Genomic DNA, 72089 nt, shown 5'->3' with positions numbered 1-72089 from the left:
TCTAGTGGTGCCTGCGTCCCTCCGATACGAGTTGATTAGAACTCTCCATTGTGACACGCTATTACATCTGGGTGTGCAGAAGACCTTGTTGACGTTGCAACGTCATTATTTTTGGCACGGCATGTCGACGGATGTCGTGGGGCACGTCCGCGCGTGCCCTGACTGTGCCCGGCGTAAGCCTCCTAAACATCCTTATGTGCCACCCTTACAGTCAATTCGGGTGTCTCGGGTCAATGAATTGGTGGCACTGGACATTTTGGGACCTTTCCCACCTTCGGCGAGGGGTAATAAATATTTGCTGGTCGGGGTTGAGTACCTCTCCCGTTGGCCGATGGCCTGGCCGTTGCCCGATCAATCGGCCGCGGCCATTACCGACGCCTTTTTGTTCGGATATGTTATGGACAAGGGTGCGCCGGAGAGACTCCTTACGGATCAGGGCCGAAATTTTTCTTCGAAATTATTGGCGGAAGTATGCGCGGGCCTAGGGACTAAGAAGGTCCGGACATCCCCATACCATCCGCAAACGGATGGTATGGTTGAGCGGCTAAACCGGACATTGTCTGCCATGCTGTGCCACACGGTGAGTGAGCAACAATCGGATTGGGACCTGCACATCCCGGGGGTGCTTTCGGCGTACAGGATGACTCCTCATGCGGCTACGGGTTATTCGCCATTTTACCTTATGTATGGTCGGGAAAACGTGCCGCCAATGGATGTGCAGATGGGAACCGGTGTGAGGGGACCTTGTAAACCGCTTCCTGACTACATTCGGGACACTGTTCGCCGGGTCTCGGAGGCGCGGGAGAGTGCCCGTGTGGCTACGGCCAAAGCTCAGGCCCGAAATGAGAGGTACGCACGGCGTTCCAAAGGGGAGTGCCCCTGGAAGGTTGGGGACCTGGCCTGGCTCCATTGCCCGCAGGTGCGGCCGGGTACCTCTCCCAAATTTCACAAACCTTGGCGAGGGCCTGTCCGCCTCATTGAGGTTCCTAATCCTCAGTCGGCGCGTGTTCAAATTGGTTCTCGCCGCTGGTTTGTTCACACGTCGCGCTTGAAACCGTATGTTGCTCCCCTACATGATGCATCATCTCCCAATGTTGCCTTGCCGGGGTCTGTTGCTGCCGACTCTCCCCCGCCTGCGTCCATTGATCTTGCTAGAGCGCCTGTCGTACCTGTTCCAGGCAGGCCGGCCTTGACACCGGAGGGGACGAGGCGCTCTGCTCGGAGGGTGCCTGCCAGATCTGCGGGTCCTTCGAGCCCTGCAGCCCTTCCGACCCCGCTGCAGACGCATCCGCGGGACAAGCCCAAGACTGATCCTTCAAGGACACGGGACGTTGGTGGACTTCCAACAGCGACAGGGGGATTTCACCCTGTCGCTCCTCAAACTCAATCACGTTCCCGTTCCGCGGATGGGCCGCCGACCGTCCGGGACGGGCCGGCGACCCGCACACGCTCTAAATCCCTTGTGTTTCGTTGATTGTTATGTTGTATTGTTCTTACTGTGTATTTATTGCCTGCTTCTGCTACGTTATTGATTGTTGAGTTGTGTTGATTGTTCTTACTGTTATATTGCATGCTTGGTGTCCTTTGGTGTGTTACGCTCGGGTTCGCCCGCATTACTGTTGGTGTTGTTCAGCCGAGGTCGGCTGGGTTTTTCTCCACGGGGGAGGGTGGTGTAATGCGGGCGCGGGCGACCTCCCGGATGTGACGTCACGGAGAGGTGGAGTTAGGTGACGTGGGAGGAAAGGTTAAGGTTCTTAAGGGAGGAGACCGGAAGAGGAAGGCAGAACGAGTGGGACTGGACCAGAGTAAGGCCACGTGGGCAAAGCCAAGGGGTGGCAGCGGCGGCCAGCGGTGGCCAGCTAAGGGAGCAGCCAGCGGAGCTGCGAGAGAAGACAGCGGTGGGGCGGCTGGAGAGAAGGCGGACGAGGAGCTGCGGGGAACACAGCCGGCGAGGCTGTGTGTGAGGGAGAGGCTACGAGAGCGACGAGAGGAGAGAGAGGCTGAGAGAACGACGAGGGGAGAAACTGCAGAAGAGCAGTATCAGTGTCAGTATAGAGTCTTATAGAAGGACAGCCGTGCGGGTTAAGAGAGAAGAACCGAATAAAGGACACCAAGCCAGACATCGTGGTCGAGTCTTTTATTACACATACAATGTCTGTCGTATGTGTGCGGGTGCATGTGCGCGTGTGTCCCGAGATCTGCCGTCAGCGATCCTTCGACAACTTGACGTGGCCTCGGAGTGCACCTAGCCTGGCACAAGCGTCGTGGTGCCGTCACCCCCACCGAGTGGCGAACGGCGGTTGTTGTTGCTGTGCGTGTGTGCTCATGCGTGTGTGTTGTATGTGGGGTGTGTTGTGTGTGGGGTGTGTGGGGTGTTGTGTGTGTGTTGTGTGTGTGGGGTGTGTGGGGTGTGTTGTGTGTGTTGTGTGTTGTGTGCTCATGCGTGTGTGTTGTGTGTGGGGTGTGCTGTGTGTGGGGTGTGTGGGGTGTTGTGTGTGTGTTGGGTGTGTGGGGTGTGTTGTGTGTGCTGTGTGTGTGTGCTTATGCGTGTGTGTTGTGTGTGGGGTGTGCTGTGTATGGGGTGTTTGGGGTATTGTGTGTGTGTTGTGTGTGTGTGGTGTGTGGGGTGTGTTGTGTGTGTTGTGTGTGGGGTGTTGTGTGTGTGGGGTGTTTTGTGTGTGGGGTTTGTGTGTTGTGTGTGTGGGGTGTGTTGGGTGTGTTGTGTGTGTGGGGTGTGTTGTGTGTGGGGTGTGTTGTGTGTGTGGGGTGTTTGGGGTGTGTGGGGTGTGTTGTGTGTGTGGGGTGTGTGGGGTGTTGTGTGTGTGTGGGTTGTGCTGTGTGTGTTGTGTGTGTGTTTTGTGTGTGGGGTGTGTTGTGTGTGGGGTTTGTGTGTTGTGTGTGTGGGGTGTGTAGGGTGTTGTGTGTGTGGGGTGTGTTGTGTGTGTGGGGTGTGTTGTGAGTGTGGGGTGTTGTGTGTGTGTGGGTTGTGTTGTGTGTGTTGTGTGGGTGTGTTGTGTGTGGGGTTTGTGTGTTGTGTGTGTTGTGTGTGTGGGGTGTGTGGGGTGTTGTGTGTGTGTGGGTTGTGTTGTGTGTGTTGTGTGGGGTGTGTTGTGTGTGGGTTTGTGTTGTGTGTGTGGGGTGTGTGGGGTGTGTTGTGTGTGGGGTGTGTGTGTGGGGTGTGTTGTGTGTGGGTTTGTGTTGTGTGTGTGGGGTGTGTGGGGTGTTGTGTGTGGGTGGGTTGTGTTGTGTGTGTGTTTTGTGTGTGGGGTATGTTGTGTGTGGGGTGTGTGTGTGGGGTGTGTTGTGTGTGTGGGGTGTGTTGTGTGTGTGCTGTGTGTGTGGGGTGTGCTGTGTGTGTACACATGTGTGTGTATCTCCTGTGTGTGTACACGTGCGTGTGCTGTGTGTGTGTACACGTGTGTGTGCTGTGTGTGTACACGTGTGTGTGCTGTGTGTGTATGATGAGTGTGTGTATGTACACGTGTGTGTGTGCGCGCGTGTGTGTGTGCGCGCGCGTGTGTGTGCACGCTCTATATCGAGCCCCGCTGTTTACTATGATCGTAGCACAATTAAAGGTCACTTCAAACGAGAGCTTTTAATTTTTAGCATCGACAAGCCGTCTTCGCGTCCAAATTGAAAACGATAGCCGCGCCGCGGAACGCGACTCGCGGATTCCTCGATGCGTTACAAAGACAAAGGCGCTCCCAGTCCCGTATAGCCTCTTGGCGATTTGTGGGCAAGTGCCGTACGCGAGCGCCTAATTCAGGTCGCAAACGGCGCGCGCGTGGGGATTGAACTCGCTGCCCGGTTCGTTGCATCCCGCGGGACAAAGACACTCAGTTCTATATCTATATAACACAAAGACACTCAGTTCTATATCTATATAACACAAAGACACTCAGTTCCATATCTATATAACACAAAGACACTCAGTTCTATATCTATATAACACAAAGACACTCAGTTCTATATCTATATAACACAAAGACACTCAATTCTATATCTATATAACACAAAGACACGCAGTTCTATATCTATATAACACAAAGACACGCAGTTCTATATCTATATAACACAAAGACACTCAGTTCTATATCTATATAACACAAAGACACTCAGTTCCATATCTATATAACACAAAGACACTCAGTTCTATATCTATATAACACAAAGACACGCAGTTCTATATCTATATAACACAAAGACACGCAATTCTATATCTATATAACACAAAGACACGCAGTTCTATATCTATATAACACAAAGACACTCAGTTCTATATCTATATAACACAAAGACACTCAGTTCTATATCTATATAACACAAAGACACTCAGTTCTATATCGATATAACACAAAGACACTCAGTTCTATATCTATATAACACAAAGACACTCAGTTCTATATCTATATAACACAAAGACACGCAGTTCTATATCGATATAACACAAAGACACTCAGTTCTATATCTATATAACACGAAGACACGCAGTTCTATATCTATATAACACAAAGACACGCAGTTCTATATCTATATAACACAAAGACACGCAGTTCTATATCTATATAACACAAAGACACTCAGTTCTATCTATATATATAAAATCGTGCATGTCTGTCTGTCTGTGTGTGTGTGGATTTCGGACCATACGCACTTTCATTGGATGGCGGTTGCCCCTGGCAATGGCTAGCGACGCCTTCGCCGCTTTCATTGGACCTGGCAACGGCTAGCGACGCCTTCGCCAAGGGCTGCAGTTTCATTGGACGGCGGTTGCCCCTGCCAACGGCTAGCCACGCCTTCGCCACTTTCATAGGCTCCGTAAATAATTAAATAATAGCCATTACACAGTATTGTTCGAGCGCTAGGGGGGGGGGGGAAGGAACGCCACCCATACCCTGCCTCTGCCGGCTGGACAATTTTGGCGAGGCCGCAGGCTCTGCACGCTACTAGGCCTCGACACCCACCACGCCACTCTGAGGTAAATTCATCAAAGTTTTTCCTACTCTTCACTCCACCCCCACCACAATGTGTGCAATTTATATTACTTTTAAACCCAACGCGCCAACAATCGATTACTTAAATGTTCACTGTACAAATAGTCATTAAGCTGGGTCAGCGTACTGCCAGTCTATCATGTAGACTGTAGCCTGCTTATTAAACTCGGTGAGCGTACTGCCACTCTATCATGTACACTCTAGCCTGCTTATGAAGCTGAGTGCGTGTACTCCCAGTCTATAATGTGGACTGTAGCCTGGTTATTATAATCGATTCTTTATATGTTCTTTGTACAAATAGTCAATAAGCTGGTTGAGCGACCCCAGTTCCATTCCAACTCACGCCCACCACCGCTGACGATTATTTGAAACGAACCTGGGCCTCCCCTAGGTCGACTCAGCCTCAAACGCGTAACTGCTGTCGTGTGTGAACATCGTCACTGGGGAGACAAAGGCGGCCGGCCATCGTGGATCCAAGTCCCGGCCGAAGCCGGGTCATGTGTATGTGTGTATGTGTTTATGTGTATGTCTGTGTGTCTCTATGTATGTGTGTATGTATGTGTGTGTATGTGTTTGTGTGTATGTGTGTGTGTATGTATGTCGGTTTTTTTGTATGTCTTTATGTGTATGTCTGCGTGTCTGTATGTATGTGTGTATGTACGTGTGTGCATGTGTTTGTGTGCATGTATGTGTGTGTGTATGTATGTGTGTGTATGTGTTTGTGTGTATGTCTGTGTGTGTATGTATGTGGGTTTTTTTGTATGTGTTTATGTCTATGTCTGTGTGTCTGTATGTATGTGTGTATGTACGTGTGTGTATGTGTTTGTGTGTATGTATGTGTGTGTATGTATGTGTGTGTATGTGTTTCTGTGTATGTATGTGTGTGTATGTATGTGTGTTATGTGTGTCTCTGTGTGTCTGCATGTATGTCTGTGTGTATTGTGTATGTGTTTGTGTGTATGTATGTGTGTGTTTGTGTGTATGTGTATGTCTGTGTGTATGTATGTGTGTGTATGTGTGTGTATGTGTTTGTGTGTATGTATGTGTGTGTATGTGTTTGTATGTGTTTGTGTGTTTATGCTCGCATTACACAAATGTGTTGCAGGCCTAAGGCGTTCCTCGCGCAGCATTGCCGCTTTATTATTGCAGTCGTTTACTGCCGTGCGCACCCTGAAAGTCGTGTGTGTCTGCAGCAAGCGCGTGTATGTGTACCTATGGACGCGCGCGCGTGTGTTGTGTAGGGGGAACGGTAGTGTAGTGCTTAGCGTGCTGTCTGTGTCTGTGTGTGTGTCTGTGTGTGGTGTGTGGGGAGCGGTAGTGTAGTGCTTAGCGTGCTGTCTGTGTGTCTGTGTGTGTGTGTGTCTGTCTGTGTCTGTCTGTGTGTGTCTGCGTGTGTCTGTGTGTGTGTCTGTGTGTGTGTCTGTGCGTGTGTGGTGTGTGAGGAGCGGTGGGTGTAGTGCTTAACGCCACGCTGCGCTACCAACCCGGCGAACCGAGTTCGATTCCCGCTCACGGCCACCACCGGTGACGATTATTTGAACCTCCCCTAGGTCGACTCAGCCTCAAACGAGTAACTGGTGTGGCGTATTAACATCGGCACTGGGGAGACAAAGGCGGCCGGGCGTGGTGGATCCAAGTCCCGGGCGAAGCCGGGTGATGTGTATGTGTGTATATGTTTGTGTATGTCTGTGTGTCTGTATGCATGTGTGTATGTATGTGTGTGTATGTGTTTGTGTGTATGTATGTGTGTGTGTATGTATGTGGGTTTTTTTGTATGTGTTTATGTGTATGTCTGCGTGTCTGTATGTATGTGTGTATGTACGTCTGTGGATGTGTTTGTGTGTATGTGTGTGTGTGTCTATGTATTGTGTGTATGTGTTTCTGTGTATGTATCTGTGTGTATGTATGTGTGTTATGTGTCTGTCTGTGTGTCTGCATGTATGTGTGTGTGTATTGTCTATGTTTTTGTGTGTATGTATGTGTGTGTTTGTGTGTATGTGTATGTCTGTGTGTATGTATGTGTGTGTATGTGTTTGTGTGTATGTGTGTGTATGTATGTGTGTGTATGTGTTTGTATGTGTTTGTGTGTTTACGCTCGCATTACACAAATGTGTTGCAGGTGTAGTAAGTATATGGAGGCTTGACGACAGGATCGTAGGCACACTTATTTATTACACCAACACAGTTATTTACAGGTCACTGGGCTATAGGGATTTCTCGACAGCTAACCCCTCTAACCTATACCAATTCCTCCACTACGGGACTAGGGGAGGCTATCTGTCCCAGCTTGGTTAAGCTGGGATCCCGGCTCCCTGAGTCACCAGACCAGCTTCGTCTGGGCTCTCGGGGCCACGCCACCGGCTTGCCCTGGTCGGCCCTTATAAGGACAGCGAGCCAGGGGAGCTCTGGGGCCTACACTAGCAGGTCTTCCGTCTTCTCTGGTTATAGCTGAGTCCCGACTCCCGAGCCTTTCGGCTCATCACCTTTTATAGGACTTGCCCCCAAGGGGGGGCCCGTGGGGGATACACATGCGGACGTCGGTGCGAGCGCCACCCTTGTGTACGGCCGTAACCCCGCCCCTTGTGTTTGTTGGCCATCCGTGGCCATGCATAATCACACCTCAACATTCGTAGACATGCGCAATTACACCTCTACACAGGTCTAAGGCGTTCCTCGCGCAGCATTGCCGCTTTCTTTTTTCAGTCGTTTACTGCCGTACGCACCCTGACAGTCGTGTGTGTCTGCAGCAAGCGCGTGTATGTGTACCTATGGACGCGCGCGCGTGTGTTGTGTAGGGGGAACGGTAGTGTAGTGCTTAGCGTGCTGTCTGTGTCTGTGTGTGTGTGTCTGTGTGTGTGTATGTGTGTGTGCGTGTGTGGTGTGTGGGGAGCGGTAGTGTAGTGGTTAGCGTGCTGTCTGTGTGTCTGTGTGTGTGTGTCTGTCTGTGTGTGTCTGCGTGTGTCTGTGTGTGTGTCTGTGTGTGTGTCTGTGCGTGTGTGGTGTGTGAGGAGCGGTGGGTGTAGTGGTTAACGCTACGCTGCGCTACAAACCCGGCGAACCGAGTTCCATTCCCGCTCACGGCCACCACCAGTGACGATTATTTGAACCTCCCCTAGGTCGACTCAGCCTCAAACGAGTAACTGGTGTGGCGTATTAACATCGCCACTGGGGAGACAAAGGCGGCCGTGCGTGAGTGGTGAGGGAGGGAGAGTGGTGAGGGAGGGAGAGTGGTGAGGGAGGGAGAGTGGTGAGGGAGGGACTCAGCCGCAAAACGAGTAACTGGTGTGGCGTATTAACATCGCCACTGGGGAGACAAAGGCGGCCGGCCGTGGTGGATACAAGTCCCGGGCGAAGCCGGGTAGTACAGCTAGTATCTATATAACACAAAGACAAAGGTCCCCCGTGTGGCCTTGAACGGACTGTTGGGGCAAGCGTTGTTGGCGAGCACCTATGAAGGCGATGTTTCACACACCGCGCCATGGGTAACTCCTTGAAGGCTGAGTCGACCTATGCGAGACCCAAGGACCTGGTTAATATATTGGTCACTGGTGTTGGTCGTGAGCGGGAATCGAACTCGGGTTGCCGGATTCGTAGTGCAGTGCGCTCACCACCGCAATACCGCTGTACACCCGATATAATAGAGGCATTAACGTAATCTTGAACGACTGTTTAAAATTACATTACACGCACGTATACGGATATGCATGATACTTAAACATGCACCTGTGCATACCTGTACACACCCGTGCCACACCTGTGCACACCTGTACCACACCTGTGCACACCTGTACACACCTGTGCACACCTGTGCACACATGTACCACACCTGTACACACCTGTGCACACGTGTGCACACATGTACCACACCTGTACACACCTGTGCACAACTGTGCACACCTGTACCAGACCTGTGCACACCTGTACCACACCTGTACACACCTGTACCACACCTGTACACACCTGTGCACACCTGTACCAGACCTGTGTACACCTGTACCACACCTGTGCACACCTGTGCACGCACGCCTACAGCGAGAGACAGACGTACACGATGCACCACTGGGATGGGGTTCTGTGAACACTTGTCAGCGACGGTTGGGCAGGTCTTCATCCAGCAGTGGGTCGATCATGGCAGCACTCAAAGAGGTAACGTGACCGGAACACTCCCCTGCGTGACGTTTGGGAAGCCCTCTGCGGAAAGCCGAGACCCCCTCCATGCTGCTACCTGGCGCCACGGTGCCTAGGAGATGTTAACTACCTCGCCTGGTATACAGGAGGGCGTGGGTTTGATCCCGACCCTGACGCCTGCTGTATATTTGGAGTTTGCGTGTCTCTCTCTCTGATCATCATCAAGGTGGCTAGGAGATGTTCACTCCCTCGCCTGGTATACAGGATGACGTGGGTTTGATCCCGACCCTGACGCCTGCTGTATATTTGGAGTTGGCGTGTCTCTCTTTCTGATCATCATCAAGGTGACTAGGAGATGTTAACTATCTCGCCTGGTGTACAGAAGGTCGTGGGTTGATCCCGACCCTGACGCCTGCTGTATATTTGGAGTGTTCGTGTCTCTCTCCCGCTCATCATCACGGTGACTAGGAGATGTTAACTACCTCGCCTGGCAAGTCCGTAATTATAATAGATATTGGGATAGATACTATACTTAAAATGTCCCCCCCAATATATTACTATCAAAAAAATTGCGATGCTATGTAAATAAAAACAATTTGCTAAACCTTGGCTACAATATCTGGACTTGTCTTCATATAACAATGCATAGATTTCTGTTTATATGATTGTGGTTATGGTTGTACTTTTTAATCCCTAATCTCTGCCATTACATACAATGAAACAAGAAAAGGTAAAAAATTAAATAAATTAATGTAATACAATACACTATTAGACATTATTATAAAAAATAAATTAAAAGTCCATCCTATGTGTTAGTGATTTTTTAATATTTTAGGCAGGAAATTCATTTTCAAATTTAGATTTTTTTTCTGGGTTGGGATCCCCAGACCCCCTGGAAGATTTGGTCCCCCCCAATGTTGACTCCATGGCTACGGCCTTGTCGCCTGGTATACAGGAGGTCGTGGGTTTGATCCCAACCCTGACGCCTGCTGCTGTATATTTCGAGTTTGCGTGTCTCTCTCTCTCCCCGTGGTCGCGTGAATTATTTTTTTAATCTTTCGGTTGTTTCCTCCACATTTAGAATCAAACATCACGCGTCAATGCTCGCTTACCTCCGCCTCCCGATATCACGCGTTCACGCAACATCTGTGATCTCAATCTGGTGTTGTCTATGTATGTTGGACTTCTTTCGCACCGTACGCGGCTTGATTTGAGCGCTCTTCCTCCGTGCAGTCACTGCGGGCTTGAGCAAGGCGACTGCGACATTATCCGAGTCTTGCGTCTTCACTCTGACCGAGTTCATTTGTTGCCCGGTACAGTCGATCACGCTCTAGGACTGTGAGTGGATAGATTACGATAATGATGGTGTTGGTCATGATAGTGGTGGTGTGTTGGCGATGGTGGTGGTTGTGGTAGTGGGGAGTGGTAGTGCAGTAGTTAGCGCGCTGGGGCTACGATTCTACGAACCCGGCCACCCGCGTTCGATTCGCGCTCACAACCAATTAACCATTCGCGTGCGAAGATTTGAACCGGTCCCGGGACTCCGCTAGGTCTACTCGGCCTTACACGAGTCGCACCCGGTGCGGCGTGTACACATCGGCACCGGGGAGACAAAAGCGGCCGGACGTGGCGTTGGGTGGCCACCCCCCCCCCCCTTCGCGTGCCGTGACGGCCTTCGTAGGTGCTGCTCGATGGCAGCACTTGCCCCGACAGTCTGTGAAGGCTACACGGGGGATCTTTGTCTTGCTGGCGGTGATGATGGTGGTCTTGGGCAAGCGGCTAGCAGCGATGGTTGTCATCGTCAAATCACGGCCGCAGCGTTGTGACTAAAATAACAAACACACACAAACACACACTTCATTCTAGAACATTTTCCCCACCACTTCTCGTGAAGATAATTAACAATGGTTACATAAGATACATAATAATAACAACAACACAATAGTACTAACATTGCGATCGCAATTGTTAATGCGTATCATTTATTAACCATGGCGCCCACTTCTAATGCATGCGATTTATTTAACAAGTTAAATTCCACGATTATTGTTACGCTTGTTTTACCCAGGAGAGGCATACTGAGTCTCAAGACTCATTTTCAGGAAGGTCTTGGCAGGTTTTGGCAATTGGGAAGCGATGCTGCTGCTGATGTGTGGTTCCAATTGGGCCATTTGCAGGTAATTCAGAATTGATATGTGTCTTCTTGGTTCTTTCGGTAAAGTCACGTAGAAGGGAAGTAATAAAATAATAAAAATAAAACATAATAAAATAATTCTCACGACGTTTCGGCCACAACGCAAGCAGCCGTCCTCAGGTTGTTGTGGCCGAAACGTCGTGAGAATTGTTTTATTATGTTTTATTTTTTATTGTTTTATTACTTCCCTTCTACGTGACTTTACCGAAAGAACCAAGAAGATGAATCCCTGCAGTCACGAAAGCTTTAAATCGAAAAAGAAAAATTGATATGTGGTTATTGTCCAATACCAGCTACACCACGTGTGTGTCCCTTTAGCTATGGGAGGAAACCGGAGAACTCAGAAAGAAATCTACGCAGAACAGGGGGAGAGAGAGAACATACAAACTCTGAAAACAAGTCCTGGGACTCAGTCAGTGTGGCCCTCCAGAATAAATGTGACACATGTGTCAATAAAATATTTAGGCCTGTGACCGCGTGCAGTGGGGCTTTGCCTGGTAGGTTGGGGATGGTTTCGTTTTTTGTGTTTGGTTGATTTGTTTACCTTTAATGTACATTACACTACGACAGTGTTTTTGTGCTGTTTGTTGTTGTAACGTCCTTACACGGAAATCGAACCCCACCGCTCCCCCTACACCAGTCGTGACCCCACCGAGATCTTTGATCACCTCGTGTCACGCAACTCTCTACGACAGTTCCTCAAACGAACATTTTGTCACACGTCCTTTATTCAACCATTTGAGCACCCAGATAGAGCGCGTCTTGAAGACAAAGATCCCCCGTATAGCCTTAACAGACTGTAGAGGCAAGTGCTGTTAGCGAACACCTATGAATGCCGGAACGGTACACGAGGGGGTGGGTGGCCAGTACCACGCCCGACCGCATTTGTATCCTTAGTGGCAATGTTTACACACCGCACCGGGTACTCATTTGAGGCTGAGTCGACCTAGGGGAGGCCCGGGACCGGTTCAGATAATCGTCACTGGTGTTGGCCGTGAGCGGGAATCGAACTCGGGTCGCCGGGTTCATAGCGCAGCGCGCTCACCGCTACACCACCGCTCCCCACTTGAAGAACACAGACACACGACACAGACACACAACAGTGGACACGTCTCATAAACCTCTCTGCAACGCTTTGCGTAATCCGCGTGTGTCGCTGCAATGTTTGACTCGGAGTAGCAATGCGACGGGGAGTCACGAATTAGCACGCAGCACGACCATCCTCCTCCTCCTCCAGCACCAGCAGCAGCGGCGATGCTCGGACTCGACACGAACGGAGTCGAAGGTTCACAGTGGGGTGCCCCACGTGGGTGGAAGATGCACGTGGCCACCGTTCTCCACGTGGCTAGGAGGAGGAGGAGGGCTGCCTCGTTAGAATCCACGCGTTGTTTACACCGCTTATCTGCTCTCTGAGGTTTGCTCAGTGGCGTTCGCTATCGAGTGCGCAGGCGGTGAAGCTGCAACGCCCCCCCATCCCTCAACGGATTGGAGGGGCTCGGACGCCGGGATAGGATGCGGAGGGGGTGGGGTGGGAGGGTGGTGTGGGGTGGTGTGGGGTGAGGTGGGGGGGTAATTGGATGGGAGGGGGAGGTGGTGGCACATTTGGTTTCGTTGCACCGGGGGCCCGTGCCGACCACGCCACTGGGCGTGTCCCCCCCCCACTCACCTCGGTTCATCTGATTTCCAGCAGCAGCTGTCAGGCGATGACAAATACTGACAATTTGCGCCCTGAGCTGCGATTGTAAACTTCACTTAGGCCACCTTCCCCACCCCGCCCCCCGTGGAAATTAAAGCAAATTGCGTTGGCGGCGCTGCGTCTTGCTGCGTTGGTCGTGGTGCACAAGCACGGCTAATAGCAATAACGATCAACACATCAGTCAATAACACCGTGCGGCCTTAACAAGTAAAACAAATAGGCGACGATTCGGGCAATGACCCTTCCTCACAGTACATATCCTCTGGCCTATTGCAGTTTTAATGCAGCATTTCCCAATCTTAATCGTTGGTCTTACGTTTTTTATTGAGCGTATGTTTGCGTTGAACGTTTAATATTCGTACATAGCCCTATACCAAAGACAAAGATCCCTCGTGTAGCCTCAACAGACTGTTGGGGCAAGTTCTGTGAGCGGATGTCTAATTAGGGTCAGCACGCGAGAGAGTTGGTGGCCAGGACCACGTCTGGCCGCCTTTGTCTCCCCATTGCTGATGTTTTACACACCGCACCATGTACTCCTTTAAGGCTGAGTCGACCCAGGAGAGACCCAGGACCGGTTCATACATTCGCCACTGTTATTGGTCGTGAGCGGGTATCGAACTTTGGTTTTGCCGAGTTCGTAGCGCAGTGCGCTAATCGCTACGCCACCGCTCCCCTTTAAACACAAACACGTGCACACACACACACGACACACATACTCGTGTTCAAATAATTAGTAATACGCGTCATTGGAGGACCTCACTGAGGCTTTTGAGTATGGATTATAGACGTAAGGCACTGCCACTAGAGTACAAGCTATGCCTGTCCATCACAATACAGGGTGTTTAAAAAAGATGGACCCGATTTGAAATCGCTATATCTCTGCAACCACGAACCGCCCATGAATGAAACTCTTACCACTTGAAAGGGCGGGGCATAGAGTTTCAAATGATTACCACAAGATGCCTCTCCCAGCGCACAAACAGCCCCTAGCCTCAGTCATTTGCAAGACTGTGACCCCTCAACTCAACACACGAGGCGTTTTGCGTTCTGCAGTTCAGCAAGACTGAATCCGTAATTGCGGTGCAGCGTGCGTTTCACCGGCGTTTTGGCATTGATCCGCCAATGTCAAAGAGCATTCCTAGTTGGTACCGACAATTTGAGGAAACGGGGTGTTTATGTAAGGGGATGAGCACAGGGCGACCACGCACCTCAGAGGAAAACGTGAGAAAAGAGGCGTTTGGGACGAATTCAACTATCGTCTCGATGTTGTCCGTACAGCAGGTGGAGGGCACATAGAGCATTTATAAAATGGTTAGTGAAACTTGATAACTCATTAAACCGTTTGTAACTTTTCGTGTAATTGTAACATGTTGCCATCGTGAAATATACTGCTTTGAAATTGGTTCCATCTCTTTGAAACACCCTGTACTATGCAGATTACTTGTATTATAGATTGTAACTGTAACGGCGTTAACAGGCGGGATGGATTTATTTGGCTGGGTGCCAAAATAATTTCCGGAAAAGCGTTCCGGGACTTTTGCGGTTGAAATTTCGCACTGCCTGAAATGAAGCGAAATGCAATCGGTGCGGATTTGTCCTCCGATCTCCGTCTCGGGGTTAATTAAAAAAAAACTATTTAAATATTGTTTTATTTCACCAGGTAAGGCCCATTGAGCCATGTCGCTCTTTGTCTGAAGCGACCTGGCCACACAAATGATGGTTCAACGAAGTGGCTTGTCACGTGGACATTTGTAGCAGCCAAATACTCGAAATGAATGGTTCGAAATGTGGAGGGAAAACCGGAGGACCCGGATTAAAAAAAAAATCCACGCGATCACGGGGAGAGAGACACGCAAACTCCAAATATACAGCAGGTGTAAAGGTCGGGATCGAACCCACAACCTCCTGTATACCAGGCGAGGGAGTCAACATCTCCTAGCCACCGTGATGATGATGAGAGAGAGAGACACGCAAACTCCAAATATACAGCAGGTGTAAAGGTCGGGATCGAACCCACAACCTCCTGTATACCAGGCGAGGTAGTTAACATCTCCTAGCCACCTTAATAATGATGAGAGACACGCAAACTCCAAATATACAGCAGGCGTCAGGGTTTGAATCAAACCCACAGCCTCCTGTGTACCAGGCGAGGGAGTCAACATCTCACCACCACCACGACGCCCAATTAACCAACGCGAGTACAAGCGAGAGCTGCCGGGAAGTGCGCGCGCAATGCCTCAGATCCTCCTCCACTCTTCCTCCCTCCTCACGTCCCTCCATCTGCCGTCTCGTCCTCCTCCTTCCGCACGCACACCCCGACTCCAGGCCGCACGTCTGCGAGAGGCTCGTTAAGATGATGAAGTATGTGGAGGTCAGACCCTCGCTCCGGCACGGTGACCCCCAGAGCTGAGATCTCTAACATCCGTCTGCACCCTCCTCCTCCTCCTGCTGCTTTCCGCTCGTGCTGGATGTTGCCAGTGCTACGCAGAGTCACAGCGACACAAGCACACACAAAGACCCTCCCCCGTCTCCTCCGTGTAGCCTTAACAGACTGTTGGGGCGAGTTCTGTTAGCGAGCACCTATTAAGGCCATAGGTGTGTGGCCAGCAACCAAGCCCGGCCGCCTTTGTCTGCCCAGTGGCGATGTTGAACAGACCGCGACAGCTACTCATGCGATGTTGAGTCGACCTAGGGGAGGCCCAGGACTGGTTTAGATAATCGTCACGGAACAGCACACGAGGGAGTGGGGCATCTGTGGAACAAAGAGCTTTACAGCCCATCGGATTCCTCCAGTATAGAGAAAGATTCTCGTTTTCACAGGTGTCCAGTGTCGTCACGTATCACGAGTGTGTGTGTGTGTTTGAGTGCTTGAGAGCGACAGCGCCGTCGTTAGCGCACTGCGCTACGGGTCCTGGGCCCCTCCCCTAGGTCGACTCAGCCTCAAACGAGTACCTGTGTTAACGTCGCCTACCAAAGGGAGACGAGTGCGGTCGGGCGTGGGATGCTGGCCACCCACCCGCACACGCAAACCTCGTGTGCCGAGCCGGTCTTCCTATGTGCCAGTAGCTTGTTAGCACTTGCCCCGAAGGCTAAGTCGAGGGGGGGGATCTTTGTCTTTGTAGGGGCACGTGCCCGGTCACAGACTGCACTCGTAGCGAACGCGACGCGCTGAGTGTGCTGGTGGTGGTGGTGGGGGAGTTGTTGTTGTTGTTTATTATTTGCGAGGCGGAGCCACGCGCGCGGAGATCGATAAACAATCTGAGCAGCTGCTGAAAAATAATTTTTGACGCTTAATGAAGAAAAGTGCTCGGTTATGGCTTAATTTGCCGGCCTAATTGGTCAGGCGAACAATACAGGCAGCGTGCACACGGGCAAGTATTGCCCCTAACACACACACACAGTGTTACACACACACAGTGTTACACACACACACACACAGTGTTACACACAACACACAGTGTTACACACACACACAGTGTTACACACACACAGTGTTACACACAACACACACACACACACAAAGTTTTACCCCTAACACACACACACAGTGTTACCCACAACACACACACACAGTGTTACCCACAACACACACACAAAGTGTTACACACACAGTGTTACCCCTAACACACACACAGTGTTACACACACACACACAGTGTTACACACACACAGTGTTACACACAACACACACAAAGTGTTACACACACACAAAGTGTTACCCACACACACAGTGTTACCCCCAACACACACACAGTGTTACCCACAACACACAGTGTTACCCACACACACAGTGTTACCCCAACACACACACACACAGTGTTACCCACAACACACACACGGTGTTACCCACAACACACACACACAGTGTTACCCCAACACACACACACAGTGTTACCCCCAACACACACACAGTGTTACACACACACACACAAAGTGTTACACACACACACAGTGTTACCCACACACACAGTGTTACCCCAACACACACACAGTGTTACCCCTAACACACACACAGTGTTACCCCAACACACACACACAGTGTTACCCACAACACACACACAGTGTTACCCACAACACACACACAGTGTTACCACAACACACACACAGTGTTACCCCAACACACACACAGTGTTACCCCAACACACACACAGTGTTACCCCCAACACACACACACAGTGTTACCCCCAACACACACACAGTGTTACCCCAACACACACACAGTGTTACCCCCAACACACACACAGTGTTACCCCAACACACACACAGTGTTACCCCCAACACACACACAGTGTTACCCCCAACACACACACAGTGTTACCCCCAACACACACACAGTGTTACCCCCAACACACACAGTGTTACCCCAACACACACACAGTGTTACCCCCAACGCACACACAGTGTTACCCCCAACACACACACAGTGTTACCCCCAACGCACACACAGTGTTACCCCCAACACACACACACAGTGTTACCCCCAACGCACACACACAGTGTTACCCCCAACGCACACACACAGTGTTACCCACACACACACACAGTGTTACCCACACACACACACACAGTGTTACCCACAACGCACACACAGTGTTACTCCCAACACACACAGTGTTACCCCCAACACACACACAGTGTTACCCCCAACACACACAGTGTTACCCACAACACACACACAGTGTTACCCCCAACACACACACAGTGTTACCTACACACACACAGTGTTACCCACAACACACACACAGTGTTACCCCCAACACACACCCAGTATTACCCACAACACACACACAGTGTTACCCACAACACACACACACAGTGTTACCCCCAACACACACAGTGTTACCCCCAACACACACACACAGTGTTACCCCCAACACACACAGTGTTACCCCCAACACACACTGTTACCCACAACACACACAATGTTACCCCAACACACACAGTGTTACACACACACACACAGTGTTACCCCCAACACACACAGTGTTACCCCCAACGCACACAGTGTTACCCACAACACACACACAGTGTTACCCACACACACAGTGTTACCCCCAACACACACAGTGTTACCCACAACACACACACAGTGTTACCCACACACACAGTGTTACCCACAACACACACACAGTGTTACCCACAACACACACAGTGTTACCCCCAACACACACACACAGTGTTACCCACAACACACACACAGTGTTACCCCCACACACACAGTGTTAGCCCCAACGCACACACACAGTGTTACCCACAACACACACAAAGTGTTACCCACAACACACACACAGTGTTACCCCAACACACACACAGTGTTACCCACACACACACAGTGTTACCCACACACACACAGTGTTACCCCAACACACACACAGTGTTACCCACACACACACAGTGTTACCCACAACACACACACAGTGTTACCCCCAACACACACACAGTGTTACCCCCAACACACACACACAGTGTTACCCCCAACACACACACAGTGTTACCCACAACACACACACAGTGTTACCCCCAACACACACACAGTGTTACCCCCAACACACACACAGTGTTACCCACAACACACACACAGTGTTACCCCAACACACACACAGTGTTACCCCCAACACACACACACAGTGTTACCCCCGACACACACACACAGTGTTACCCACAACACACACACAGTGTTACCCCCAACACACACACAGTGTTACCCACAACACACACACAGTGTTACCCCAACACACACACAGTGTTACCCCCAACACACACACAGTGTTACCCACAACACACACAGTGTTACCCCCAACACACACACAGTGTTACCCCCAACACACACACAGTGTTACCCCAACACACACACAGTGTTACCCCCAACACACACACAGTGTTACCCACAACACACACACAGTGTTACCCCCAACACACACACAGTGTTACCCCCAACACACACACAGTGTTACCCACAACACACACACAGTGTTACCCCAACACACACACACAGTGTTACCCACAACACACACACAGTGTTACCCACAACACACACACAGTGTTACCCACAACACACACACAGTGTTACCCACAACACACACACAGTGTTACCCCAACACACACACACAGTGTTACCCACAACACACACACAGTGTTACCCACAACACACCCACAGTGTTACCCACAACACACACACAGTGTTACCCACAACACACACACAGTGTTACCCCACAACACACACACAGTGTTACCCCAACACACACACACAGTGTTACCCACAACACACACAGTGTTACCCACAACACACACACAGTGTTGCCCACAACACACACAGTGTTACCCCAACACACACACACAGTGTTACCCACAACACACACACAGTGTTACCCCCAACACACACACAGTGTTACCCCAACACACACACACAGTGTTACCCACAACACACACACAGTGTTACCCCCAACACACACACAGTGTTACCCACAACACACACAGTGTTACCCCCAACACACACACACAGTGTTACCCACAACACACACACAGTGTTACCCCCACACACACAGTGTTACCCCCAACGCACACACACAGTGTTACCCACAACACACACAAAGTGTTACCCACAACACACACAGTGTTACCCCAACACACACACAGTGTTACCCACACACACACAGTGTTACCCACACACACACAGTGTTACCCCAACACACACACAGTGTTACCCACACACACACAGTGTTACCCACAACACACACACAGTGTTACCCCCAACACACACACAGTGTTACCCCCAACACACACACACAGTGTTACCCCCAACACACACACAGTGTTACCCACAACACACACACAGTGTTACCCCCAACACACACACAGTGTTACCCCCAACACACACACAGTGTTACCCACAACACACACACAGTGTTACCCCAACACACACACAGTGTTACCCCCAACACACACACACACAGTGTTACCCCCGACACCCACACAGTGTTACCCACACACACACACAGTGTTACCCCCAACACACACACAGTGTTACCCACAACACACACACAGTGTTACCCCAACACACACACAGTGTTACCCCAACACACACACAGTGTTACCCCCAACACACACACAGTGTTACCCCCAACACACACACAGTGTTACCCCCAACACACACACAGTGTTACCCCCAACACACACACAGTGTTACCCCAACACACACACAGTGTTACCCCCAACACACACACAGTGTTACCCCAACACACACACAGTGTTACCCACAACACACACACAGTGTTACCCCCAACACACACACAGTGTTACCCCAACACACACACAGTGTTACCCACAACACACACATAGTGTTACCCCAACACACACACACAGTGTTACCCACAACACACACACAGTGTTACCCACAACACACACACAGTGTTACCCACAACACACACACAGTGTTACCCACAACACACACACAGTGTTACCCCAACACACACACAGTGTTACCCACAACACACACAGTGTTACCCCAACACACACACAGTGTTACCCACACACACACAGTGTTACCCACACACACACAGTGTTACCCCAACACACACACAGTGTTACCCACACACACACAGTGTTACCCACAACACACACACAGTGTTACCCCCAACACACACACAGTGTTACCCCCAACACACACACACACAGTGTTACCCCCAACACACACACAGTGTTACCCACAACACACACACAGTGTTACCCCCAACACACACACAGTGTTACCCCCAACACACACACAGTGTTACCCACAACACACACACAGTGTTACCCCAACACACACACAGTGTTACCCCCAACACACACACACAGTGTTACCCCCGACACACACACACAGTGTTACCCACAACACACACACAGTGTTACCCCCAACACACACACAGTGTTACCCACAACACACACACAGTGTTACCCCAACACACACACAGTGTTACCCCAACACACACACAGTGTTACCCACACACACACACAGTGTTACCCCCAACACACACACAGTGTTACCCCCAACACACACACAGTGTTACCCCCAACACACAGTGTTACCCCAACACACACACAGTGTTACCCACAACACACACACAGTGTTACCACCAACACACACACAGTGTTACCCCAACACACACACAGTGTTACCCACAACACACACACAGTGTTACCCCAACACACACACACAGTGTTACCCACAACACACACACAGTGTTACCCACAACACACACACAGTGTTACCCACAACACACACACAGTGTTACCCCAACACACACACAGTGTTACCCACAACACACACAAGTGTTACCCACAACACACACACAGTGTTACCCACAACACACACACAGTGTTACCCACAACACACACACAGTGTTACCCACAACACACACACAGTGTTACCCCACACACACACACAGTGTTACCCACAACACACACACAGTGTTACCCACAACACACACACAGTGTTACCCACAACACACACACAGTGTTACCCACAACACACACACAGTGTTGCCCACAACACACACAGTGTTACCCACAACACACACACACAGTGTTACCCACAACACACACACAGTGTTACCCACAACACACACACAGTGTTACCCACAACACACACACAGTGTTACCCACAACACAACACACAGTGTTACCCACAACACACACACAGTGTTACCCACAACACACCAGTGTTACCCACAACACACACACAGTGTTACCCACAACACACACACAGTGTTACCCACAACACACACACAGTGTTACCCACAACACACACACAGTGTTACCCACAACACACACACAGTGTTACCCACAACACACACACAGTGTTACCCAACACACACACACAGTGTTACCCACAACACACACACAGTGTTACCCAACACACACAGTGTTACCCCACAACACACACACAGTGTTACCCACAACACACACACAGTGTTACCCACAACACACACACACAGTGTTACCCACAACACACACACAGTGTTACCCACAACACACACACAGTGTTACCCACAACACACACACAGTGTTACCCACAACACACACACAGTGTTACCCACAACACACACACAGTGTTACCCACACACACACACAGTGTTACCCACAACACACACACAGTGTTACCCACAACACACACACAGTGTTACCCACAACACACACACAGTGTTACCCACAACACACACACAGTGTTACCCACAACACACACACAGTGTTACCCACAACACACACACAGTGTTACCCACAACACACACACAGTGTTACCCACAACACACACACAGTGTTACCCACAACACACACACAGTGTTACCCACAACACACACACAGTGTTACCCACAACACACACACAGTGTTACCCACAACACACACACAGTGTTACCACAACACACACACAGTGTTACCCCAACACACACACACAGTGTTACCCCCAACACACACACAGTGTTACCCACAACACACACACAGTGTTACCCCCAACACACACACAGTGTTACCCCCAACACACACACAGTGTTACCCCCAACACACACACGTGTTACCCCACAACACATACACAGTGTTACCCACAACACACACACAGTGTTACCCCCAACACACACACAGTGTTACCCCCAACACACACACACAGTGTTACCCACAACACACACACAGTGTTACCCCCAACACACACATACAGTGTTACCCCCAACACACACACAGTGTTACCCACAACACACACACAGTGTTACCCCCAACACACACATACAGTGTTACCCACAACACACACAGTGTTACCCCCAACACACACACAGTGTTACCCCCAACACACACACACAGTGTTACCCCCACACACACACACAGTGTTACCCCCAACACACACACAGTGTTACCCACAACACACACACAGTGTTACCCAACACACACACACAGTGTTACCCACACACACAGTGTTACCCACAACACACACACAGTGTTACCCACAACACACACAGAGTGTTACCCACAACACACACACAGTGTTACCCACAACACACACACACAGTGTTACCCACAACACACACACACAGTGTTACCCACAACACACACAGAGTGTTACCCACAACACACACACAGTGTTACCCACAACACACACACACAGTGTTACCCACAACACACACACACAGTGTTACCCCCAACACACACACAGTGTTACCCACAACACACACACAGTGTTACCCACACACACAGTGTTACCCCCAACACACACAGTGTTACCCACAACACACACACAGTGTTACCCACAACACACACACAGTGTTACCCCCAACACACACAGTGTTACCCCCAACGCACACAGTGTTACCCACAACACACACACAGTGTTACCCACACACACAGTGTTACCCCCAACACACACAGTGTTACCCACAACACACACACAGTGTTACCCACACACATAGTGTTACCCCAACACACACACACAGTGTTACCCCCAATACACACACACAGTGTTACCCCCAACACACACACAGTGTTACCCCAACACACACACACAGTGTTACCCCCAACACACACACACAGTGTTACCCCCAACACACACACACAGTGTTACCCCCAACACACACACAGTGTTACCCCAACACACACAGTGTTACCCCCAACACACACAGTGTTACCCCCAACACACACACAGTGTTACCCCAACACACACACAGTGTTACCCCCAACACACACAGTGTTAACCACAACACACACACAGTGTTACCCCCAACACACACAGTGTTACCCCCAACGCACACAGTGTTACCCACAACACACACACAGTGTTACCCACACACACAGTGTTACCCCCAACACACACAGTGTTACCCACAACACACACACAGTGTTACCCACACACACAGTGTTACCCCAACACACACACACAGTGTTACCCCCAACACACACACACATTGTTACCCCCAACACACACACAGTGTTACCCCAACACACACACACAGTGTTACCCCCAACACACACACACAGTGTTACCCCCAACACACACACAGTGTTACCCCAACACACACAGTGTTACCCCCAACACACACAGTGTTACCCCAACACACACAGTGTTACCCCAACACACACACAGTGTTACCCCCAACACACATATACACACAGTGTTACCCCAAACACACACACACAAAGTGTCACTTTTTTCAAAATTTCTTGCTGTGGTTTTCACACCTGATGATGATTGCTTGTGTTGCAATCGAAACGTCGTGAGAATGTAATTGTTTTATATTGTTATTATTTTATTATTTCCCTTCTACGTGACTTTACCGAAAGAACCAAGAATATGAATCCCTGCAGTTACGAAAGCCTTAAATCGAAATATTATTTTTCGTTTAATTTTATTTTTTCTACCCACGTCACTTTACCGAAAGAACCAAAGAGTATGGATTCCTGCACTCACGAAAGCTTATAACCACCACCACCACCACTTCTTGCCGGTTCTTTCCTCCTGCTCGACTTGCCCGGCCATGGAATCCCCTCTCGTCGTCTTCTTATCCCGACCCAAGCACCGTCTAACAATGTTCCCCGCACCTCGGCTGGCAACGTACGGCGCGAAAGAAGTCCAACGTGCATCACAAAACACGTGTGCCGACGTTGCTTGATTCAACAAAGGCGATGCACTCTGTTATCTCCCGGTAGTGCTGCTTGTTGCTGACTCCTTGACGTTTTTGGGGTCTTTGCTCAGAAAACGGAGATTTAAAGCCACCCCGTGGGCCACGTGCCCCCCCGTGGTGGCACAGACGGCACTTTCCGCCGCTGAGTTTGTTTGAAGGTATGGGGCCGTCCATATATGACGTCACTCGTGGGCTACACGGTGGACCTTGTGCCGAGTTTGTTTGAAGGTAAGGGGCCGTCCATAAATGACGTCACGTGTGGGCTCCGTGCCGGCCTTCATAGGTGCCCTTCGGGGCCGTCCATAAATGACGTCACGCGATTTTGGACGAATTTTGACCCCCCCCCCCCCCCTTCGTCACACGACGTCACAAAGAGTCAGACCCCCCCTCAAATATGACGTCACAAAGAGTCAGACCCCCCCTCAAATGACGTGACAAAGCTCTGCACCCACCCCCCAAATAAAACATGCTTCAAATCGCTTTAAACTATTGTCATTGTAGTGCGTATTTAATGTGGCGCTGCACTCCGATGTTGTAGGAGAAAACATTAAAAAGTATATTTAATTAAGTACAAGGTGTTGTCTATATTTATTGAAAGTTGCGCATTTTGATGTGACGTCACATTTCTCACCCCCCCCCTCGTCACACATCGTCACAAATGTCTGACCCCCCCCTCCCCCTAGGTGCGTGACGTCATTTATGGACGGCCCCAAAGAAGTGTGAGTGTGAGTGTCGGTGGTGCTGCACCCCCCCCCCCCCCTCATGACGCCGTGCCGGCCTTCATAGGTGCCCTTCGCTAACAGCACTTGCCCCAACTGCCTGCTGAAGGCTACACGGGGGACCTTTGTCCGTTCGTGAGATGAGCGCACGCAGGAGTCGCGAATTAGGAGCTAATCGAGGAGCAGGCGCATCCATCCATAGCCCCGTCGCGTTGCTCGCCGCTGCTGCTGTCAGCTGCACAATTATTGAAAATCAACGCGCGCCATCCGAGACGGACACACAGGCACGCAGAGACAAAGATCCCCCGTAAAGCCTGCACAGGCTGTAGGGGCAAGTGCCGTAGGCGAGCAGCACCGATGAAGACACGGCACACGAGGGGGTGGGTGGTCAACACCACGCCCGGCAGCCTTTGTCTCCCCAGTGGCGATGCTTACACAGTGCCGGTGGGTCTAACAGGTGCACTACACAGACACAATGATGGTGGGTGTAACACGTGCACTACACAGACACAATGATGGTGGGTGTAACACGTGCACTACATGGACACAATGATGGTGGGTCTAACACGTGCACTACACAGACACAATGATGGTGGGTCTAACACAGGGGTCGGCAACCTACGGCTCCGGAGCCGCATGCGGCTCTTTACGGGCTGTTTCTTGACGATGAGTACGTATGTATTCAGATGCATTGCGGCTCTTGAAATACTGAATTTTGTACCGAATTGGAAAGAAATGGCTCTTCTTGTTATTTTGGTTGCCGACCCCTGGTCTAACAGGTGCACTACATGGACACAATGATGGTGGGTCTAACACGTGCACTGCACAGACACAATGATGGTGGGTGTAACACGTGCACTACACAGACACAATGATGGTGGGTGTAACACGTGCACTACACAGACACAATGATGGTGGGTGTAACACGTGCACTACACAGACACAATGATGGTGGGTGTAACACGTGCACTACACAGACACAATGATGGTGAGTGTAACACGTGCACTACACAGACACAATGATGGTGGGTGTAACACGTGCACTACACAGACACAATGATGGTGAGTGTAACACGTGCACTGCACAGACACAATGATGGTGGGTCTAACACGTGCACTGCACAGACACAATAATGGTGGGTGTAACACGTGCACTACACAGACACAATGATGGTGGGTGTAACACGTGCACTGCACAGACACAATGATGGTGGGTGTAACACGTGCACTGCACAGACACAATGATGGTGGGTGTAACACGTGCACTGCACAGACACAATGATGGTGGGTCTAACACGTGCACTGCACAGACACAATGATGGTGGGTGTAACACGTGCACTGCACAGACACAATGATGGTGAGTGTAACACGTGCACTGCACAGACACAATGATGGTGGGTGTAACACGTGCACTGCACAGACACAATGATGGTGGGTGTAACACGTGCACTGCACAGACACAATGATGGTGGGTGTAACACGTGCACTGCACAGACACAATGATGGTGGGTGTAACACGTGCACTGCACAGACACAATGATGGTGGGTGTAACACGTGCACTGCACAGACACAATGATGGTGGGTGTAACACGTGCACTGCACAGACACAATGATGGTGGGTGTAACACGTGCACTGCACAGACACAATGATGGTGGGTCTAACACGTGCACTGCACAGACACAATGATGGTGGGTGTAACACGTGCACTGCACAGACACAATGATGGTGGGTGTAACACGTGCACTGCACAGACACAATGATGGTGGGTCTAACACGTGCACTGCACAGACACAATGATGGTGGGTCTAACACGTGCACTGCACAGACACAATGATGGTGGGTGTAACACGTGCACTACACGGACACAATGATGGAGGGTGTAACACGTGCACTGCACAGACACAATGATGGTGGGTGTAACACGTGCACTGCACAGACACAATGATGGTGGGTGTAACACGTGCACTGCACAGACACAATGATGGTGGGTGTAACACGTGCACTGCACAGACACAATGATGGTGGGTCTAACACGTGCACTGCACAGACACAATGATGGTGGGTCTAACACGTGCACTGCACAGACACAATGATGGTGGGTGTAACACGTGCACTGCACAGACACAATGATGGTGGGTGTAACACGTGCACTGCACAGACACAATGATGGTGGGTGTAACACGTGCACTGCACAGACACAATGATGGTGGGTGTAACACGTGCACTGCACAGACACAATGATGGTGGGTGTAACACGTGCACTGCACAGACACAATGATGGTGGGTGTAACACGTGCACTGCACAGACACAATGATGGTGGGTGTAACACGTGCACTGCACAGACACAATGATGGTGGGTGTAACACGTGCACTACACAGACACAATGATGGTGAGTGTAACACGTGCACTACACAGACACAATGATGGTGAGTGTAACACGTGCACTACACGGACACAATGATGGTGAGTGTAACACGTGCACTACATGGACAGTGCCGGTGGGTGTTGTAAAGCCCGGGCACGAGCACACGGGTCAACACTCAACTTTCACGGCAGCTTTCAGCGCGTGGCCGAATAGAGTGATCAGAACCCATCAGAGTGTAACTTGAATGATTAAGAGACGAACTTTCTCGGGTTCTAAATCCGCGTGTTATCTCACAGCCCCACGGCGAGGGATTGGGGGGGGGGTGTCGCGGGAGGGGTGGTGGAGGAGACTTTAATCCCCCCAGCACACTAACTCGGTGTCACTCACACTTACAGCAACACACACAAAGACCCCCCGTGTAGCCTACACTTGCTGTCGGGGGCAAGTGCTGTTAGCGAGCGCCTATTAGGGTCGGCAAGGCACTCGAGGGCGTGGGTTGCGAGCACCACGCCTGGTCACCTTTGTCTCCCCAGTGCCGATGTTCCTACACCACACCAGGTGCTCATTTAAGGCCGAGTAGACCTAGGGGAGGCCCAGGAGACCGTTCAGATATTCGTCGGAAATTCATCTTGGGTCACCGGCTACGGAGCGACTGCGCCACCGCTCCTCTCCCCGACACGCGCAAGAAGTCGCACACACCCACGTGGACAGATTCAAGGGACTCACCGCGATCACGGCATTCGTACGAACCAAGGCAGACGGAAACCTTTTAATGAGATTCTAATACACAGGACTCGACAAGAGGCAAGGAGAGAGAGACGCGAGGCCGAGGAGATGCATCGACACAAAGCACGCGGCCCAACCACCTCGCCCACGGGCTCTGGCAGTCGTCTCGCAGACGCAGCCGTGGTCTGGCAGGCAATGCTGTCCACCCCCCGTTGCTTTTTGTTCACCTTCGGTTGTCCACCTTTTTGTGGTGGTGGGGGGGGGTGCCCAACGAGGTCAACACGGCGTCACGTCGGGACTTGCACAACACTGGTGAGATATCGGACTACCTAGCAACGACTGAACTGTTAAACGACGCAATCCAATTATAAAAGGTCGCACTCGTTGCACGTAACACCACAACACCTCGCTGCTGCTCTCGTCAAGGAGCGTAAAAACCATCACCACGTGACACTCCGGTGCTCATCCTCGCAGCAGCTGCAGCAGCAGCTTTTGGCTCGGCCATCCAACAAAGACGGCGGTCACCGCTTCTGCGGCCGTCTGGAACGCTCTTCCGATATTAGGAAGCCACTGGAGCGATCGACTATTGAATCTAATTTCCTAAGAACTGCTTTTTGTGTTTAGTTGTGCTTAGCCAGCACATCCGATTAGCACGGGCGGCTACGTATGGTGCAAGAGTTCAACCCATACATACAAAACAAATTCGCTCTGATCTTGTCCCGTGTTGAATTTGCCACAACTGCTGTGGTGGTGGATGGTGGTGTGCCGGTCTGCGTGGTCTCCAAACAAGAGTTTAAAGCTTCATCAATTGGAAAAAAATGCTTAGAAGTCACTTTTAATTGCAGTGTCAGTGCTCCGAGTGAGGTCACTGCTGCCATGTCACTCTCAGCTGCCACGGTGACGCTCACAAAGTTTGCTTTGTTTGTTTTTTCCAATGAAGATTCGAACTTGTGTCGGGACAAACAGCCTCGCACGTACCTACAAGATAAGGGAGCCGTTTGCTTTACTTACAGCCTGGGCTCATAATACAATACAGTTTCGAACATCGTTTTAACATACGCATTAACACAACTTAAGATGTCAAAGTGTTTGTAACGGCGGCGGGTTCCAGCAGTAAGGGAGGAAGCGATCGCAGGACGTGGGTGGCATTATTGGTCGTGATGACCTCTTGACCTTTATTTGTAGACTTGGACCATGGAGGCAAAGGCTGCGTTCGTGAGCCACGAGCTCCCAAGGCAAGACGCAGGACATCAAGTAGGTTGACAACCAAACCGTGCAACGTTTTCCCATTTTTTCTCTTCTTTGCAAAAACTCCGAAAAAATACGAATAAAGAGTCATGAGGACCAATGCCATTGTACCACCCACGGCTTCCCATGGCTTCTTGCCCAATGCCAAAATTCGTGCCACGACCACCACTTGGTTCCTGACGCCCTGGGTACCACTCCAGTGCCCGTCTCGGTGACCTGGTCTCCTCCAACCCAGCAAGCGGGTCCCACCCGTCACTCCCTCTCTTTCCTGAATAAATACCAAGCAAATGTACCGTATGTTGAACTTCTTTCGCACCGTACGTAGCCAACCGTGCGAATCAGAGGCGACAATAAACTAAACACAAAAATCAGTTCTAACGAAGTGAGTTTTAAATCCAGATGCATTCACATCGGTCAATGAATTCTGTAGGCAAACACTCAATGCACCGTTTTACGAGCTTGTTGCTGACGTAGGACGGGACGTGAAGTGAATAATACAAGGAGCATACAGCAGTCTCCTTAGACCACGGAAGGCGTCTCACACACCTAGCACATGAAGACATCAACAAAAAAAAAACACTGCTTAATCATGAACCTGTGTGGCTCATCGATAGGTAATCACTTCCCACTGGACACCTACATCAACAAAGGGACTTGCTCACTCAGGCACAGTCTGCAAAAAGCAGCACAAGGCGGCGTCGTCGTCGTTTCAACGCGGGGCCGATCCAATCGTCTTCGGAACACTTATTGCTCTGCACATCACAACACCGCCACCCCATCCAAACCACGCAGCACGCTCACCAACCCCAGCGATGCACGCGGCAGAGGCTGCCGATTTCTAAAGCCTCTTACCGCGATTGGATTCTCAAAGCGAACCACAGCGGTGTGTGACAATGGTCGAGGTGGAGTGGAGATTTTTTAAAATGAGTACGCAGCGAAAGGGATGGTCGGTAAGCGTCTCCCGCTTAAATCGTTGCGATCGCCAAGCGCGCCGCCGATGTACCGCCAGGGTGGCAGCGGTGGGTCGCTCCGTGTGGCAGCGAGATGTTAACTACCTCGCCTGGTACACAGGCGTTCGTGGGTTCGATCCCGACGCCTGTATATTTGGAGTTACCATTTTTCCCCCCATGGTCGCGTGGATTTTTCTCCGGGTCTTCTGGTTTTTCCCCTCCACATTTAGAATCAACACCACGCGTTTAGAGCATATGGCTGCTTCGTTGAGCTATCATTTGTGGCCAGGTCGCTTCTGAAAAAGAGCTATACAGCTCAGTTTTTAATCGTTTTTAGTTTCAATGCAGGCAGCGTGGGTGTGTAATGCAAGCAGCGATACGTGCGCGAGATTCCCAGCCTGCCGGGTCGCGAGATGAGCAGCTGCCATGGGTTGGAGGTCTTGAGTCGTACGGTTTTCTCCGAGTACCCCTGCTTCCTCCCACATGTAATACTCGGCAATCGTCAAAAAACATCCTCCTGGGCGAGTTGCGAGATCCAGAGATGCTCTCTCAGGAGGTTAAAGGGCTATTACAATTAGGTTTATAGTAACGCGTGGAAGTGTGATGTTGACACGTGCTTGCGAATACACTGCTGGATGAAGGACTCTCAATGCTTTGTCAGCCATGGACGTTCTTCGTGCCGGTTCAGATATTACCACGGATATAGCCATGGCCAACCATTGTGTCGTCGATACCCCCTCCAAAGCGCTAACCGCTCAAAATTTGGTAAGTACAATTAGATGTTTTTACCCAGTGTCTCATTCGCAAACCTTTTTTGTGACTTTCAGCCATTGCCAAATTATATCTCTTTTTGAAGTCGGTCTCGAGGAGCACTCTTAAGCAAGTCACAAAAAACACGGGATGAACGTTACCCGTGGCCACGATCATCATGGTTAAAACCAAACACGGCCCTGTGTTGAACATTGAATCAAACTCGTCACGGATACACTCTCATGTCATCCACTTAGCATTTATCACACGGACTTCTATCCAGGTTATTTACAAGAGGGACAACAGAGTCAGTGGGCCACGTCTCATTCACCCTTTCCTGTTCAGATTACAAAAGTGTACATCGAAACGGGAGTAAGAGGCCATGCGGGAGGGCGTGTGGCACAGTTTGGTGCCGGCTATCGCAGAGTGCAGTTGTGTCGCTGCAGTTCTCTGCGGTGAGTACAACGTCTTTACAGACCCCAGAACGACGATGATGATGATGCCGAGGCGAGCCGAACCCTGACCAGGATGTGAACTTGTACAAGAGCTGAGCACTTTGACCAGTGCAGGCCCTCGGCCAGTTCAGAATCAGGATATTAGTTTATACTGAAGGAATCTGATGAGCCGTAAAGCTCTTTTTTCATAGATGTCCAATTACGACCGTCACGATTCGAACAGCCCCAATCAACGAGCGGTAGATATGAATGAGACCGATAATCAACACCTTCAACGTCGAATCTAGCCATGTGAGAAAACGTTCTTGGGAGTTCAGAGTTCGTGACCACATTTTTACTGCGCTTTGGAAAGAACTAAGATTCGGAAAAATGACTGGCATACGACAGAAATAGGTTTCCGCTGTCGCCGAGTAACAAACATTTTAAATAGAGTAATAATACGAAAGCATCACGTAGAAATTAATATACACAAAGCCTGCATGGTGTTCTGAAATTGCAAACCTAAACCACATACAATTTACTCGTTCTACAGCCTACACACAACAGTGACCCGAAAGCTATAATAAGACAGTTGCGCTCATTCGGCAAACGAAACTGATTCGCTCAACGACGTATGCATAGGATCGCGTGCGTAATAGTCAATGAACGATGTATGCAAAGTATATACGTAAATATATCAGAATCGAGTCAAAAGATCAAATCGGACCATGCAAAACGATTCGGTCCAGAACAAGATGGAACGAGCAAGGCTGCTCACCCGTACGAAAGCGCGAGGCACTAAAACGATTCTCCACTCAAAATTGAAACCCCAAATTGTGACGGCTCACCATTAAGAGTGGGCCAATCGTTCCACGCCTCTTTCCCTATAAAGTGTCACATCTACCCTACATAAATACTGCATCGCTCTGTAACACACAACACTACCCCCCCCCCCCCCCCCCATCGATCGACCCCTTTATAATCTTTACAATCAAAAATCTTTAAAAGTTACTTTTAAAAATGACTCCGTATATCTTTCAATATGTTCAGGTAAATTATTAAGTGACGTCTTGGAGGCGGGCTCGGTGGATAACGCTGCGATGAAGTAATTAAGGGACACCCAACGGCATATGGCAACGAGCGGGAGATACCTGTGAGAGTCAGTACAGAAAGTAGGTTACCAACAGGCGACCTGATTTGATTGTGACCCCATCACGTGAGTGGATTTCTCCAGACTCTCCCGTTGCCTCCCAAACAACAACACTTAAAACATCATGAACAGGACCCTCGTGAAAACGAGTCTCAATACTCGACGAGGTGTTCCCTGGGTAAACAACAAGTAGTGACATTAATCTACCAAGGCCATTGCATTTCTCCCTCTTTCAAGGTAAGAGGCGCTGGCCGTGCAATTGCGCGCTCATGCCGCTGCTCCTGGGAAGGGCCTCCAACGCATGGGACTCTTAAGACGCCCCCGCCCCCCCCCCCCCCCGAAGGGTATTTGGCCTTCTCTTCCACGCTGGCCAGACAACTGGGAAGAGGTGGGAGTCTACCCACACTTTAACCCAACCATACGCGATCTGCTGGTCGACTATCTTCTGCCAATACGAAGCCGACACATTCCTTGAAGCCGACTGGCGACACGACTAAGGTGCTGCCTATACAGCAGACACGTGGAACAGCGGAGCCCAAGGACAGTCTGAAGAGAGACTTTAAATTGGTCTTTTCCCCTGGCTAATTACCCTGCAGGTTATGTTTTGTTTTCCTGCATTGGGATCTACGGATGAAATGCCCCTTACAAATGTAAAGTATTATTATTAGACGATGGTGCGGGGCACTGAGAAGATTTTGGCAGAAAGGCTTTACAAACCAAATCGTCACTTAACAAGTCTCCGTCCTCTTTACAAACACAGAGGGCTGTGTACCGCTCCTTCGGAGCCGTGAACTTGGTTTTGTTTCATGCCCTCGGGACAACATCCAAGAGCGTTAAAACAACGTGAACGATAATCGGTAATATCTGCATTTCTTATCGCATTTTTCCAAAAAGTTTCTTTTAACAAAAAAATCACATTAAACTCGTGCAAACAAGTCATCTCTCCATCTTCCCATCGAACGAGAGAGATAATACAATTACAATAAATATATCTTTTTAAAACATTCGGGTTCTGAAAATTGTGGGTCGGGGATTCAGAAGGAGCAAGGGTTGTTAACATCAGAGGGGGAAGACACACCGCAAGATCGGAATTCCATGCGGGAATGTGAACGTTACGGACTTAAAAACGGCCAATGAAGCTACTCACTCACGTGTGCTTTCAGGCAGGAAGTAGCACGACTACGACTACTATTACGACGACGTAGAGGTGGTCACGATTGTGCTGCCATGTTGCCTCTCCGATGATGGATTTCCGGGTCGTACTGTACATTGGTGTTGCTTGGCACGACGTCCGACGTTTCGCGCCGCGTGCTGGGAGCTTCGTCAGGAACTCGACGGAGGAAACACTGGCGGTTCTAGCGGCAGCAGCAGCAGCAGCGCGCGAAGCAGCGACGCTTTTCTTTTAAACCGTAAAAGAATATGAGCTGCCACCATTCGGTTCCTGAAGAAGCTCCCAGCAGTTGCAGCGATATGTTGAACAACGCGCTGAATGCGCAGTACGAGCTGAAAGCGCATTCGAGAGGGATTAATACTCCTATTGTTACACATTGGGGAGAATGGATGGAAGGGGCCTATGTCATTCAAGCAGTGCACGAGCCACCAGCCTCTTCTCGCAGACACCATGGTCAAATACATCCTTGGAATTCCTCTCTATGCTCGAACAACAAATCTACAATGAGTTGGCAGTCGAGAGTAGGAAATGTTGGTGGCATTGCAACCTGCCAACAAGACTCATGACGATCGCGATGTTAGCGAGGATGAATTCGACGACGGTTAACACCATTTCTCTTTCAACAGCACGACTCGGGAATGAGGCCAAGTGGTGCAGAGAGGGAAGTTTCATGGCAGGGGCTCGGGGACACGGTCCAGAATAACGACTGTTTACCCGCGACCAACTCCTAGAACCCAAGCAGGGTGGGACCTGGTTAATATTTGAATCGGAGACTGCCTGGTTATACGAGGTGTCGTAGGCTCAAGATGGACGAGACGGGGACACAGCAATGGGCTTAATCTATCTGCGCTTAAGGCTTGCGTGTTATCTCCTCGAATGGTTGGGTTTTCTCCAGGTACCCCGGTTTCCTCTCAAATGCCATTCACTCATTATTGGAATTGGCCAAACATCCCAATTCAGGACCTTTCTGAAAAAAACGTCATAACACTCAGCGAGGTTTTCCTGAATCGAGGGCCTTATTGAATACACTTCCAAAGAGTGTGCGCAATTTCTCGGATATATAAACTGATCACTATCTCTTGATCTCTTCCCATGCTTCTCTGCGGAGCCTCATACCTCCATCTGCAACATTTCCCACATTCAGTCTTAACATTCTGGTTGAGGATTCGACCCAGGAAAAAGGGTAAATGGTGCTCGGTATAACCTCAGGGCTAGGTGTTATGAATAAACCAGTGAGACAGACAAAAGTATCGTCTCTGGACCCAGAAAAAATGATAAACTAGTGTTAGGTGTAATACGTGAGAGCGAGAGACAGACCGAGGGCTAGAGAATGCGATGAATATTAATGTTGGGCATGCATTGAGAAGTTTGTGGCTTCGGTCAGGCAGCAAGGATCGCGAGATGAGGTGACCACTCAGGCTGGAAGTTGTGCCGGCTAAACAACAACGAACGTGGCTCAACGAAATCAACCTGGAGGCTGTGACAGGCAGCGGCCAGAGCCGACAATAGCCGGCGCTCCCCCACACTCCGTGTCGGGGAGCAGCGAGCTGCAACAGATTGCTTCTGGGCAGTACTCCCTCGTTATTCACCAACTCGCTAACCGCGATTTTGGCTATCCGCTAATCGCGTCTGGAACTCTACATGACTGCGGCATGGAGGGAGAAAGTGATGCGATAAAGTTACGGGACAAAGCGGTGAGATAATTTGATAATGAAGTTCATATGAAACTATTTAGATGTATTTTTATTTACTTTATGATCAATTATTTTTTTGTTATGATGTTCATGTATTTAATAGTTTATTGATGTATTTACTTTAGGGAAATAATTCAAAACATAGGTTTTCGTAGAGCCAATATCTTTATCCCAAAAAATGTGCTATTCACTCGCATCTCCGGAACATATCCCCTCGCGAAGAACGAGGGGATAGTGTACTCCGATTACCGTATATCATCAGGTCACAGGGGCAGAGCACAAACCTACCGGTTGCCGTTTAAGATTGCTTTGTATTTTGTTCATGCTGAAATTATTCCAAATTAAACAGGAGGGGGGAGGGGGGGTCACATCGGCGGCCTGGGTTCACGCGGGGTCAGCGGTGTCGAAGAGGGCCGATGTCTCTACGGCTAAATCCACCAAAGAAACCTCACAGCCTCCCTGCTCAAACGAGCACGGGGCAGCGCTCAACTCTGTTGGCAACAGTGGTGAGATGTTAACTACCTCGCCTGGTATACAGGAGGTTGTGGTTCAATCTCGACCCTGACAAATGGATTTTTTCTCCGGATCCTCCGGTTTTTCCCTCCACATTTATAAAGATCAGTTTAAGAGTATTTGGCTGCTATAAATGTGCACGTGATCAGCCACTTCGTTGAGCTTCTGAAAAAGAGCTATTTATATTTCAGTGGGCTTTACCTGGTAATATAAATATAGCTTAGCTAGCTTAGCTTAGTTCAATTAGTCAACATTTTACATTTTAGTCAGTCTCCATCTGTGGAATTTACATTTAGTCAAGACTACTACATCTCTTGCCATCATTCTCTTCGCCTAGTTGACGAAAGGAGTCAAGCTTCAGTCAAATGCTCTGCACTATTAAAAGCTGTTGTGAGGTTCGTGCCGTTCCTCCACTGCTCAGCCAATCGATAAACTCAGCAAATTGTTCTCTACGGGGACTCTACTTACGAACGAGTTAAGTTCCAGAGGTCTGTTCGTAAGTCAATTTGCTCGTAAGTCCAACTTTACTCCTGTCGATTCCAAACATTTTGTACAACATGTACAACATGTTTGGGGGATGGCTTTAAAATGTGTATAATCTCCTGTAGATGCCACTGGTTCTTCATGTTCTGCAGAAGTAGATGCCACCACCGCCACCTATTGCACGGCAGTTGAACACACGACTCTCGATTCGAACAGGCAACTCAACATATGGACAGGTTTGTTCGTATCTCTGAAAGTTCGTTAAGTCGAATGTTAGTAGAAGAGTCCCTGTACGCAAGTCTATAGCGTCTGACATTCGGGCGAGTTCATGAACGAAGCGAGGGAGGGGGGGAGAAACGATCGTGACTGCGCCGTGCACGCGCTTTGGTCAGCGGCACTTTGGGTCTCTGGTGGGGTGGCCGCCGTTTCGTCCGCTCGCGGTCATCGTTGACTAAAAAATAAAACACCTGTTTCACGAGTAATTTCGTCACTAATTTCGTGAACAAGGTCAACAATCGACTGGCAGCCTTGGGCCGTAGCAGAAATTCTACATTCCTATAAACGGGGACAAATCTCTTTGCTGCAAAACCACCGTTGACGTTGCGGTAGTAATTACATAGAAAACTTTAAAAGGACGACATACTCGGGCAAACCTTTCAACCGGGATTTGAACTTGCGACCTCCTGCTCGGGAGTTGAGCACTGCAACCACCGTGCGACCCCACCCACCGATTTACATCTCACCCCAATATCGGTTCATCTTAAGAAAGCAATCTCAATCAACCAATATTAACTATGAGATTACATTCCTGTAAAAACCACAAAATGTGGGTTTATATTGTTAAACCCTCGAGTAATCGGTAATCAGAGTACTTTACTTTTCCAAAGTGTCACCCTCCCGGCACTGCGGCGTGTGGCCACCGTTCATCAGCTGAGGTTGTAACCGACGCTGGGCCCTTTGGGCCTTTGCGTGGCGCCGACGGGATCGGAGCGGCCTCCCGCCGGCCCTCCTCCTCTTTCCCCGCTAGCGTCAGCCCCGGGTGCCGGACTCGGGATCCAACTCATGCCCTGCAGGGTGCGGCCACCCGTGCCGCCATCCAGGGCGGCGTGCGCGTTCTCGCTGACGAAGGCTGCGCGCGCAGAGTGGGAAAAAGCAGAAACGACGATCACCGCCACAATCGGGGTCATCATCATTTGTCATGTGCAACTTTGCAGGTTCATGCTCACAGCAGCGGCTTTTGGGCTGGCCATCGAACAAAGACGGTGACTGCATCGCGCGCTTTCGGGTGTGCTTCTGTGGCCGTCTGGAAATCTCTTCCTTCTGATATTGGGAAGCCACTGGAGCAAGACACTTTTAAATCTAGCTTGAAATCGAATTTCTTTAAAAATGCTTTATGTTTAAATGTCGATTTAAAGCTTTCATGACTGCAGGGATTCATATTCTTGGTTCTTTCGGTAAAGTCACGTAGAAGGGAAATAACAATTTATAGTTTTATTTGATTTCTACGCGACTTTACCGAAAGTACCAAGAATATGCTTTGTGTTTAGTTTGTTGTCCTTCCCCTGCACCTTCTATTATCACCATTAGCGACATACGGTGCAAAAGAAGTTTAACATGCATATGTACATCAGGGCTGTGCAACCCTGGCCAGATTTATAGAGAACTTGACGTCTATGATTTCTTACCAGCTGAGCAGATTGTAAAAAGTCTCGCAAACTATTAGTTGAATAGTTTGGTTGAGTCACTGAGAGCCAAGTCAGAATGAAAACCGAGGACTGGCTTTGTGCATCCCTGGTGTTAATGATAGCGACACCGTCATTGCTGTTACTGTTGTCATCATATTTAACCCTGCTGCAGATGTGATTTTGATGTTTTACCTACGTGACTTTACCGAAAAAACCTAAGAATAAGATGTGAGTGAATCATCAACTTCATCATCATCATCACAACCGACACACATGCACACTGCAACATTATCACAGTCATCATCAGCATGATCAGTGTATATCCGAGTCCACATAACGACCACCGTCATCATCTTCACCACCACCTCTAAAACTGCACATGATTCAACATCACCATCATTATCATCACTGGCACACGTACACGAGTCTGCAAGAACACCACTGCCATCCCCGATATCATCACCTCAAGGGCACACAGGCAAGTCTGAACCACGAATCATCATCGTCGTCATCATCGCCACTGGCATCATAGCCCTAAAGGTTAATCGCTCACTCACACGCTGATCTCACTGTGGTGTGATCCACCAAAAGCACATCGCATCCAGCAAACACGCAGTTAACACGAAGGGGGGGGTCAAGGGTCGAGGGTAAGGTTCAGCAGAAGCAGCAGGGTGCTGAGGTTATACCTGAAGGCGCGACCTTTCGCCGTCTCTTCACGTCCTCGGCGCACAACGCACCCAGCGTGACGCTCACCTGTCTGCCTCACACACAGGTGTATGCCGAGTCAGCATAACCCCTCCGCCGTGCCCATTGCATCTATGTCCGTGTGTTGTGTGTGTAGATACATGCGAGTGTGTGCGCACCTGTGGGTTGGGGGATTGTCGTAGGGATTTCAAATCGCTACAAACACGGCAACCTGTGTTCAATTCCCGCTCACGGCCAACATCGGTGATGAATATCTGAACCGATCCTGGGCCTCCTCTAGGTCAACTCATCCTCAAATGAGGACCTGGTGCGGTGTGTAAAAATCGTCACTAGGGAGACAAAGGCGGCCAGGCAAGGTGCTAGCCACTCATCCCCCGGTGTGCGGTGCCGGCGTTCATAGGCGCTCACGAGTTCGTGTGTGTACACGTGTCTCCGTGTGCTTATGTGTGCGTGTTTGTCCTCATAGGCGCTCACGAGTTCGTGTATGTACACGTATCTCCGTGTGTTTATGTGTGCGTGTTTGTCCTCATAGGCGCTCGCGAGTTCGTGTGTGTACACGTGTCTCCGTGTGTTTATGTGTGTGTGTTTGTCCTCATAGGCGCTCGCGAGTTCGTGTGTGTACACGTGTCTCCGTGTGCTTATGTGTGCGTGTTTGTCCTCATATGTGAACTTGCCGAGAGTTGTGAATGGCGTCCCCTCGGACGTCAAGCGAGTAGAGAGCACCAATGTGGCTCAACTGCTGAAACGCACCAAGACAACACGAACAGCAACGTTTGTATGATCACGTTAAACCTCCGATACAAACAACAATGCCAATATCAAGTGGAACATCAATACCAGCTGGGACACAGTGATCAATAGGATCATAGCACAAACAAGACGGTTAATCTATTAAATAACTCTGAAGTGTCTCTATGTTTAATAAGCCGGCAGCAACGCTCGGCTCCCATTAGCAATGCTTTGCCGGCAGGTGGAAATTCCACGGTCCTCTGGTGGGGATCAGTCTCTCCGTAGGACTAAAACTGTTTTCCCACAAGGCGCATGGTGGAATTGACGCCATGCTATAGCCTATGGAGCTCGGTGCACGAAGAGGAATTTGAAAATTCATGAAGGCAACACACCGTTCCGTAGTTGGGATGCTCGGGCAAGAGATGAGAATGAGATTGTTATTATTTAGAGTGGCAGATTTCAACCGCTTCTGATAGATATTGCTTTGGTCATACGACGACATCAGAGCATCTGGTTGTTGTCTGTGTACATGTGCGACTCCATTTCACAGGACCCCTGGCCACATGAGACCTACCACTTCAAAATAGCCTGCAAACGAGGTGTATCCATCACTGCAAGCACCTCAGCTACTCGTCATAAGAAGGCAGTACAGCAAAGCGTGGACTAATATCGTCTCTTCTATATGGGATTGAGCGTTGCCCTCTCGCGCACGGTGCTCCGCTTCTCTCCCACACGTATTAACACTCATGAGTTGGCTGAAAATATCTTAATACGTAGGAAACCACAGAGCTTCAACAACTGTTGGTGCTGGCTCACTGCCTAGCTGCGGCTTTCCCCGATTATCTGTGGTTCCTCGTGCCCACGAGTCGTTCTCTCCCGTCGTCGAGAGTGAGCGCATGATATACGTTCAAATAATTATCACTTGGTAACCGTGTGAGCAAGAGAGAACCAGTCGGAGGCATCACATTCGCGAGGGTTATGCGAACCCTCATTATAATTCACGTCCTGCATGCTAACGCGTAGCCCCGCAGAAAGGAAAGTCTAGTTCGGTACTTCGGAAAGCAAATAGTTTGACCCAACCCTTGATTTGAGAAGCCAAAGGCCGGACGGACTTAATCCGGCAACTCACCTGGTTCCTGTCCTTGCGGCCCAGGGGGTATGGCCAGCACCTGAGCGAGAGGGGACCCGGCAACCGTATGACGAGTACAGCGATGGATGCAAGGCCATCATATGTGGAACCCACGCAAGCGCGGGCACACCAATGACAATGCGTGTCCACGTGTGTACAGCTGTGCACACGCAACAATCAATCCCTCGTATAGCCTAAACAGACCGTAGGAGCAGGTGCTGTTAGCGAGCATCTACAAAGGCCAGCACGGCACACGAGTGGGTGGGTGACCAGCAACACGCCCGGCCGCCTTTGTCAGCCGAGTGGAGATGTTTAGACACCGCACCAGGTACTAATTTGAAAGCTGAGTCGACCTAGGGGAGGCCCTGGATCGGTTCAGATAATCGTTACTGGTGTTGGCCATGACCGGGAGTTGAACTCTGATCGCCGGGTTTGGAGCGTAGCGCGCTAACCACTGCACTACCGCTCCCCGCTAGACTGTGTGCACACAGACTGACGCGCACGTATAGGCCAACGTGTACACAAGCCATATGTACATGCAGTGCCCGTTTGTCAATCCACTGCTAGATGAGGTCCGAGAGCCTACCAAACACACCATGAGGGTCGTGGAGATTATATGACCATACTTCACCACTCTCTTCAGCAGGGATAGCTATATGGGGGTGAAGGGGCCCGGGGCAAATTCAACCGTGTGGGCCCCCCCCCCCCCCCCCCCCGAGGCCTTCAAACTAAACCAGAAGTAAATTTTGATTTAAAGCTTTCGTGACTGGCTGGGATTCATATTCTTGGTTCTTTCGGTAAAGTCAAGTAGAAGGGAAACGATAAAATAAGAAAAAAATAAAACAATTAAATTATCACGACGTTTCGACTGCAACACAAGCAATCATCATCAGGTGTGAAATCCACAGCAAGAATTTTTTTTTGTTTTATATTTTTATTATTTTATTGTTTCCCTTCTACGTGACTTTACTGAAAAAACCAAGAATATAAACCAGAAGTACTACATCTGACACCGTGACGTTGAAGCGCGGGGCTCCCCAAAGCGCGGGGCCCGAGGCGGTCGCTCCGATTCGTCGTGAACCCCGGGACGACTTTGCTCGTTAAGCCAAGTTGGTGTCGGTGGGGAGTGTAGACGTGGGGGAGGGCATAGAAGTAGAGTACAGTAACAGTGGCTACCCATCAATGCACTCATCCAAACATGTTGTGGGCATTTAGCTTCATGTGCAAGGTGCAGATATGACTTTGTATTCGTTGCCTCCAACATTCAACTCCTGCCGACGATATCATCTCTTGCATTTATTTCCACGGCAAAACAACCTCCATAACAAACTCAACACTGCTTGAAATGACTGAGTGCGATTTCTTCCGATCGTCCTGTCTACCTCATTTCGAGGTTCCTTGTATCTTACACCTACGTTAGTCATTGGTGGTCGTGTCGATTTGCTTCCATACACTTACAAGTCCCGGTTCAAATTACTCTCACATTGCTGAGATGCTTTCATCTTGCTGTGCAACTGCACACATTGCTGTACCTGCTTCTGTCTGTATCAACTGGGTTCTAACCTGGGATTAGTCACGGGCTCTCACCTGGGATAGATACAGGCTCTCACCTGGGATAGGTACGGGCTCTCACCTGGGATAGACATGGGTTCTCACCTGGGACAAGTACGGGCTCTCACCTATTATAGATACAGGCTCTCACCTGGAATAGGTACGGCTCTCACCTGGGATAGACATGGGTTCTTACCTGGGATAGGTACAGGCTCTCACCTGGGATAGACATGAGTTCTCACCTGGGATAGATAAGGGCTCTCACCTGGGATAGGTACCAGTTCTCACCTGGGATAGACATGGGTTCTCACCTGAGATAGGTACGGGTTCTCACCTGGTTGAACAATGATGTGTGTAGGCAGAGTGACGTGGCTGCTTGTGTAATAACTCGGCACGCTGTACGATGCATCAATTCATTGACTAAAATCCCTTCCCAGGCTCACAATACATGCATCGCATCAGGCATGTCAGAATGGATTACGTCTGATCCGTTCGTGTAGCAATTGATTCATAGCCAATAGGGGCCCCTACGTTCGCCACGATGTTACAAAATAATCAATCCCCAAATCAAATCTTGATTCGTGATCGTGACAAATCAAAGGGGTGAATTGTTACGAGCCGAAGATTAAGGACACAAAACTGTGTGTGCGAAATGATTGGATTTGCGAACATCGATAGGAAATTACTGCTAACACCATCATGCATATACACTCACTGGGTGTGGGTGATCGATTGGTCACGATGGACATGTGATGGTCGGATATGCGGCGCAGTACTTTCATAAATTCCTTAATCCAGACAACACTGAGTGAGTCTCTGGGTTATTTTATGGAAGGGGTTTCTGCATTGCGATGTTTGTGCCAAATATCCAGAGAAAATCCAAACAACAGAGAAGGTTTAACCTTCAGACCACAGCGGCCAGGTACGCACACTCTGGCAAACTATTGTGTCGCACACAAGCTCTGATGTTACGCACACAAGCTATGTCGTGTTGATGTTCCTTAATCAAGGTGGAGCCAGTACAACACAGTTATGTTGCTGGTACAATAATATTGTGATCATTGCACCTGTCAAAAATAAATTTGCCTTTCACATGTAGACAACATAGGTAACAGGTTTTTGTAATCTCAAGATCTGTTGTAGGTCGTACAACTCTTGCTTACTGTGTGAATTTCAAATTCCGGCTCACAGCCTTATACTGCCCGCAACAATTCGATTACCAGGAGCTCCTATAATGCAATGCCGCCATTCTCACTCTTCCACACACGTACGCGCACACGCACGCACACGCAAGACTTACTCGCGAGGGTGAACGTCCATGGAGTGGTGTGCCATCCTGTCACCGCCCACTCCACCAATGCCAGACAACTGTATTGGAACACACACCCACAGACACACGGAGAGTCCGTTTAGCCTTCAAGATTAGGGGAAAGTGCCGTTAGCGAGCGCCGTTTAAGGCTGGCACCGGCGAATGAGACAGTGGTGTGGCCAGAGCCATGCACACCCAACAGCCTTTGTGTTGTGAGTCATGATGTTTACGCAATGTACCACACAGTCACTCATTTAAGGTCGCATCAACCTAGGGGAGGCCCAGGACTGGTTCAGATACCACTTGGCACTTATGTGCACCGTGGCAGGGAATTGAACTCAGGCAGCAGGGATTGTGGCACAGCGTACACTGCTTCTCCCACACACATGATGACGTTGATGCTGGTTTTAATGATGACATTTTATAACAATTTGGCTTTGGTGGTGGCCAACCAACGTTGAGTCAGAATCGGGGGAGGGGGGAGAAAGTTTGGGGGCAGAAGATTATTTCAGGGACTGAAATATGAAATTCCAAAGTAACAGTCGAATAAAATACTGCATCTACACACATGAGATGCGGTGAGAGAGAGCGAGGCAGTGTGTGTGTGTGGTGCGCGCACGACACTGAGCCTGCATTAACGGCTGCCGTAAAGTGCTCGCGATTAAGCGTCTGATGATAACGGGACACTGGCGATTGGGTTAAAGAGTCCCGGGGTGGAGGCGCATCGATAGGTCGGCCGCCGGGGTCAAACAGCCGGGGTCAAGCCATCAGCGGTGGCGAGATGCCCCACCGTGATTGGGTATTAGCGGAGGGGTCTGGGCTGTGGCCGTCAGGCCAAAGCCGACACTAAGCCCGTGTGTAAATACTGCAGCCCTAATCTCCACTCTTCCGGCAAGTGTGAGCCGTGGTGCAGTGCTTCACAGAGTGTACTCAAGCTGGGGTCCATCCAAACCTGGGTTCGATTGCTGGTCGTGAAGCGCATCTTCACTCGCAGGAAGTTGGTGTCTGAACTGAACGCTGCCCTAGGCCTCCTACAAACCAACTCGCGTGGTGTGCTGCAGGCTGATGGAGTGTGTGTGCGTGGGATGGGGACGTCTGTGTGTTTGTGTTATGTGGTTGGTTGCCGCAATGCTATACAAGCCGGCGACCCCGGCACGATACCCACTCATGGCCAATATCAGTGACGAATATCTGAACCAGTCCCGGGCCTTCCCTAGATCCACTCGGCCTAACATGAGTACCTGGTGCAGTGTGTAAATGCAACACATTCGTTAAAAACAGTGCATTAAAAGAAAAAATATATAACAGACGATGTTTTGTGCAATGGCTCTTCTTCATAGCACATAAAGGCCAGAGAGGTAGAGTGGATCAGTGTTGGAGAATGCACATTATTCCAAGTGGCCCTCCTGAAAGAGTTTTGAGACCGAGCAATGCTATCGTAGGTATAAAAGCGACGTAATAACGCTCTTCATTGTCTTTCAATGCGACGAGTTTGCCTTCAGGCGAAGACGCGAGCCATAAATAAAGTAGCGTGACCAAACCAAGCCTGTGTCCTGAACTGACACGGAGTTTGAGTCACCGTTAATGAGAACAGAAGACAAGTAAAATTGATGTTTCCTTTAATGGCAGGTGGCTGGGTGATCCAGAGGTCAGAGCACTGAGCTGGCAACAGCTGAGACCAGGGTTCGAATCCAGCCTGTGATTAAACCAGGTTCGTAAGGACAGTCAATTGATGCTCTTGGCCCATTCATCAATGCCTGTACACTGAAAAAAACATCCCATTCAATTTGGTTCTGTGCGTAGTTTGGCTACATTCTAAATCTGGGAATTGAACGTATCGGGTTCACTGTCCGGGTGGGAAAGCGTTACCCCCTGGTGTGGACCAGAAAACGTAGAAATGATCTCAAGAGGAAGCTTCGTGATATCTGCTTCCTCGGACCGTGCTGTGTAGACCAGAGTGTCACTTAAAGAAAAGGGATGTCACAACTAGCTCTGTGATATCCGCTTCAGTGGGTCGTTCTGTGTGGACCAGTGTCACTTCAAGAATCAAGGGATCTCAGAATCAGCTCTGTGATATCCGCTTCAGTGGGTCGTTCTGTGTGGACCAGTGTCACTACAAGCATCGGGGATCTCAGAATCAGCTCTGTGATATCCGCTTCAGTGGGTCGTTCTGTGTGGACCAGTGTCACTACAAGCATCGGGGATCTCAGAATCAGCTCTGTGATATCCGCTTCAGTGGGCCGTTCTGTGTGGACCAGTGTCACTTCAAGAATCAGGGATCTCAGAATCAGCTCTGTGATATCCGCTTCAGTGGGTCGTTCTGTGTGGACCAGTGTCACTTCAAGAATCAAGGATCTCAGAATCAGCTCTGTGATATCCGCTTCAGTGGGTCGTTCTGTGTGGACCAGTGTCACTACAAGCATCGGGGATCTCAGAATCAGCTCTGTGATATCCGCTTCAGTGGGCCGTTCTGTGTGGACCAGTGTCACTTCAAGAATCAGGGATCTCAGAATCAGCTCTGTGATATCCGCTTCAGTGGGTCGTTCTGTGTGGACCAGTGTCACTACAAGTATCGGGGATCTCAGAAGCAGCTCTGTAATATCCGCTTCAGTGGGCCGTTCCCGAACACAAAGGGCTCCACCGCTCCGTGATAGATCTGAACAGATAATTTTATCTCGCGGCTCGGCACTCGACAGCGCGGTTGCGATAACTTTGTGGAAAATTATAAAGAGAATGCAAAGTTACGGTGAAGCACATCATTAATGCGCGGATCACCACGACGACTGCCACGACGCAAATGCAGTGATTTCACGAAAGCGCCAGATCTTTCTGAATAACCGAGCTTCAAACTCACGTCAGCCAGCCCGGGACGCGCAGCCTCAGCACGCAAACCCCCAAAGAGCAGTCTGAATTGACGGTGCTGCATCTTCCTTTTCAAGCAAATGAAGCCAAATGGTACGAGCGAATCAATAATTGTCACCCGCACTTCACCAAGCACATAGCAGTGCAATCTCAACCCCACAATGCGAAACAAACTCCCGTTGCTGCACATGAAAGAGTTAAGGGAGGTATGAGAGGGGCATTCTTTTCCCCCAGTTTAGTGCTCAGAATGACTGGTGGGGGGGGGGCTGGGGTAGATTCAGCGTGGATCAATGTTTCTCTAGTAAGTTGACCTTGAAAGAGGGGGGGGGATTTGTGGGGGAGAGGAGGCGGAGGGAAGAGGTGCAAGTGAATACGCACACACACACACAAGGATGTACACACATACAAATACACACACACACAAGGATGTACACACACAAGGATGTACACACACAAGTAGGATGTACACACATACAAATACACACACACACACAAGGATGTACACACACAAGTAGGATGTACACACACACACACAAGGATGTACACACACACACACAAGGATGTACACACATACAAATACACACACACACAAGGATGTACACACACAAGTAGGATGTACACACACACACACAAGGATGTACACACACAAGTAGGATGTACACACATACAAATACACACACACACACAAGGATGTACACACACAAGTAGGATGTACACACACACACACAAGGATGTACACACACACACACAAGGATGTACACACATACAAATACACACACACACAAGGATGTACACACACAAGTAGGATGTACACACACACACACAAGGATGTACACACACACCCACAAGGATGTACACACATACAAACACACACACACACAAGGATGTACACACACAAGTAGGATGTACACACACACACAAGGATGTACACACACACACAAGGATGTACACACATACAAACACACACACACACAAGGATGTACACACACAAGTAGGATGTACACACACACACACAAGGATGTACACACACACACACAAGGATGTACACACATACAAACACACACACACACAAGGATGTACACACACAAGTAGGATGTACACACACACACACAAGGATGTACACACACACACACAAGGATGTACACACATACAAACACACACACACACAAGGATGTACACACACAAGTAGGATGTACACACACACACACACACAAGGATGTACACACACACACAAGGATGTACACACATACAAACACACACACACACAAGGATGTACACACACAAGTAGGATGTACACACACACACACAAGGATGTACACACACACACACAAGGATGTACACACATACAAACACACACACACACAAGGATGTACACACACAAGTAGGATGTACACACACACACAAGGATGTACACACACACACACACAAGGATGTACACACATACAAACACACACACACACAAGGATGTACACACACAAGTAGGATGTACACACACACACACAAGGATGTACACACACAAGTAGGATGTACACATACAAATACACACACACACACAAGGATGTACACACACAAGTAGGATGTACACACATACAAATACACACACACACACAAGGATGTACACACACAAGTAGGATGTACACACACACACAAGGATGTACACACACACACAAGAATGTACACACACAAGGATGTACACACACAAGGATGTACACACACAAGGATGTCCACACACAAGTAGGATGTACACACATACAAACACACACACACACAAGGATGTACACACACAAGGATGTACACACATACAAACACACACAAGGATGTACACACACAAGGATGTACACACACACAAGGATGTACACACATACAAATACACACACACACAAGGATGTACACACACAAGGATGTACACACATACAAATACACACACACACAAAAGACAAAGAACACCCATACAGATTTTTACAGACTGTTGGCGAAAGTGCTATTCGCAGCAGACACCTGTATGGTGTGGCCAGCAACATGTCTGGCTACCTTTGTCTCCCCACTTCTGATTTTCACACACTGCACCAGGTACTTATTTAAAGCCATGCTGACCTAGGGGAGGTCCAGGACTGGTTGATATATTACTTGCACCTTTGGGTGCAACTCAACCATGTATGACAACGGTCCATGGAAGTGGGTACCACTGAGCTAATGCCGAATCCATTGAAGTTACCTTCATCAGGGGGCACAAACGTTCTCACCCGCTTGGTCACCGAGAGTATGTTCATCGCGCGACAGCCAAATCAGTATACAGTAGAACCTCGGAGATCGAATGCACCAGAACTCGAACAAATCGGCGTTCGAACAAAATTTCCGAACATTTTTTGCCCCGGAAACCGAACGAAATTGAGAGGTCGAACGGCCAATCGCGACTAGAATAAACCTGTACGGCTGAGTCGCGTATAGCCAGCGTGCATGACACTTGCCCAGACAAAGGTTTTACCATATGGGAGGCAGAAACAAACCTCTTTAGATACGTTTTTAGTCAGAAAGAGCTCAAGTGACTCACAGTTAGTGGCAGAAAAGAGGCACACAAGAGAAAGAACCCCAGAAGGGCAGTTACCCGACGTTATTATGGAAGGGGACTCCTCTTCGAAACAATAACACCACCTCCTCCACCTCCTCCTCCTCACCACCTTCCACTCAAGCCATCAACTCTCCTTACTACAGGTAAAGTGAAGTTCAATGTTCATTTATTTCATTTATTAATTCATTTATTCCATCTATTTATTGTTTATTGTTTTTTTTTATGATTTTATGCATGTAATTACTGTAAACTTCGTGTAAACATGCTTTATAATGAGAGATTTCTTGTATCTGGAACCAATTAATGTCATTTACATTAATTCTTATGGGGAAAATTAATTCGGTGTTCGAACAAATCGGTGTTCGAATGGCCTTCTGGAACGAATTAAGTTCGATCTCCGGGGTAGCACTGTATATCATTCTCAGAGCTGTTTATTAATTAGTGAAAACCCAAATCTAATATGTCGGAGGTATTTTTTTTATGTAGTCATTGGTGATTGGGTTGAGACCATCGACTCAATACCACTTGAACACTCGGTTTAATCTGTTAAAACTATAAACTATGTATTTTCTACATTACCAGGTAAGGCCCACTGAGCTGTCTAACTCTTTTGCAGAAGAGACATGGACGCAAATGATAGGTCAACAAAGTGGCTTCTCATGTGGAACTTTACACCAGCCAAATATCCTAAACGCACGTTGATTCTAAATTTGGAGCGAAAAACCGGAGCACCCGGAAAAAAATCCACTCGACGACGGGGAGAGAGACACGCAAACTCCAAATATAGAGCAGGGCGTCAAGGTCGGGATCGAACCCACGACCTCCTGAATACCATGCGAGGTGGTTAATATCTCTTGCGTCTGCCTGGATTCGAACCCAGAGACTCAGCGGTGGGCGGCGGCGACGGATCGGTACTTTGACCTCTGAGCCACCCAGCCACCTACGGCGTCGTTTACAAAATAATAATTATTCCAAAACCAATCAAACCTTGCGTTATGTAAAGCACGGGCCGCCGTGCGGGTTAGTGGGAGCCCGGCTCGCCGAGGTGCCGCGAGGGTACGTTTGAAGGGTAATTTTGTGACCCCGGTCGAAAACTAATTTCATTTAATTTTTTTAAGCCTAAACAAAAAAAAAAATCAACGCTCGCGAGTGATTGCTGCTTGCAAAATTGATGGACAGGTTATGACGCATCTAATGTGGTTGCTTAGCAATGAACAATGAGCACTTTCAAGAATGTAAAGCACGAATGTAAATCCACAGGCATGCCAAAGACAAACACACATACACACGTATACAAGAACAAAGGCACCCATATAGTCATATGAACTGAATAGACAGGACCCCGTCAGTGAGCATCTATTGCAGATGGCGTGGCACACATGGGTGGGAAGATGTAGTGCACGATGCCCGTCCACCTTTGTTTTCCCAGTACTGATATTTACACACTCATTTACGGCCGAGTCAACCTAGCAGAGGCACAGGACCGGTAAAGATATCGCTCGGCATAAGTTGTTCACCATGACCGGGAATGGAACCTACGGTCACTGTGCTTAGATTGCAGCATGCTACCCACTACCCCAAGATAATAATCCCCTGTATAGCCTTAACAGGACGTTTGGAGCAAGTGCTGTCACCAAGCACCTATGAAGGCTGGCGCGGTACACGAGGGGATGGGTGGTCGGCATCACGCCCGACCGCCTTTGTCTCTTCAGTGGCGATATATTTACACACCGCACCGGGTACTCATTTGAGGCCAAGTCGACCCAGGGGAGGCCTAGGACCAGTTCAGATAATCGTCACTGGTATTAGCCGTGAGCGGGAATCGAACTCGAATTGATGGGTTCGTAGCGCAATGCGCTAACCGCTGCACCACCACTCCCCCCCACAGTGCAAACACGCAGGCGTACCGCTACATTTAAACAAGACTCAACGTACCACGCAGGTGCAGACACACACAAACGCACACATCATTTACACAAAACACATGCTGGAATCACGGAACCAAAAGAAATCTGCGAAAGCCATCTGGTCCTTCAATATCACAACCAATATATAAAGGATATTTTCACATTTTATACTTAGTGTAGGACCGAAGTAACTAAAACCTATTTCAAACTGAATAGAAAGATGCACTGGGTATCACAAATGAAATGCACATTTGTCCGTATTAGGTGCGCGCGCTTGACTAAGCCAAGCGGGGCGCTTCCGGGTGTTTCCTAGTGACCTGGGGGTCGATCTGAGAAGCCGCCGTATGAGCTCGGTGGCAGCTGGTTTAACGGTGACCTTCGAACTCAACCTGATGTTTGGCGTCAAAATTAGTGCCTCGAGCAATCCATCAGCACGGACGAAGAGAGATGTGCGCGCGAGCAGCCATACGTGCGAAAACGGGCAAGCGCTGAGACTACCCCCACCCCCCACCACCCCCCCCCCCCTGTTCGCAGGGCCGGGCTAGCCACCCGGGTTCCAATGCTAAACCCGATTCTCGTCCGATATTGGTAGCGGGAACGTTTGTAATGCGAGAGCGTGGAAGTATAAAAGATAATTACGCCTGCACAAACGCGGGGCGAAAACAATGGAGCACATTGGCGATCGTCGACTGCCCATCAAGGCCTTTGAACGACGCGGCACCATCGCGATTCAACAGCTGACAGCCAGCGCCGTTGAATGGCTAAATAACCCAAGCATCAATTTATAGCGAGTGTTTGCAATTACAAAAATCAGTTGCTTATCTCTGAAGCACACCACACAAGGGAAGAATGGGCAGTGGTGGAGAAGGTGGCTTCTAAACCTAATGTCCCGAATTAATTGACTACGCAACATATTCGGAAGTAAAGTAACATATTTCCGTATTTCAGGTTTTTAAAGTGATATAATTGAACTAGATACTTGTACGATTACGTTCTTGGAATTTGCGCGAATCATGTTGATTTAAATCCAGTCGGGTGGCACTGTGCGTGGAGTGCTTGATCACAATTGAAATTTCCCAAGTTTAATTCCTGGTCAGGGATCATCACTCCTGAGGTTGATAAAATGAGTGGCACCTTGTCGGGAGCTTGTAAGCGATTGAGGACATGAGCGAGTGAGCTAATGGAAGAGTGAATAAGCTTGTGAGTGGGATGATTTGGTGAGTGAATTAACACGTGAATAATTGAGTCAGCAGGCGACAGAGGGAGCATGTAAATGAGCGAGTGAATGTGTTTGTGAGTGAAGTGTGGAAGCGAGTGAGCAAGCACTCATTTATAGAATTAATGAGTGCAGGAGTGAATAAACGTGTGACCGAGCGAGTCAGAATCAGAATCTTTTTGTGTTTCGTATGCGAATGGCTTCGTCATTTTGGTCACCCAGGTAACTTTTGCAAATGACACTCATCCTTGTCGCCTCTCGAGTTCCCGCCTGGTTACACAGAGTAAACTTGGGATCACAATCAGAATCTTTTATTTTGACTGCAGGGGGAATCTGATGAACTATAAAGCTCCTTTTCACAGATGTCCAGTAGGGGCAGGTCAAAAAGTTACAACAACAAACAATACAAAAGTATAAGAAAGGTAAGAAATTCACTAAAAATATACATCTATGTTTATTTTCCCAGGTAAATGCAACTCAGCTATTAGCTTCGTTTTCAGCAGGGCGACCTGGCCACAAATGACAGTTCAACGAAGTGGCTTATCAAGCGGAAAACTTATAGCAGCCAAATAATCTCAAAGCATGTTGAGACTAACTAGTTAGATAGTGAGCGCTCAATAAAATGAGTGCGTGCGAGTCCGTGTGCGAGTGAGTGAGACAAGGAGTGATTGAATCATTGAGTGAATGCGCAAGTTGAGCAAGCGAGAGTGTAAGTGAATTGGCGAGTCGGTAAGCGTGTAGGGAGGTAGTAGCAAGCGAGCCAGGGGTACGGGTTGGTGACCGTCGCTCGTGAGTGATGCCGTTTGTGAGCACACCTTCCCGGGGAGACGCCTCCGCCCCTTCCGGATGCTCCGCGCCGCCACTCCCGGCAGGCGGCTCAATCGTGCGTGGAACCCTGACAGTGATGATGCACGCACACAAAGACAAAGATCCCCCAGTATAGCCTTAACACCGTTGGGGCAAGTGCTGTTAGCGAGCACCTATGGAGGCCGGCACAGCACACGAGGGGGTGGGTGGCCAGCACCACGCCAGGCCGCTTTTGTCTCTCCAGTGGCGATGTTTACACACCGCACCAGGTACTCGTTTGAGGCCGAGTCAACCTATGGGAGACGATTATTTGAGCGGGAATCAAACTCGGGTCGCCGGGTTCGGAGTGCAGCGCGCTAACAGCTACCCTCCCACTGCATGCACACACACACCGACTGTTGCGGCAAGTGCTGTTAGCGAGCACCTACGACGGGGTGGGTGGCCACGACCACGCAAGGCCCGCTGTCTCCCCAATGCTGATGCTTGCACACTCACTTAAGGCTGAGTTGTACTAGGGGAGGCCCTGAACCGGTTCAGATATTGGTTACCAATGTAAAATGTGCAAGAGGGGGAATTGAACTCGCAGTGGCGGGTTCGTAGCAAAGTGCACTAACCAGCACAATAATGCTCAACCCATACATGGACGCACACATACGGGTGCATGGAATAATTACATTTTTATCTCATTTAATGATTGTTTTGTTACGTACCATGTAACATAACTATATGTATTATTTCGCACGTGGGTGGAGGCATGCCAAAACCAGGATTCAAACCCAGGTATACAAGGCTCGCAGGGCGAAGGCGGCCCCCCTCCACTGCCACCCCCCCGCCCCCCCCATTAGCGCACAGCCCATGCCAGCGTAGAGGGCAGAGAGGAGACGGTGGTGGCGGAGGGCCTGGGGACGGAGCGGCGGAGCCTCCATGTGTTCCCCGACGGGGCCTGGATCACATCTGTAGTCGCTGGTTGAAGCCATCTGCCCCCTGTGCTGGTCTGCATAGCCGCGGGGGCCCAGGGTGCGCCGCTGTGCATGCACGTGTGCGCTGGTGTGTGTGCACTCACTCATGTACGACGATCACGATGATGATGACGACGATAACCACGCCGGTTACTCGCTATTTGAAAAATTTAAGCGTCTCTCCAATCAAAGGGGCAAGGGACAGAATTCGTCTCTGCTGGCGGTGCTGAGCCGGTGCTGAGCCGGTGGTGGAAATTCCACATTCGTGTGGCGGGCAGTCAGGGGGCGGTTTAGTTTCATAGGACGACCACTTTTTACATGGTGGTAGTTAAACTATCGGCTCATATGTACTGGCTCAGAACTGTTAGTGAAGATGAGCACCACCCAATACCTGCGACAGCTCCCCGTGTTAATGATGGTCATGACATCAGTAGATGATGTCTGATGCAGATGATAATACGGATTATGCTGCTGCCGATTTTAATGATGGCGATACAGATGTTGTTATTACCACACATTCAAGACCACCGACATGATGATCAGGATGATGGTGATGTCATCGCAATCACCATCGTCACCACCATCGTAGAGGGAAAGATGGGAGCCTTGACACGGCCCACGACGAACGCCATCAACGCGGCGACCAAACATTGATCGCCGATCTCCCGGTCACCCAGAGCAACGACACACCGTCATTGCCACTGCCGCCGCCTACCTCTGTGTCCCGTGCGGGAGAGCAGGGGGAATCCGCCAGCGAGGAGGCTGTGCAGGACGGGGTCTCCTGCGTCGCGGTGCGCCAGCGGGGCGTGCAGCTCCCGCGGCCGCTGCCACCATGGCGGCACGGCCCCCACGCCGGGGCCCACCTCGCGGTCCGTCTCGCCGAACCAGTCGCTCTGCTCGTCGTCGGCTGACGGGGGTCGGGAGGTGGGCGGCGGCACAGGGTGGGCGGATGGGGCAGGTGGGAGAAGAGGGGGGGGAAATGAGAATCGGCACACACACACAAAGACAAAGATCCCCCCGCTAGCCTTGTAGAAGGTTGCAGCAAGTGCTGTTAGCGATCATTTACGGAGGCCGGCATGGTGCACAAAAGGATTGGTGTGGCCAGCACCACGTCCGGCTGCTTTTGTTTCCCCATTGGGCCCGTTTATACACGACACCCAAGTACTCACACAAGGCTGAAACGACCTAGTGGAGGCCAGGACCGGTTTAGAAAATCACTCCCGATAACCACTCGCCACTGCTGTTAGCCGTGGTCGGGAAGATAACTTGGGTTTCTCGGTTGCTAGTGCAGTGCATGAAGAGCACGCAGCCACCACGTGCCCACACACTCGCAGCTCTCACCTTGCCGGCCCTCGTCATTGGTGTAAAGCCCCGCGTCGCTGCTGCCCAGACTGCTCGTGTCGCTGGTGTGAGGAGGTGAAGGTTTGTGGGAACAGATGCAGAAGTGACACAGAAGTTACCCAACATCATCACAAAAAGAATAACCTCCGTGCTCAATTTTCATGGGTCCGAGAGGCGCTCGTGGGTTATAACACCGTGGGATTACGAGATATGCCGACGGCTTGGGAAGTCCTTCATCCACCAGTAGATTAAGTATGGTTAAAGATTAACTTGTACTTTTACAAGTGTTCATGCACATGCGTATCCGTGTGTCCTGTCCGTTTGGCTTCACATTATGGTTTGATATAGAGTTTTTTCTTATCTAAATCTGATATCTGTGTAGTAACAGAAGACAAACACATTCCTGCGGAGGGAGCTGGTAGGAACGTTGGGTTGCTCGGTCAATGGCCAGGGTCAACGGCGGCGTGGTGTATTCCGCAAATATGCTCGACTGTGAGGGCGGGCACAAGCCGGCGTGAGTAGGTTAAACGTTGAGTTTTATAAGGGCACCACGGGGTGACCAGCCCCTCCTCACCCAGCCCCTCCCCACTCTCCACACCCAGCCCCTCCCCACCCTCCCCTCCCCACCCAGCCCCACCCTCCCCACACAACCCCTCCCCACCCTCCCCTCCCCACCCAGCCCCTCCCTGCACGACGGACACAATAATCCCCTGTGGGCTGGTGTAACCAGGAGGTTCCTACCAGTATGAGATAAGGCAAATAGTGCACGATTATTCAGATGAGACAGAAGGGAGTTATTAGGAAAGTTACACATTTAACAGCGACAAGAGAAATATGCACCGAATTAAAATCTTTATGAACAGTGTTCACCTTATCGCACTGTAATCTGCGACTACATATTTGCCATCACACATCTCTGTCTCACCTGGACCTATTTCCTCCAAATTCACTTAATTTCCAGTCTCTGCCTTTCATTATGAAAATCAACATTCCAATGTGCCCAGGAATGAATGTTTTGAATCGGTGTACGTGACCTGCTACGGCACATGGATCAGAAACATTAACACTGAAAAATGAAACGGGACTCAAAAGTGTGCAAAGTGTGGAAATATATAACGACTGACAATACATAAAGAGGTAATCACGGACCACAAATACAAACACACGCGTGTGAGATATATCATTTGGATGATTAACGCTTTCCCATTCATAAACGAATGCAACTTGCAGAGTGGGTCCCGTTCACTGCTGAATCTCGGAACGCGCGAGCGGTTGAGCGTTAATTTTATTTAGAGGCATAGCGCCGTTGTTTTTAAAGATATTGTCCTCACCGCAGAGAACTGTAGTTACAGGACTGCACTCTATGATAGCTGGTGCCAAACTGTGCCACACGCCTTCCCATACGGCCTTGTGGGAGCATTGGTATCGATAAAGTTAGTGGGGTTTTTTTTCTCCCGGTTCCATTTCGATGACGTACACGTACATTTCACCTGATGATGATTGCTTGTGTTGCAATCGAAACGTCGTGAGAATTTTATTGTTTAATTTTCATTATTTTATTATTTCCATTCTATGTGACTTTACCGAAAGAACCAAGAATATGACGTACACGTACTTCATCGGAACGGAAATCGGAAGAAAAACTGATGACGTGCCGTACGTCATCGGAATGGGAAAGTATTAAGTAAAGTGGACTTGGGCAGGTCACACTCATGGAAAGAAAGGTCGGTTACATAGCCAAGCGGTAGCGCGTTCGTCACTTGTTCCAGAGGTTTAGTGTTTGAATCTCGTGGCAGCCCTGGCTATTACGAGGGTGTTTTAATAACCATGAAAAAAAATCTGCTCCATCTGCTCTACAGTGAAAGTTAAAGATTCTGTGACATCATTCAAAGAGAAGGCCATCGTGTGCTCGCGTCATGGCACACATTTACCAAACATTAAAAATTATTTGCTAATTTCTCAAACGGAAAATACATTGTAATCAACGTCGCTCCGACTAAAAAAAACTTGCCAGAACTCTCCTGCAAAAAAGAATCATGATATTCCGTGAGGCTTTCCTGGGTAAACAAGTGTAGTAATAAAGATGACCGATAGATGTGGCAGGTGCCAGCATGGTAGGAAAGGAGGGGACACGTCAGAGAGGAGCTTCAGCAATGAGATCAAACTTGTGTGCAGGAGAGCAAGATCGGACTGTTGCATTGTGGGGAATGGTGGTGCATGGCTGACGACAGTGAGAATGATGAAAGAGAGAGATGCCCCGACAAGGCAGAGACATCCACCCCCCGGGCCCAGCACCAGCTGCCGTACCCGTCGCTCATGTTGTCATCCGAGTTCTTGTTGCCGTCGTCCTCCTCGCAGTCCATCCCGTCGCGCCCGCCGCTGGCGCCCGCCGCTTCACGCATCGCTCCTCCCAGCTCCGCGTCCTCCCCCGTCTCCACGACGACGCCCTCGTCAGTTCCCTCGGCCCCCGCGCCGGGGGGCCCTCTGGCCCCCCACTCGACTCCCACTGCCCCTCTGCTGCTGCCGCCGCCACCGCCGCTGCCGCCACCCCGTGCCAATCGCAGCTTCTTGTGGTGGCGCCACGCCGCCATGCCTGTACCAACAACAAACTCGCCTCGTTATTTCATCAGAATCATCAGCCATTGGCTATCCACTGCTGGATAGACAATGGCTGAAGGCCTCCCGTCCATCTCACACCGTCACCATAGAATTACAACACAGTTCGGGTTTATATAGCGTCTACAGACTACTCGCAGAGTGCCACTACACTTTGCAGGATACGACTCAATTGCTACAACTCCGCTCACGCTGTTTAAGGTGCAGTGTTTGACACATTCCGCCTCCTTGCACCGCGTCGCACGCAATGCCTGACCGATTGCAGCGCAGGACTCAGCTCCATCACAAGATGAGAGAAGATGTGCGCAGATGATCCCCACCTATCCCGAGTGACGTGACCACATGTACGTGGAGCACAAGACGGCTTGCTTCGCACATTTTGTGTGAAATCATTAGTAACGCTGACTCAAAGAGTTTACAAATGACAGAGTAATCATTCACCTTTGATTTGAGCCACACTCAAATATTTGATGCACCTCGAGTTAATGAGACAGAACGATAAACATGCTGAAAACGAGACAAAAAGAAGCGATCCTTGAACCGAATGGCCATGGGACAGTCACATGTCTCATCAGATTCAAAGCCATTTTCACTTACTAACTCCACTCATAGGCCGAGCTCAGGCAAAAAAAAACCAGGAATCGAAGATCCATTCATTTCCATCGGATTGGCTGGCAGCCACTTTAGCGGCACTGGGCGGCCGAGACCCGCGACGTTTACCCACGGAGTGTACCTAAGAGCAGTCCGGGTCCCATGTAGCCCCTGCCGGCCGATGCCACGGGGGGGCAGAAGGGTGGGTGCGAGCAGAGGGGGGGCTCGTTGGCGGTTGCCGTGGCAACGCCTCCCCGCGTGGTGAGGGTGGAGACGGCGGGGGGGTCGACGGCCATACGCTTGACCTTGCGGCGCCGGCGGGTGGTGCGTCCTGGGCCGCTCTCCGGGAACGAGTCCGACTCGTGCCTGCATCGGTGACCGAAGGTGCAACACGAGCGCCTTGAGCATGTGGGCAGTGTCCGTGTGTGTGTGCGAGAGTCTGTGTGAGTCTGCTGTGTGTGCGCTTCTATGGAGGAGGCTCGTGAAGGTCATTTGGAGGCAGTCGCCCTCCAACAACGACGAAGGGCAGAGGAGCGACGCTCACAACAACGAGCGGAGTGCCGGGTGGCTAAAAGGCAGAAAGTTGGCACAGCAGGGGGCACAGTTGGGTGCATCTGCCAGTCATCTCAGTCAATCAAGCCATGGCACCTGGGTCTGTCATGTGATCTCCTGTTAGCGGAGCCTTCGACACGTCATGTGGCCTCAAAGTGCACCTGGCCTAACAGAGGTGTCGTGGTGACGTCACCGTCACTTAGCGGTGAATGGCGGGTATTTGCATTGGTGTGTGCAAGTCTGCGTGTGAGAGGCGATGACTGGACGTGTGAGGAGATGCGTTGCATTGCACCGCAAGAGAACGTCGCATGACGCCGACAACACAATCGGGATATTACTTGGAGGAAAAAAATCCTTCTCTTTCCAAAAAGCATCGGCAGTGCTAACAACGCGAGCGACTCGCCCACGATCGTTACCACCACCGCCGTTTACCAGGAGTGGCGCGCGGGCACCAGCGTTGGCGACACCAGCACGGGGGACATGGCTGCGACCACGGGCGGCGCACTCGTCGGCGGGCCGAGCGGGGCGGCCACGGCGCCGCACGGGCGCAGCGCTACGGCGTTGAGCGACGACGACGATGAGGCAGACGCCAGACGCAGGCGGCGCGCGCACAGAGCCTCGTCCGAGTCGCTGTTCCCCGCCGTCGCGGTGGGCCCAGGCCCTGCGTGGTGAGAGCGTTACGGTCATGGCAGCAGGGGCGGCGGCGGCCATGACGGTCGCGGCGGTAGCAACGGTGACAATGCAAAAGAATGGGAGGCGAAAGGCTCACCCCCACAGGCAGCCACGATGTTGATGGCTGCGCCGGTGCCCACGACAGCGACGTTAGCGCTACCGCTTTTACCCAACATCCCCTCCTCCTGGCTCGACTCGGAGCCCTCGCTCAGATACCCGCGTGCCGCCGTCGCCGACGCGGGTGGGCGCGCGAGCAGCGCCGGCGCCAGGTTCAGGGCGTGCTCCCCGCGCCGCTTGCGTCCCCGCCGCTTGCGCGCCTGCCGCCGAAGCTGCCGGGGGCTCAGGGCTCCGCCGGGCGGTGGGGGCGGCAGAGGAGGCGGCGGCGGTGCCGGCGCCGGAGGGGGTAGCCGGCCCCACTCGATGGCAACGGCCCTCTCCTCGTCGTCCTCCTCGTCGTCCTCCTCCTGCTCTGGATCCTGCTCCTCCTCCGCCGCTGCCGCTGCTCGTGCCTTGTTCTGCGCCGACGTCTCCTCCAGAGCCGACGCTAGGTCGTGCACGAGCTCGTCCATGGCGCCGGCGGTGTTTTGGAGTATGCCGTGTGACGGGTAATAGCGGTCCCTCTTATCGGACTACTTCAGGTAATCCTCTATTATTGTTATTCTGTGATCAGGTTAGGGGTGAACGTCAAGTAATGAGGAATAAGATACTGATGCCTCTTTAAAAGTAACCCTGCCTGTCGGTGTCAATACTCGTGCTACTACACAAAGGTGCTTAATGCTTGGCTACTTCGCTTTTATTAGAAATATTCTTGCATTTTGCTCTTATGATACCGGCAAAATTCTATGACATTGCAATGTGCGTAAAACGCAATGTAAGAAAAATCAGTAAGAACACGTACGTGCAAATTTGGAATGAAATTCGACACCGCTGCATCGCTACGCACATAGAAAGAGGGCATGCATTCCACGTTTGCTCGTTTAATACTCACCTACGAATAAGGATGGGCACAACGCACGCGTGCTTGGCGCTACATTCCCGTGTTAAACATATACAACGGGTGAACGTTCATACGTTAAAACGCACCTATTTTTAGGAGCCTATTTTAAATACAAGGTTTTATTGGATTGAAAAAATAACCCTACTAATTGGCAAATACTGTAATAAAGTTTGCAGCATAAAAATAACTACTAAATTTTGTTCGCGGCAAATACTGTGAAATGTAATGCTTCCTGTGAGTAAACTTGAATTCCTCTATACTGGTTGTGGGGAAACTACACGTGCATGTGAGACGGACTTTAACCTACAACACTGGCTTGTAACAACTGTTTACGGTTTAAAGCTGACTTAAGGTGACATATGAGCTGGATCTCATATCTGTGGCTCCCGCGAGGAAGTCTTTGGGCGTTCAATCGACTTGTTCGTCAATCTGAATGCAGAAAACCCTGTTACAAACACACACAAAGTTGTATTAGAACGTGCTCGTTTGCAACATACGCTTCGGCGTACACTTTAAAATCAAGCCACGCAGGGACCCCTAAAAGTGCGAAGAATAACCCAAAAGCCCTGCGCCTACTCCGTAGCTGTCACCCTGTACTGTTTACCCCGTATTCTTGTACAGGGAAGTTTTCAGGTCCATATGGCCGTACAGATGTTTCAATACGGGCACAATTATATTTTTGTTTGTTTGTGTTTCTCCCTTGTGATGTGACTTTGTAGGATGAACATTGAGATTTAAAAGGGCACGGGGTGACCAATGAGGTCTGAATTGGTTTGTAATAAGGTAGGGCACTCATTAAGGGGTTGACAGGTAAATAGCGGTGTTGGTGGTGATGGTGGTTTCATACCTGTCAACCCAAACAGTTTACTCTGTATTCTGGTACAGAGGAATTTGAGTTTTCAGCTCCATACGGCGTAGAAACGTTTCAATACGGGCAAATAATACTAATTTGTCTATTTGTGTTTTTCTCCTGTGATGGGACTTTATAGGATGAACGTTGAGATTTATAAGGGCACGGGTAACCTATGAGGTGTGAATTGGTCTGTGATAAGGTAGGTACTGATAAGGGGTTGAGAGGTATGCAACTCGATGGTATAGTAGGCCTTGCTTGACCAGGTCAACAAAACCACTTTCATAACCACGATAGTGATCACGCCCTCTTAACCACCCAATCAAGTGCATTCACCCATACTCTTTGGTTCTTTCGGTAAAGTCACGTAGGTAGAAAATATAATAAATCACGACGTTTCGGGCGCAACAAGCATGATCTGCTGCTGGGGCAAACTTTTAAAAGCATTTTTAAAGTCTTTTAAAACAGTCTGCCTCAGTAGCAGGTCATGCTTTTCCACCTGATGATGGACGCTTGTGTTGCGCCCGAAACGTCGTGATTTATTTAATTTTCTACCTACGTGACTTTACCGAAAGAACCAAAGAGTATTGATTCCTGCAGTCACGAAAGCTTCAAATCCAGATTGCATTCAACCACTCAAAAACCACAATGTTGTGAGCGCTCACAAACCAGTTTTAACCGCGCTCTGAGCATCTAATCACACTCGAAAACCACTCGCATAACTATCGTTTAAATGACACTTGCAAAGCTCCAAGTAGCCTTATTCACACGTTCAACCGCTTTAAACCACACTCTCCTCACACGATGCAGTGGTCATAAACCAAACCCAGTCTTAACCACACTCTACGGCGCTTGTGCCAGGCTAGGTGCACCTTCAATAACACACACAGATCCCCCGTGTAGCCTTAACAGACTGTTAGCGAGCACCTATGAAGGCCGGCACGGCACACGAGGGGGTGGGTGGCCAGCACCACGCCCGGCCGCCTTTGTCTCCCCAGTGGCGATGTTTACACATCGCACCAGGTACTCGTTCGAGGCCGAGCCGACGTTTGTGCCACACACACACCGTGTGACTGACACACACACACCGTGTGACTGACACACACACACCGTGTGTGACTGACACACACACACAGTGTGAATAACACACACACACAGTGTGAATAACACACACACACCGTGTGACTGACACACACACACAGTGTGAATAACACACACACACCGTGTGACTGACACACACACACAGTGTGAATAACACACACACACCGCGTGACTGACACACACACACCGTGTGACTGACACACACACACCGTGTGTGACTGACACACACACACCGTGTGAATAACACACACACACAGTGTGAATAACACACACACACCGTGTGACTGACACACACACACCGTGTGACTGACACACCCACACCGTGTGACTGACACACACACCGTGTGACTGACACACACACACACCGTGTGACTGACACACACGCACCGTGTGACTGACACACACGCACCGTGTGTGACTGACACACACACACAGTGTGAATAACACACACACACCGTGTGACTGACACACACACACCGTGTGACTGACACACACACACCGTGTGTGACTGACACACACACACCGTGTGTGACTGACACACACACACCGTGTGAATAACACACACACACAGTGTGAATAACACACACACACCGTGTGACTGACACACACACACCGTGTGACTGACACACCCACACCGTGTGACTGACACACACACACACACACCGTGTGACTGACACACACGCACCGTGTGTGACTGACACACACACACACAGTGTGAATAACACACACACACCGTGTGACTGACACACACACACCGTGTGACTGACACACACACACCGTGTGAATAACACACACACATAGTGTGAATAACACACACACACCGTGTGACTGACACACACACACCGTGTGACTGACACACCCACACCGTGTGACTGACACACACACCGTGTGACTGACACACACACACACCGTGTGACTGACACACACATACCGTGTGAATAACACACACACCGTGTGACTGACACACACACACACCGTGTGACTGACACACACATACCGTGTGAATAACACACACACACCGTGTGAATAACACACACACACACCGTGTGACAGACACACACACACCGTGTGACAGACACACACACACCGTGTGTGACTGACACACACACACCGTGTGAATGACACACACCGTGTGACTGACACACACACCGTGTGAATAACACACACACACCGTGTGACTGACACACACACACCGTGTGACTGACACACCCACACCGTGTGAATAACACACACACCGTGTGACTGACACACACCGTGTGAATAACACACACACACACCGTGACACAAAATACGAACGCACACTCCATCATCACCAATCATCGGGCTGGCATCGCGCCTTCACGTCGCACGCGAGTCATTAGTGTCGCAGCAGCAGCAGCAACAGCAGCAGCAGCAGCGGCATTATAATCCCCAGTTCGTCACCAACAAACAAATCGCCCGATGTAGCCATGACCACGTTACATTAACGGGGGAGATGGTGATGTTGGTGGTGATGTTGTTGTTGTTGGTGTCTCTCGATCTCCAACACGAATCGACGTCCGGCGGCGCTCGCGTCAACAACGCGTCGCCTTCTTCCCTTACTGGCGTCGATCGGCAACGCAATCAAGAGCTGCCTGTGTCACAACAACAACAACGACAACAACAAGGCGAAGCGCCGCCGCTGCGTCTCTGCCCCCTTACCGCCTCTGCGCTTCGTGCTCCACTCGACGCTGCGCGGAGGGGGGGGGGGGTCCCTGAGAGGCAACGTGAGGCCGGGGCCGGCGCCATCTTGGGTAAGGAGAGACAGAAACGTGTCGGCGGCCATCTTGGTAAGGGTAAGAGGGGTGGGGGTGACGTCACTGGCGGGCGACGTGAAAGGCGGCACCCCTTGCACACGTGGTGGTGTAAATAAGTTCGGCTCAGCACGCGGCAGCAGCAGCAGCAAGTTCAAGTTCATGTATTAGGTGTAGCCCTGTGAGCCGTTCGGCTCTTGAATCGGGTGCAACCGCAACAAACAAAAACCATGAACAAGAAAACATCTTAAAGTGACTAAGTGCAAACAGAAAATGCAAGAAAAGACAGCAAAATATTGTAGAAAAATCACCGTACACCAACGCTGTGTGCAAAAATACCAGTGGGATGCAAGTCAAACAACAACAACAACAACAACCACAAGACAACTTAGATTAAGGCCATCAGTCTAACTCTGTACTACAACAAACAAACATGGCCAAACCAAAAAACTTTTCGAAAATCACCAAAATAAATCCATAAACGCAATGAAACAGCGGTCATAGGAACTGCGACCGAATTTTCAAAATAAACGACGTCAACAGCATGTACTACCAAACTCGGCAGCCATAGCTGGCTGCATGAGTCACTCCACAACAGTAGGAGCATCAGTCGGAGTATCAACATTTTTCAATGCAAGAGGCTTTCGTAACCACTGTTACCCATAACCCATAGCCGTCACAACCCCCACACGTACATTTCGATGTAAAGCTTTCGTGACTGCAGGGATTCATCTTCTTGGTTCTTTCGGTAAAGTCACGTAGAAGGGAAATAATGAAATAATAAAAATAAAACAATAAAATAATTCTCACGACGTTTCGGTCTCCCAGACAGACCTGGTCTTCACCTGAGGACGGCTGCTTGCGTTGTGGCCGAAACGTCGTGAGAATTATTTTATTATGTTTAATTTTTATTATTTTATTATTTCCTTTCTACGTGACTACCGAAAGAACCAATAAGATGAACCCCCACACGGTTTATTAGCCTGTATTCTTCTTGTACAGGGAAATGTAGTTTTCAGGGCAGTACGGCGTACAGCCGTTTCAATAGGGTCACGGACTTTTTTTTGTGTCTGCGTTTCTCCCCTGTGATGGGACTTTGTCGGATGAACGTTGAGATTTGTCAGGGCACGGGGTGACCAATCAAGGCTGAAATGGTCTGTAAAAATTTAGCCCGTAAAAACAAAGTTTTTCACTATAAATCCTTTATATGCGTGGCATCGGTTTTATTTTATTATTCATTTCTATTTTTCTTGAGTAAGAGTTTCATTTTTATCACATTGGTATTTTAAATTAAACATGAATATTTTTTTCCTAAAAAGTGGAAAATTTTGGGAAAAAATTTTCACGAAAATAAATTGTCACGCACAACGAGTCTGTGTGCAAAATGTCAGCTCGATTGGATCACGGGAAGTGGGTTAAAAAACTACCGAAAGATTTGCACGGTCCTAAGCAAGCAAGCAAGTGAACTTAATATAAAGGAATTAGAAAGGTAAGGGGTGGACAGGTATGATAATAGAGGGGGAAGGGTTTGCGGTGAGAATCGCGTAAATAGAAGTCGTGAAACTCGCCACCACCCAGACAGCCGAACACCCGGCGTGTTGGAGAGTGAACCCACTAAGGGGCCGTCCATAAATGACGTCATGCGATTTTGGACGATTTTTGACCCCCCCCCCCCTCGTCACACGGCGTCACAAAAAGTCAGACCCACCCCCCTCAAATATGACGTCATGCGATTTTGGACGATTTTTGACCCCCCCCCCCCCTCGTCACACGGCGTGACAAAAAGTCAGACCCCCCCCCCCTCAAATATGACGTCACAAAGCTCTGCCCCCCCCCCCCCAAAACCATATTTCCATTTTTAATATAAAACATGCTTCAAATCGCTTTAAACTATTGTCATTGTAGCGCGTATTTAATGTGGCGCTGCACTCTGACGTTGTAGGAGTGTTAAAACAATTAGTGTTATAACAATTCTATATTTATTTAAAGTTGCGCATTTGATGTGACGTCACATTTATCAAACCCCCCTCGTCACATGTCTGACCCCCCCCCCCCCGAAAAAACCTAAGAGTATGACCCCCCCCCCCCCCAGTTGCGTGACGTCATTTATGGACGGCCCCAACGACGTTAACAATTCGAGTAACGCGACGTTTCGCCGGTAATGACAACAACCAGCATCATCAGGCGACAGATTTGTGGAGAAATCCTCCTTCTGTTTCGTTCTTGAATAGATGGGATGAATGTGATTACATTCTATTTAGGATCGAGCGCCCTTCCCAGGGCACTTCACAACGCCAGCCGACGACGGTGCACATTGGGGCAAAAGGGGAGCAACGGGTGTGGTGGAGCGGTCGTCAGGGAGGTGATGGAAGGGAGGCAGAGCTGTCAAGCCCTTATCAGTGCCCGACCTCATTACCGACCAATTCAGACCTCATTGGTCACCCCGTGCCCCTTATACATCTCAATGTTCATCCTACAAAGTTCCATCACAAGGGAGAAACACAAATACAATTGGCCGCATTGAAACGGCTGTACGCAGTATGGACCTGAAAACTGAAATTCCTCTGTACCAGAATACAGAGTAAACTGTATAGGTTGACAGGTATGAAACCACGATCATCACCAACAACAACAACCGCCATTCGCCACGAAGTGGCGGTGACATCACCACGACGCTTTTGCCAGGCCATGTGCACCTTGAGGCCACGTGAAGTGTCGAACGCCCGCTGGCAGGAGGTCACGGGGCAGACCCAGGTGCCACGGGTCGACTGACTGAGATGACTGAGATGACTGGCTGATGCACCACCTGTGCCCCCTACTGTGTCATCACCAACACCACCATCATCACCAACACCACCTTATACCGATAAACCCCTTAATCAGTGCCGACCTTATCACAAACCAATTCAGACCTTACTGGTCACCCCGTGCCCTTATAAATCTCAACGTTCATCCTACAAAGTCACATCACAAGGGAGAAACACAAACAAAAAGGCAAAAAAAATAATTGTGCTCGCATTGAAACGCCTGTACGGCCGTATGGACCTGAAAACTCAATTTCCCCGTACAGTAAAACCTTGGATTGCGAGTAACTTGGTCTGCGAGTGTTTTGCAAAACGAGCAAACATTTTAAATAAATATTAATTTGATAAACGAGCGAGGTCTTGCAATACGAGTAGCACGTGTATACGTTTGTCTGCCGAGCGTCACGTGATCACAACTGATATACGAGTGCTTTGATATACGAGTGCTTTGGATTACAAACATGTTTCCGGAACGAATTATGCTCGCAATCCAAGGTTTTACTGTACAACAATATGGAGCAACCCGCGTGGCTTGACGGCTCTGGGATGCAGAGGCAGGACCTGAAGCTGCTGCTGCTGCTGCCGCACGGGTAGGCAAGGAGGAGCAGGGTGGAGTGTGACGGTGTCAATGAGGGTGACAGATCAGTTCATTTCAGTTTCATTTATTTGGTGTAGCCCCGTGAGCCATTCGGCTCTTGAATCGGGTGCAACCGCAACAAACAAAAACATGACAAGAAACATCTTAAAGTGACTACACGCAACAAAAAAATCCAGGAAAAATCAGGAAGTCTACCAGAAAAAGCACCGTATATCAATGCTGTGTGCAAAAATCCCAGTGAGATGCAAGTCAAACAATAACAACCATAAGACAATTTAGATTAAAGTGATCAGTCTAACTCTGTACTACAACAAAACAAATATGGATAAACCAAAACGTTTTCGAAATCACCAAAATAAAGATATAAAAACAATGTAACAACAGTGATCACAGGAACTGTGATTCAAATTTAACAATAAACGATCTACATAACATGTACCACGAAACTTTGCAGCCATAGCTGGCAGCATGAGTCACTATAACAGCAGGAGTATCAGTAGGAGTATCAAGATGAGTGCAACGTGGATGACAGGTGGTTCGATTTTTTACTGGTAGGAGCCTCCTGGTTACACCAGCCCACAGGGGATTATTGTGTCCGTCGTGCAGGGAGGGGCTGGGTGGGGAGGGAGGGGCTGGGTGGGGAGGATGGGGACGGGCTGGGTGGGGAGGGGAGGGTGGGGAGGGGCTGGGTGGGGAGGGTGGGGCTGGGTAGGGGGTGGGAGGGGTGGAGCTGGGTGGGGAGGGGCTGGTCACCCCGTGGTGCCCTTATAAAACTCAACGCACGACCTCCTGTATACTTGGCGAGGGAGTTAACATCTTTCCACCGCGGCACCTGACTTAGGGTGAATTGCCCCATTAACCAGGGAGTTCAAGTTCCAAGTTTATATGTATTGACTAGCTTAGCCTTTTCATAATAAAGGTTTTTGGGTTAGATCGCGTTTGGGGCCGTCCATAAATGACGTCACGCACCTGGGGGGGGGGGTCAGACATTTGTGACGATGTGTGACGAGGGGGGGGGGTTGAGAAATGTGACGTCACATCAAAATGCGCAACTTTAAAGAAATATAGACAAGACGTTCTAATTAATTAAATAGACTTTTTAATAAATGTTTTCTCCTACAACATCAGAGTGCAGCGGCACATTAAATACGCACTACAATGATAATAGTATACTCTTTGGTTTTTTCGGTAAAGTCACGTAGGTGAAAACAAAATCAAATAAAAAATAAAATAAATCACGGCAAAACAAGCATCCGTCATCAGGTGTAACCGCTCCAGCAAAATTACTGTAGCGTATGAACTTCAAATCTAGAATGACAATAGTTTAAAGGGATTTGAAGCATGTTTTATTTGAGGGGAGGACAGAGCTTTGTGACGTCATATTTGAGGGGGGGTCTGACTTTTTGTGACGCCGTGTGACGATGGGAGGGGGGTGTCAAAAATCGTCCAAAATCGCGTGACGTCATTTATGGACGGCCCCTTATTTATAAATGTGTCGCAACCCTCCACCACCCGACACGACCAATCAATAAAAAAAAGTGTCACGTTGACAAAAGACAAATAGTTCACTCCTTTAGCCCACCGGTGTGTTGAAGAGTGAATCCACAACATTTTAAATGTTTGAATACGACGTTTCGCTGGTAATTACATCCAGCATCATGGGGCAATTTGCCAGAATAGTGAAGCCCTCCACCTGCTCCCGGTCTTCATTTAACCCAATCAGGTGCAGAGATCAGAGGCGGAGAGGGGGGTATTGTAATTTTATAACTGATTAGTAATCAGTTAATTGTTATGATTAGTAATCGGTTGTAGATTAGTAATTATTTGTAATGTGTATTATTTCATAACTGAACCCAATCACTATACCCAGTGATTGGGTTCAGCAAATTTCCCGATGATGCTGGATGTAATTACCAGCGAAACGTCGTACTCAAAAATGTTTAAATGTTGTGGATTCACTCTTCAACACACCGGTGGGCTAAAGTAGTGAACTATTTCTCTTTTGTCAACGTGACACTTTTTTTACTGATTGGCCGTGTCGGGTGGTGGAGGGTTACGACACATTTATAAATAACGCGATATAACCCAAAAACCTTTATTATAAAAAATATTGGTCGCGGAAGCCTGCTACGTGTTAAACTGCTCACCCCTTTCTCTATTTGCACTCCTATCGTTATGTTTTGATTGCTGTTGTAACTCGCTGACCCCCCCTCCCCACCACCCCTACTTGGACATCTGTGAACAAGAACGTCATATCTCATCGAATTCCTCCTGCACTCTAAACAAACACATTGTCCTGCGGAGGGAGCTGGTAGGAACGTTGGGTTGCTCGGTCAATGGCCTGCAGGGTCAACGGCGGCGTGGTGTATTCCGCAAATATGCCCGACTGTGAGGGCGGGCACAAGCCGGCGTGAGTAGGTTAAACGTTGAGTTTTATAAGGGCACCACGGGGTGACCAGCCCCTCCCCTCCCCACCCAGCCCTCCCTCCCACCCCCACCCAGCCCCACCCTCCCCACCCAGCCCCTCCCCACCCTCCCCACCCAGCCCTCCCTCCCCACCCAGCCCCTCCCTGCACGACGGTGGGACGGACACAATAATCCCCTGTGGGCTGGTGTAACCAGGAGGTTCCTACCAGAGTAATATTCTGACTGTGATCCCACGTTTGCTCTGTGTCAGCAGGCGGGAACTCAAGCGGCGACAAGGATGAGTGTCATTTGCAGAAGTTACCCGGGCGACCAAAATGACGAAGCCATTCGCATACGAAACACAAAATGCACAGCAATGAGACGAATAGAAATGCGAGCAAAAGTAACCAAACGTAAATAATCGGGGAACAAGCGCGTTACAGAAATCTAAATTCTAGTCGTGCACAAACAATGCTAAATAAACTACATTTGTAGTTACAAAAATTGGCTTGAAATACTTTCCAGAATAAAACATTCTAATATTGAGTTACAGAAACATCAAAGTAGGGTGATTGTGTTATTGCACTCGTGTGTAAACAGACAAGGGTTGTGTGGGAGAACAAACTCAACGACCCTTTTGAGCAGCAGTAAGAAAGAAAGACCTCTGGGCAGGAAGGGGATTGTGCTAGCATGAGTAGTCTAGCAGGCTGCGTGCCACTTACGATTAGTTTACGTATTTTTTGACCTTGATCAAAGGTTGTGAATATGTAAAAATCCAATAACACGGGTCCCTGATTTTGGTCAGAATGAGGCCTTACCTGTACCTTGTATGACAAAAATTGTTCAAGTAAATGCTGTGACTGACATGTTCCTTACAAATACGGATTACTGCTCTTTGTTACTGGTCATTTTGCCTTCTGGCCTGTGCTCGGCATCGGTGATTTTAAAAAAAATGCTGTCTCAAGACACCAACATCAATGCTGGGTTTGCCATTTGTCAGGACAGTGAAGGAAAAAAGTATTGAGATGCCATCCATCAATTGGGAACACATCAATTCCATTCCTGTAGGTTCCCCCCAAAACCCCAGGAATCAGAGCCAGACTTATGAATCATGTCTTAATGATACAACATGTACAACCATTTATATATTGCAATGGTGTCTGTCTTTTTGTTGGTAAATCTGTTTAAATCTATATTGTTGTGGTTCGGGAACATGGTTAGCGATTGGAGTTCAAATCCTAATTCTGCATTGACTTCACCCATCACACCTCGGTGCTTGATGAAGTAGGTGCCAGTCATATCGGCATGTGTAATTTCCAGCCACTGGCTCATGGCTACCAATGGAAATGACAGTCATTCCTTGCTTGGTTAGATAGGAAAATAAGATACTTTTTCACTTGGATTATTTTTGCATGCATGTATGTTGAACTTATTTCGCACCGTACGAATCCAACCGTCCTAATCGGAGGTGCACCCAGATTCAGATCTGTAAACTCGAAA

The 72089-nt window shown here is 49.5% G+C and overlaps 1 protein-coding gene across 1 annotated transcript; it reads right to left on the bottom strand.

The window, feature by feature from the left end:
• Positions 1-31656: 31656 nt before the first annotated feature.
• GPATCH2L (G-patch domain containing 2 like) lies at positions 31657-64828 on the bottom strand. The gene is made up of 14 exons (XM_061568262.1): positions 64690-64828; positions 60159-61503; positions 59822-60050; positions 58980-59203; positions 57938-58223; positions 55631-55692; positions 55005-55196; positions 53339-53418; positions 43961-44028; positions 41110-41149; positions 39926-39990; positions 39222-39303; positions 38088-38196; positions 31657-37990 (listed from the first exon to the last, which is right to left on the bottom strand). Exons 2-14 carry the CDS (start codon positions 60628-60630, stop codon positions 37788-37790), a joined length of 2112 nt encoding a protein of 703 aa, XP_061424246.1. The 5' UTR covers positions 60631-61503; positions 64690-64828; the 3' UTR covers positions 31657-37787.
• Positions 64829-72089: the final 7261 nt, after the last annotated feature.

This window comes from Lethenteron reissneri, chromosome 41, assembly GCF_015708825.2.
Source record: "Lethenteron reissneri isolate LAM-NWPU_2019-01 chromosome 41, ASM1570882v1, whole genome shotgun sequence".
Classification (NCBI taxonomy): Eukaryota; Metazoa; Chordata; class Hyperoartia; order Petromyzontiformes; family Petromyzontidae; genus Lethenteron; species Lethenteron reissneri.
The sequence above is the reverse complement of the archived record's forward strand: the minus strand, read 5'-3'. Positions and strand labels throughout refer to the sequence as shown.

Excerpts from the sequence above, each read along its gene's own strand:
- GPATCH2L (XM_061568262.1), bottom strand. The coding sequence starts at position 60,630 with ATGGACGAGCTCGTGCACGACCTAGCGTCGGCTCTGGAGGAGACGTCG. Across the intron at positions 59,204-59,821 it reads GTGCCCGCGCGCCACTCCTG|GCACGAGTCGGACTCGTTCC; the intron begins GTAAACGGCGGT and ends TCACCGATGCAG. Across the intron at positions 55,197-55,630 it reads CAATGACGAGGGCCGGCAAG|CCGACGACGAGCAGAGCGAC; the intron begins GTGAGAGCTGCG and ends GACCCCCGTCAG.